This window comes from Neoarius graeffei, chromosome 19 (assembly GCF_027579695.1).
Source record: "Neoarius graeffei isolate fNeoGra1 chromosome 19, fNeoGra1.pri, whole genome shotgun sequence".
In the NCBI taxonomy this organism is placed as follows: Eukaryota; Metazoa; Chordata; class Actinopteri; order Siluriformes; family Ariidae; genus Neoarius; species Neoarius graeffei.
The window spans coordinates 19568212-19640300 of record NC_083587.1 but is presented as its reverse complement, the minus strand read 5'-3'; the positions used below and the strand labels follow the sequence as shown (position 1 = coordinate 19640300).

At 43.8% G+C, this 72089-nt stretch overlaps 1 protein-coding gene, 1 long non-coding RNA gene and 1 pseudogene across 7 annotated transcripts; 2 read left to right on the top strand and 1 right to left on the bottom strand.

The window, feature by feature from the left end:
* Positions 1-13386: 13386 nt before the first annotated feature.
* LOC132867079 (uncharacterized) lies at positions 13387-39905 on the bottom strand. Of its 6 annotated transcripts, none has more exons than XR_009650674.1 (13): positions 38904-39905; positions 38352-38588; positions 37479-38146; positions 37309-37353; positions 37143-37203; positions 37003-37062; positions 36677-36756; positions 36444-36521; positions 21814-21880; positions 15041-15927; positions 14849-14951; positions 13947-14002; positions 13387-13858 (listed from the first exon to the last, which is right to left on the bottom strand). It is a non-coding gene; the product is annotated as an uncharacterized LOC132867079 (long non-coding RNA). The 6 variants fall into 6 exon arrangements; XR_009650675.1 differs by lacking the exon at positions 38352-38588 and having other exon boundaries at positions 38904-39216; positions 39379-39900; XR_009650676.1 differs by lacking the exon at positions 38352-38588 and having other exon boundaries at positions 15041-15807; positions 38904-39901.
* Positions 28667-33411, top strand: LOC132867076 (endonuclease domain-containing 1 protein-like). Its single transcript, XM_060899800.1, has 2 exons — positions 28667-29147; positions 31683-33411. Exons 1-2 carry the CDS (start codon positions 28857-28859, stop codon positions 33072-33074), a joined length of 1683 nt encoding a protein of 560 aa, XP_060755783.1. The 5' UTR covers positions 28667-28856; the 3' UTR covers positions 33075-33411.
* An 18426-nt stretch (positions 39906-58331) lies between the features above and the next one.
* On the top strand, positions 58332-61713 carry LOC132867077 (endonuclease domain-containing 1 protein-like; annotated as a pseudogene).
* Positions 61714-72089: the final 10376 nt, after the last annotated feature.

Below are 72089 nucleotides of genomic sequence, written 5' to 3'. Positions count from 1 at the left end.
TGCCACTTGGCGGACCTGGTTCCACTATGTTACCGGCCAATGTGGTCTGCAGGACTAGGAAGATGCCGAGGATCCAGAGAGGGGCCATTCTGCAACATACAGGAGTTTGTTATTCCGATTTGAGTGGTAACAAGGGTGGTTACTTATAGATGCACGCTTATGGATTGAGAGGCATGCAACCAAGTTGGGCAGGCTATAACTTATTGTTTGTCCACCCCCCTATGGAGTGTGGACTGCTCAAAAAGCTTTATTTGGTTGCTATGGACCCATCTATACGAAGGCGCCTGGCTGGGCTTCGAAGTTTTGATGCGGTAGGCGACGGGGGACAGTTTACCGATGATTTCGAAAGGACCGGACCAACGGGGTAAGAATTTTCTGGCTACTCCTACCGGTTTGGTGAAATTGAAGTATAGGACTCTGTCGCCTACTTCGTACTCACGGTGTGTCGCCTTTCTGTCGTAGTAAGCTTTCTGTCCTTTCGCACTCTTTTCGAGGTGTTCCTGGGCCCACGCAAATGTGGCCTGCAAGTGGCGTTGCAAGTCGGTGACGTACTGGTGTGCGGTGTACGCAGTGGCAACGCTTAGGTCCTCTGGTCGGTAGAGGAGGTGTAAGGGAAGAACCATTTCACGGCTAGTCATCATTTCGAACGGGGTGACTCCGGTGGTGCGGTGAGGAGTGGACTGAATGGCCATCAGCACCAGAGGGAGTTTGATGTCCCAATCTTTGCCATGGTGACTCACATACTTGCGAAGCATGCTCACGATGGTTTGGTTGGCGCGTTCGACCTGACCGGAAGACTGAGGATGATACGCGATGTGGAATTTTGCCTCGACTCCGAGCATCTCCCACAACACTCTCATGACCTCTGCGGTGAAATGAGTACCTCGGTCGGAATCAATGGATAGGGGCAAGCCCCAACGGCTGAACACATGGTTCATAAGAAGGAGAGCGGTGGTCTCTGCGGTTTCGTTTGGGGCGGGCAAGCATTCCACCCACTTCGTGAACGCGCAAGTGACGGTCAGGAGGTACTTATTACCTCGAGCCGATTTCGGCACCGGTCCGACCCAGTCTATCTGGAGATTAGACCAGGGGAATGAGATGCCTTTGCTTTGCAGTGGGGCGCGGTTCAACGGTTGGGCTGGTCGGAATTGGCAGCAAATCAAGCACCCTTTGACATACTCGGTAACGTCCTGAATCATGAAGGGCCAATAGACAATCTGTTGGAGTGTCTGGTAGGTCGCCTGAGCGTTCCTATGGCCCCCGCACGGGCTGTCGTGAGCGTACTGCAACATGACCCCCCTATGATCTGTGGGCACGACCCACCGGGGAGGTCCCTGGTTGCGTGGTGTGTACACCAGGAGTCCTTTCTCGAGTTTTAAGCCGTTTTTGAGATTGTGAAGGTGATTTAAGTCTCGGGACTGTTGCAACTCTTGTGGGGAAATTGGGGACGCCACGGGGTCCGCAAGGAACTTACGGATTTGGTGGATCACGGGATCCCTTTCCTGCATAGACACCAGGTCGGCATCCTGGGGCAGTCGGCCGAGTTACACTGTTCCTGCTTGGGGTACTGCGTCAGTTTGACCTGCTCTAGCCTGTCGGCGAGTAATTGCGGTTACGTTATGGCGTGGCGTCTCGGGAAGCCATGACGGCTGGAATTCCCAAAGGGGGCCGTCTACGGCTCCCGCTTTGGCGAGGCCATCTGCCTCATCGTTACTGACTTTGTCAGGTCCTGGGACTTGAGAATGTCCCTTCACCTTCTTCCAATAGACGCACATTCCCTGTTCGGTTACGAGTCGATCGCATGCTAGGAAGAGTTCGGAGTGTTTCACTTCCTTGCCCCTTGCGTTTTTCATGTCCTTCACCTTCCACGAGGGAAAGTGTGAGACGAAGCTATGCCTGGCATAATTTGAATCAGAGCAGAGGACTAACCGCTTGATGTTCTCACGAGCAGCTTGTTGCAGGACGATGAGCACGGCTGCTACCTCCGCATATTGGCTAGTCTTAGCCCCGAGTCGATGTTGGTATTTCCCTTGTATAGGGCCGTTCGCCCATACGATACCGACACCGGCTTGCACTTTGCGTTCATGATGGAATGAGCATCCATCTATGTAAGCGGTGGGGAGGTCTTTGCAGACGTTCTTGTCACAGTAGTGGTGGTCGGAGGGGAGAGCAGGTACGGTTGTTAGTTCGGTTTGATCCGGACTATTCTCGCAGTCGCAATGCTGGCATTCCGCCAGGCCTCGGCCAAGCGCCATCTTGTGGTTCTGGGCGTACTTCACCTCGACGTCGTAGCCCTGTAGTGCCATCATCCAAGCTGCGATGCGACTGTTCGAAACTCTTCCCTCTCTCAGCCTCTGGCTGTTCAAGAATGAGACCGGTTGATGATTGGTCTCTATCACCACCTTCTGGCCACCAATGTAACTGCGAAAGTGTTCAACGGCCCAGACCGTGGCCAGCAGGGCTTTTTCGCAGTCTGAAAATTTCAACTCCACAGCACTGAGGGGCCGACTGGCGTATGCTACGACACGGTGATCTTTGTCATGCTGCTGTGACAGTGCAGCACTCAGGCAGTGGGTGGAGAAACTAGCCTCCAAGAAGAATGGTTTGTCTTTGTCGGGATATGCGAGGCAGGGAGCGGAGCAGAGCTTCTGCTTCATGCTCTTGAACGCGAGTTCTTGAGGCTCACTCCACTGGAAGGGTTTATCCTTTCGGAGGAGCTCGGTGAGCGGTCGTGCTATCTCCGCGTAGTCCTCGATGAACTGTCGGGAGTAGTTGCAGACCCCTGAGAAGCTCCTGCGTTCGGGTACGTTGGATGGGGCTTTGATGTCTTGGATAGCCCGCACCCTCCCTGACTGGGGTTCAATGCCATCTGGCCCGACGCACAGTCCAACGTATTCGACTTTGGTGCGACACCACTGCCCTTTGGTGACAGAGAGCTTCGCTCCTGCTCTGGACAGCTGAGACAGAACATGGCGTATCTCTTCGAGGTGTGCATCAAAAGTCTGTGACCTAATGAGGATGTCATCGACATAGATCAAGTTGCCACGAGCTGTGGCATCGCTCATTGCCTTATGCAAGAAGATGTTGAATTCAGCGGGGGAGTTCGCGTAGCCGAACGGACATCGGTTGAAAGTTAGCTGGCGGTTCCCAAAGGAAAAGGCCAGCTTGTGTTGGTCAGCTGGATCCACGCGCATGGTCCAGAATCCACTCGCCACGTCGGCGGTGGAGAAGAACTTTGCACCCTTCACCTTGGCAAGTTCTTGATCCAGATGGATCATGGGCCATCTTGACAAGGGCACTTGCTTGTTCAGCTGCCTATAGTCAATGGTGAGACGCCACTTGCCGTTCGGTTTCAGCACCGGCCACAAGGGGGAGTTGTAAGTCGAGTTACACTCACGAATGATCTGCTTTTCCAGCAGAGTGTCCAGTGTTTCTTGTATTGAGTCGTATGCGGCTAACGGGATTTTGTATTGCCGCACGAACGTCGGTGGAGCGTTCGGATCTGTTGGGATTCGGACGGTGTGGATGTCCGTGACTCCGCAGTCATTGGAATCTCGCACCCAGATCGCCTTGAAGTCGTAGAACAGTTCACGGAGCTGTCGTCTCTGGGCGTCCGTGGTCAGGCTGTCAGCTTTCACCAGCTGTTGTTGAACTTCTCGTTCGAAGCCTGGGTACGGTTCACCTAGAGCTGAATCGACGACCTCAGTTGCAGGGGTGTCGTTGCTCGATTGCGTGGCAAGAGCGTACACCAGCATGTGTTTCGGGGTGTCAGTTTTGGTCATGACTATGCGCTCGTCGCGAAGCATGTCGTGAGGTTCGACGCGGATCATGTGGAAAGGAAGAGTGATCCAGGGAGGTTCCACTGGATCGGAATGAGTGTCCGGCGTTGGCAGCTCACCGATGACTGGAATGGTGAGTTCAAAGTCATGGAATGCCTGGTCTATCAGAAGGCCTAAAGGCCGACGGGCGGGGATCGTGATGGCGTCCCGCGTGGAGTTTTGAACCAGGAGGTAAGCGGAACGATGACTCACTTCAAGCAGCGGAGTCCCACACACAGCTAAATCGAGCTCCATGAAGAATCTGAGAGGCTGGAAGAACGCCTGGGAGCTACGAAACTGTTGGTCTTTCATGATGACCAGCTTAAGAGGGGAACCAGCAGTCCTAGCGGGAATGACGATGTCAAATTCGCTAGCGACATGGCAGGCTTGGGGAATCGTTTGTCCTGACCGCATTTGTTCCGGGTCAGCTTGGAACGGGTGCTTAGCAGCGTCGGCTTGGGTCCAGATGACCCGGTTGACTAGGTCCAGTTGGGCTCCCAGTCTGACCAAGATGTCTGCCCCGATGACCAGTGAGTCAGGAAGTCCGGGGATGACACTCAAGAAATGAAGGAATTCTCTCTGACCGATGGCGAGCGACACGGCACAGACGCCCGTGGCTTTGGTGGGGCTCTGTGGTTGTTCGGCTGACAGTAGCCAGTGGCTCTTCTGCACAAAGACAGGGGAAGGAGTGCTCTGACACACTATGTCGAACCACGTTTGGCTGATGGCTGACTTCTCTGACCAAAGCGCTAACCTGACGCCAGGTGCCGTGACGCCGTTGACAGTAATGTTGCCAGATATCCAGGGGTAGTACCTGGTTGGGGCAGATTCGCCAAGAAAGCAAAGGAAAGATGGGTGGCCATCAAGCGCGTTGCGGTTGAGAAGAGTGTCGGTTGAGTTTGATGCGTCTTGACTCGGCTTAGGGTGGAGCGGAGTGGTCTCGAGGTTCTCGGGGACCTGCCCTGACTCAGCTATCGGTGGAGTAGCCTCCACGCTAACTTCATCGCAACGGGCTCGATCATGACGATGAGGATCTGGGGTCTGTGGGGATGCGACCTGGGCCCACAGTTGCCCCCGACGACAGTCAATGAGGGGCGCTAGCCTATCTAGTAGGTCTTGGCCAATGAGGAACGGTTCTACCCCAACAGAGCAGATGTAAGTGGGGTGAGTGATGGACATGCCCTGGAAGGTGAGTTCTAACCATGCAATGGTTGTTACTGGGGCTTGATTCTGGGTGAAGCTAACCAAGTTGACGTCACAACGTTCGGTTCTGATGGGTCTACCTTGCGCGCGCCGCGCATCAGAAACCTCTGCGAAGACTTTGGAACACATCAGGGTGATTTCCGACCCGGTATCCAAGAGAGCTTGGAGGGAAACGTTGCCTTCTACCACCACTGGGGTATAGATACGCTTGGCGTTGCCTTTCCTAACCAAATCTCCAAGAAACTGCATCAGGGGTGCATCCTGCGGGTCAGGCTTCACTACCGGGGGGGTGGTTTCAACTCATTGCTGCCTATTGGGCAGGGGTCCTTTCCCCACCCCACAAGGTAGACACGCGGTGGTGGTGGGGATGGGTCCCGGCCTAGTCATGCTGACGGTTCGTCCCTGTCCTTGCTCGGCTTACCCTTCCTGTTCTTATTGCTCAGCAGTTGTTTAACCCGTGCTAATTCGGTCCTCAGTTCTGCCATCCCAAGCGGCTCTTGGTTGGCTTGTTTAATCCGTGCTAATTCAGCCCTCAGTTCTGCCATCCCAAGCGGCTCTTGGTTGGCTTGTTTAGTGGTAGCTAGCTTAGGGCTCCGCTCCCTTCGAGAGGAGTTGCGATGGGGCCTTGACTGTCCGCTATTCTGAGATTTAGGGCCGTGACTGCCAGGTTTGTGGTTACCTTGCCCTTTGGCGTTGGGGCCCTGTTCCCCCTTGGCTCCAGCTTGTCGAACTTTCCAGTTACCTTTGGGTTGACTCGACGTCTGGTGGTCGCAGTTTGGGGCTTCACCCCCTTCTAGGCCTAAGGACTCACCTTCCTGCTCATATAGGCTGAGGACTCTGGGATCGTCCTCGTGGCGGTCTGTGGGTCGGACGAACGTCTCCCACGTTAGTTGTGCGGTGCGACGCATTTCTCTCATAGTATGGGGGTGCTGGCGACACGCGAGTGTTACTTGGTTACGGATGCACGGGTGAAGGTTATGGAGGAAGAGGGACTTGAAGTTGCGATCTTCCTCTAGCCCAGGCTCACTTCTGCCCTGAAAGTACGCTGCGCGGAGCCGACGGTAGTACTCGCGAGGGTGTTCGCTTCGTTTCTGTCTGATTAGAATGGCACCCATCGTCGCAGCAGTCTCGTCCTCGTACAACGAGTATTCCTCTTTCAAGTACTTACGTATTTTCTTGTAGTTGTCGAGGACTGACTGCGGTAGGGTCTCAACGAATGCTCGTACGCCACTACCTAAAGTTTTCCAGACTAGTCTGGCCTTTTCATGCGACGTAGCCTCTGGCAGGTCCAGGAGGCTACGCTCGATTTCCCGGAAATAATCATTAACGCTTCGGTGTCTATGATTTTCCGGCTCAAAACGCTCTATGTCTTTCGCAAGGACGTCGATTTGGCGGATCCTAGTTTTGCGTTCTGCGACGAGGCGTTTTGATTTTGACCCGTAGGGGTCCTCGCTGTCTTCACTATTTGAGCTGCTCTCATATCGCCTATGTCTGCGTTTCGGCTTGTAGGCGGCCTCTCCGTCAGAGGAGTCTGAGGGTACGTAGCGCGGCGTTTTCTGCGGGCTAGAGGCTGCAGCGATATTGAAGCACGAGGGGGTGTAGTAGGGAGTAAAGTAAAAACTCCCAGCGCCACGAGGTGGCGATCGCGCGGCTTTCACGTGAGTTGAGCTTGAGTGCGGTGTCTGATCTACCGTTCTAAGCTCAGGTTCTTCCTCCTCGAGAGCGGAACTCTGTTCTTGGGAGGGTTTGGCCGATCCCTCATCTGAGCGACGTGCTTGCGTCACTTCTTCTCTGAGGCATTCTATTTCGCGCTTTAGTTCATCTTGTGTGGCTCTCAGGCCCACGAGGCTACTCTCCGCGCTTTCTGCTCTCCTTTGAGCTTCGGCCAGTTGTCGTTTTAGTGTTCTTTTCTCTTGTTCGAGGGTCATACACACATGTTCCATTTCCTTATAGTAGATCATGAACAATTTGGGTAGCCCTTCTGGGAGAGTCATAGTACGCTCCTTAAGTTCCCTAACGGCTATGTGTATTTCATCAAAGCGAGCCTTTTGGTCCAGATCACAGAAGTAATTTCTCCTATCCTCCGGGACTTGGCCTAAATCGCCTACAACATCGAAGAGAGAGAGGAGGGGCCCTTCTGACTCCCTTGATGGGGAACGCGACATTTTGTTCGAAATGTATTAATTAACTTAAAGGAAATTAATACTAGGGGTTGATTAGGTTAGAATTTAATTTAATCCAAGTTGCTAAACAATTGATGTGGTTTCTTAGCTACTTTGTTTTCACTAATGTTTCACTTGCATTAATTAGCTCAATTAATAATATTAGTTAACAATAATGATTATTATTAATAATATTAATTAAGTACTTGGATTAGATATTACTCTAATGTACTAATCAATTAAACCAGTTTATCAGCTAACTGTGGTTGGCAGCTGAATTTCAGTTCTGTGATTAACACACTGTTAATGATTCACCATTAAAGTCATCTGTGTTATACCTTGGCAGTTGATTTTGGGTATACAGCAGTTTACAAGTTATTGTTGAGAAATTCACAAGGTCATTAAACAATTCCTCACACGGGGCACCACTTTAATGTAGGTGGAATTGGGATTAATTAAATTATAAATTATGTGATAATTGATAATTAAATTAATCAATTTATAAATAAAGATCAGTCTCATAAAATCTTAAATTATTAATCTTAATACTCACTGTGAATGGTTACATTCAAGATTAATGGTAGCTCTGTATTAGATGGGAAACCCAGTTGTATACAAAAGCTAAATTTTGAAGGAAAAAGGAGTTCTAAATAGTTGACCTTGTGAATAAACAACAGGAACAAGTAAAATGCAATTTAATTTTATTAGCTTTTATTTGTCTACTACTCACTAATAATAATCTCAAAATACATTCAATGTCGGCAAAGGTAATAACAAGACAAAACAATGGAACAATTACACCTGGACTATAAATTTGAGGGAAAGAGAGAGAAAGAGATAGAAAAAAAAGAATCCCTTGTGTGTGCGTGTGTGTAGGTGTGTGTGTGTGAGGCTAGGGCAAGCAGATGCGTGCGTGTGTGTAGGTGTGTGTGTGTATCTGTGGGCAGATGCTAACGACTAGCCACTCTGGCAATGCTTAAACAAAATGGCGGTCAGTGCCTAGGTGTCGTATCACAGGTAACTCAATGAGGAAGGTACCCAAAATGGCGTCGGGAAAAATGGCGCCTGCAGGCCTAGTCGAGAACACAAGCCTACCAGCTAGCGTATCACCCTGAGGTAGCTAGCAATAAGTTGCTAAGGAGAATCTGACCACGTTACAGCTGGATCCAAACACTGCACTTAACAACAATTTCCAACAGACTATCTAGGCAAAGAACTCAACGCGAGAGAGAGAGAGAGAGAGAGAGAGAGAGAGTGTGTGTATATATATGTGTGTAATAGGTGTTGGATGGAGAGGACTAGGCCTTGTAGCGGTCTAGCCTCGGAGCTTAAAATAACAAACTTGTCGCTGCGCTGCTAATCAGATAGGGAAGCTAGCAATGGAGTTAAGGAAAGATATCATGCAAGATACCCTGTCTAACAAGTTCAAAGAAAAAAACAGAACCAAAACAAACAATAAAAACAAACAAACACCTTCTGTGTCTGAGCGGGTATGCTAAATAGCTCAAAGCTTAAACATGACCCTAACAACCATCTGAATAAGCTACAAATTAAAATTTGCCCAAGTGCCTACTCAATGCGATGGAAGTTCGTTCTCCGATGTCCACGCTGAGGGTCGCGGTCCGAGGAGAGGAGGTTAGCGGCGAGTTGCGTCCAACCGCGGCTAACGAAGCAGGGAGATGGAGGCCTAGCTGGCCCACGGTGCTTCGGGAGAAACCTCCAGTGATGCGTTGACGAGAAAAAGGCTGAGAGGAGCGAAGCTGTCCGCAAATGCCTCTTAGCGTGGAAAACTACTTAACTGTAGTTAAACTTTGCAAAGGTTTAGAATCAAAACCACTATATCGCTGAAACTTAGCGGGTCGTTCAAAAGTTCGGCCGAAACTAATTTGAACAGGCTGTTCTCAGACAATAGCGGTTAGTCTCAACACTGTAGGCGAGCGTGCCAACAGTCCGTCCGACCACTCCAGTAGCCAGAACACGAGAGCACGAATCGAGGCGCTCTCGATACGGTTAAAGCAGTTCCACTTTACGTCACATCCGGGTGGAGCACGCAAGGAATTGTGGGATCGTTATAGGGGGCGCTGGCAAGTTACCAACATACCCTTCTACACTGGACTTTCCCAAACTGTTGCTACAATGTTGGAATCATACAATTGTATAGAATGTCTTTCTAGGCAGGAGCTTTACTATTTCCCTTCAGTGAAACTATGAGGCAGTTTCATCTGCTGCAAAAATCAAGCTCCATGAAGGCATGGTGGGTTAAAGTTGGAGTAAAGAGTCCTGTACAGAGCCCTGACCTCAACCCCACTGAAGACTTTTGGGATGAACTGGAACACGACTGCACCCCAAGCGTCCTCATCCAATATCAGTGCCAAACTGCACTAATGCTCTTATGGCTGACTGAACAGAAATCCCCAAAGGCATGCCCCAAAATCTAGTGAGAAGCCTTCCAAGAAGAGTGGGAGTCCTCTCTCTGACGTGGCTGAAAGGTGAACTTGTACAGCTCCACCCATGATGCCCTATCATCATTCTCTGTCTAAGTGTCCATAAAAAGCGTATGTCTGTGAGCCTGAACACGGTACACGCCATGACTCTGAGTTTGAAGAGTGTCTGTCTCATGGGAAAGAAGGAGCTGGAACTGGTAGTTCTGTCAAGTAGACAGAAACTTGACTTCAAACCCGAGTTGAGACAAGGGCCAAGAGAAAAGGATTCACCATAAAATGAAGCAAGATATCACCAATAAATTCATATGGTGTAGTTTTCTCTGAAGAGACGTTTATGGAAAGAGTCTCCAGTGTCAGTGCTTTGTAACAGTCAGAAGTAAAAGTGTGAATTTTTAAACACAGAAAATTATTGAGGATGGAAAGCTTTGTGATTTCTTGGTAACATGATGGACAAATGGTGGTGATCAGTGATTGGTTGTCAGTGGACAGTGGTGAACAGTGATTGGTTGGCAGTGGTGATCAGTGATTGCTTGTCAGTGGACAGTGGTGACCAGTTATTGGTTGTCAGTGGACAGTGGTGATCAGTGATTGGTTATCAGTGAACAGTGGTGAGCAGTTATTGCTTGTCAGTGGTGATCGATTGGTTGTCAGTGGACAGTGGTGGTCAGTTATTGGTTGTCAGTGAACAGTGGTGATCAGTTATTGGTTGTCAGTGAACAGTGGTGATCAGTGATTGGTTGTCATTGAAAAGTAGTGATCAGTGATTGATTGTCAGTGGACAGTGGTGGTCAGTGATTGGTTGTCAGTGGACAGTGGTGGTCAGTGATTTATTGTCAGTGAAAAGTAGTGATCAGTAATTGGTTGTCAGTGAAAAGTAATGATCAGTGATCGGCTGTCAGCGAAAAGTAGTGATCAGTGATTGGTTGTCAGTGGACAGTGGTGATCAGTGATTGGTTGTCAGTGAACAGTGGTGATCAGTTATTGGTTGTCAGTGAACAGTGGTGATCAGTGATTGGTTGTCACTGAAAAGTAGTGATCAGTGATTGATTGTCAGTGGACAGTGGTGGTCAGTTATTGGTTGTCAGTGGACAGTGGTGGTCAGTGATTGGTTGTCAGTGGACAGTGGTAGTCAGTGATTTATTGTCAGTGAAAAGTAGTGATCAGTAATAATTGGTTGTCAGTGAAAAGTAGTGATCAGTGATTGGCTGTCAGTGAAAAGTAGTGATCAGTGATTGGTTGGCAGTGGACAGTGGTGATCAGTTATTGTTTGTCAATGAACAGTGGCGATAAGTGATTGGTTGTCAGTGAACAGTGGTGATCAGTTATTGGTTGTCAAATAATAGTGGTGATCAGTGATTGGTTGTCAGTGAAAAGTAGTGATCAGTGATTGGTTGTCAGTGGACAGTGGTGGTCAGTGATTGGTTGTCAGTGAAAAGTAGTGATCAGTGATTGGTTGTCTGTGAACAGTGGTGATCAGTGATTGGTTGTCAGTGAAAAGTAGTGATCAGCGATTGGTTGTCAATGAAAAGTGGTGATCAGTGATTGATTGTCAGTGGACAGTGTTGTTCAGTTATTAGTTTTTCCTTGCCACCGTCGCCACAGGCTTGCTCATTGGGGATAGATTAGGTATAAAATTAGCTCATGTTTTAAGTCGTTCAAATTCTGTAAAGCTGCTTTGCGACAATGTTTATTGTTAAAAGCGCTATACAAATAAACTTGATTTGATTTGATTAGTTGTCAGTGAACAGTGGTGATTAGTTGTTGGTTGTCAGAGAAAAGTAGTGGTCATTGATTGGTTGTCAGTGGACAGTGGTGATCAGTGATTGGTTGTCAGTGGACAGTGGTGATCAGTGATTGGTTGTCAGTGAACAGTGGTGATCAGTGATTGCTCATTGGGGACAAAAAAGTCGCTAGATTCATGTTAGGCTGTTTTGTGAAACAAAGTCACTAAATGGGTCTCAGAAGTCCTTGACATTTTGCAACAAGTCATTAAGAGGGCAAGATTTCTTTATTGTGGGAGTTCATGAGTGCACTGGATTTTCTCCACTCTTACATTCATGCTTGCTAAGACCTCAAAAATAGTGCACTTTGTAGTGGACAAGCTGCAGTTTCTGACACACACAGTTTGTAGAGGAAACACAACTTAAGTTACAGTACTGACATTACAAACCAGTATAAAATACAACCCTGATTCCAAAAAAGTTGGGATAAAGTACAAATTGTAAATAAAAACGGAATGCAATAATTTACAAATCTCAAAAACTGATATTGTATTCCCAATAGAACATAGACAACATATCAAATGTCGAAAGTGAGACATTTTGAAATTTCATGCCTAATATTGGCTCATTTGAAATTTCATGACAGCAACACATCTCAAAAAAGTTGGGACAGGGGCAATAAGAGGCTGGAAAAGTTAAAGCTACAAAAAAAGGACAGCTGGAGGACCAAATTGCAACTCATTAGGTCAACTGGCAATAGGTCATTAACATGACTGGGTATAAAAAGAGCATCTTGGAGTGGCAGCGGCTCTCAGAAGTAAAGATGGGAAGAGGATCACCAATCCCCCTAATTCTGGGCCGACAAATAGTGGAGCAATATCAGAAAGGAGTTCGACAGTGTAAAATTGCAAAGAGTTTGAACATATCATCATCTACAGTGCATAATATCATCAAAAGATTCAGAGAATTTGGAAGAATCTCTTTGCGTAAGGGTCAAGGCCGGAAAACCATACTGGGTGCCCATGATCTTCGGGCCCTTAGACGGCACTGCATCACATACAGGCATGCTTCTGTATTGGAAATCACAAAATGGGCTCAGGAATATTTCCAGAGAACATTATCTGTGAACACAATTCACCGTGCCATCTGCCATTGCCAGCTAAATCTCTATAGTTCAAAGAAGAAGCCGTATCTAAACATGATCCAGAAGCGCAGACGTCTTCTCTGGGCCAAGGCTAATTTAAAATGGACTGTGGCAAAGTGGAAAACTGTTCTGTGGTCAGACGAATCAAAATTTGAAGTTCTTTATGGAAATCAGGGACGCCATGTCATTCGGACTAAAGAGGAGAAGGACGACCCAAGTTGTTATCAGCGCTCAGTTCAGAAGCCTGCATCTCTGATGGTATGGGGTTGCATTAGTGCGTGTGGCATGGGCAGCTTACACATCTGGAAAGACACCATCAATGCTGAAAGGTATATCCAGGTTCTAAAGCAACATATGCTCCCATCCAGACGACGTCTCTTTCAGGGAAGACCGTGCATTTTCCAACATGACAATGCCAAACCACATACTGCATCAATTACAGCATCATGGCTGCGTAGAAGAAGGGTCCGGGTACTGAACTGGCCAGCCTGCAGTCCAGATCTTTCACCCATAGAAAACATTTGGTGCATCATAAAACGGAAGATACGACAAAAAAGACCTAAGACAGTTGAGCAACTAGAATCCTACATTAGACAAGAATGGGTTAACATTCCTATCCCTAAACTTGAGCAACTTGTCTCCTCAGTCCCCAGACGTTTACAGACTGTTGTAAAGAGAAAAGGGGATGTCTCACAGTGGTAAACATGGCCTTGTCACAACTTTTTTGAGATGTGTTGTCGTCATGAAATTTAAAATCACCTAATTTTTCTCTTTAAATGATACATTTTCTCAGTTTAAACATTTGATATGTCATCTATTTTCTATTTGGAATAAAATATGGAATTTTGAAACTTCCACATCATTGCATTCCGTTTTTATTTACAATTTGTACTTTGTCCCAACTTTTTTTGGAATCGGGGTTGTAATATATAAAATACAAAGTATAGTGAAAGATCGCATTTATATGTTTATGTGCATTAATATTCGATCTAGCATGCCCATGAGATCTAAAGCACTGTTAAGTTCAGCTTCAGTCCTGATTATAAATAAGAATAAAGCTCCGAGCTGGAAGTGAACTCTTCAGCATGGGAGATCTTTCCTGTTAGTGCGTATTAACACTGCGGAACAGATTTACAGCCTTATACAGTCTACTGTAAAAAGCTTAAATTTTATATTTGTACAACAAATCACATATACACTACACTACTTTTATAAAGCTGCAGTAAAATGACAATGTGCTCTCTTGTGGCTAATAGAGTGACATGCAGATGGCATTGTATCTCTTGAGTATTCTGGCTGATTCAGACTGGAGACATGAGCTGGGAGAACTCCTGGGGGTCGTGAGCAGAGAGAACCTGCTGCTTATCTACAAAGAGAGGTGGACATGTCAGAAATCAACCAGCAGAGGCTGCTAAAAGAAATCTAAAGAAACAAAAGAAATCTGCTGCCAATACCTTTCTGGAGCACTGAAGATTTCCTGGTACCCACAAGCTTCCATTCATTTATATACCTGAGGAAATAAAAACACATTCATGTTCAAATGTAATAGTTTTCGACTGTCGAGTGCAAAAGTTTGCACACTCCAAAGTTTCTGGATAGAAAATGCATCTCTATTTAATTATTTTATTTACAAAACACAATAATTCATGTTCATCCTAAATACTACAGTAATTCAGCTCAAAAGTTTGCATCCCCCAGCACAGACATAAATCACATGAACTGTCGAATCTGATTGGTCAGAAGGATTATTTTAATTATACAGTATTATATTAATGTGCTCATTAGAATATATTATCGTTTCTAGAACAACAGCTTACACAGGGACTTGGTAGTGTTTTATTCCTGTGGTGGAGACTTCCTGTAATCTAAGCCTAATAACAACATATAATAAACGATATCTTGAAGTTTTGTGTGAGGATGTTTATTTGGCATTTTTTCCCAAGCTACATTTTTTAATTCACTTCAAAAGAAAGTGAAGGAACAACTGTTTATAGCTGCTATAACGTAAATAATAACAGAAACTTTCTACAATTTAATGCAACTATAATCAGATAAAATGTATGTTGTGTCATACATTATCGTTTCTATCGTGACAGTTCTAAGACCAAAACATGTCACTATTTACCAAAGAGGAACTTATAATCATTGATAGAGTGATGTTTTCTGTGAAGAGATATTTATTTAACATTGATGGAAGGAGTCTCCAGTGTCAGAGGTTTGTAAGAGCCAGAGGTTAAAATGTGACTTTTAAATATGAATATAATGTCATTTTTTAATGGATAAAAAAAAAAAATCATGAGCATTGGCAAACTGCTGTAGTATAAGAAGAATAAGGAATAAAACACTTGATACATACGATAACAGAAACTATACATCATCGCTCCAGCCTAGCACTGATTATTTTCCTACAACAGCACATCCTCGAATCCAGAACAAACAGGAGGATAACAGAAACATTTCTGGGGGCAAGTGGAAGAAAAATCCATATTTATACCATGTTCATTCATTCACACATCATTTTAAATATATACAAAATATACACACTCACTGGCCACTTTATTAGGAATGCCCATACATCCACCTCCTGTTTGATGCAGTTCTCTAATCAGCCGATCCCTTGACAGCAGCACAACGCATAAACTCATGCAGATACAAATCAAGAGCTTCAGTTAATGTTCACTTCAAACATCAGAATGGGAAAAATTGTGATCTCAAAGTGTGACTTTCACTGTAGCATGGGTGTTAGTGCCAGATGGACTGGTTTGAGTATTTCAGAAACTACTGATCTCCTTCCTGGGGTCTCTAGAGTTTACACAGAATGGTGCGAAAAACAAAAAAACATCGAGTGAGCGATAGTTCTGTGGGTGGAAACAAACACCTTGTTGATTAGAGAGGTCAGAGGAAAATGGCCAGATTGGTTCAAGCTGCCAGGAAGGAACTCATAGCAATTTATATAATCACTCTTTACAACCATGGTGAGAAGAAAAGCATCTCAGCATGCAACAGCAGAAGATCACATTAGGTTCCACTTCTGCAGCCAAGAACAGGAATCTTAGAATCAACAAGAAGTTCCTGTTAAAGTGGCCAGTGAGTGTATATATCTGCATTTTACCAGTGTATAAAATCATAGGTTAATTACTTATCAAAGTTGAGTGCATTGGTCCATTCGATCAGCTCATTTACCTCTTGTTCTACGATGGTCCTGGGTCCGAGCTGCTCGACTCCACATGTCATACCAATAGCTGAAATCTCCACCAGCCCTGCTGTGTCTCTGTGCTCAGTATGAGTGTGCAGAGCCCCTTCACCATACAGTACCTGCACACCAGGGAATGTGTATCAACACTATCATAAATGCCGTCGAATGAGTTTGCAGTGGTGGAATTCAGTCCTTTTGCAGCTCATGTCTTGAGTGATGGGGTCTCCATGAAGGCAAATCTTTCAAGAGAGACCATACAGAAAACAAAATTTTACACACACACACACACACACACACACACACACACACACACACACACACACACACACACAATTAAAGGGGCAGTTGGCATTTCCGGAAGCTTCTAGTGCCTGTGACGTGAAATACGATTTGCAGCTAAAACATTGCACAGCCTTCACATTTTGCCCTGCCTCATGGAATGCCTTTTAGGGAAAAGCAGCTTTGATTCAAATGGTGGTAGAGCTGATTTCAGGAAAAAAAAATTTTAACAGATGCTTTTGTTTCAAATATTTTTATTAATTTTTCAGAAAAAACAACAGAGGTCTAGTACTGAATAATGGACAGTTGAATATATTCAAAGCATGACCCACTCAAAAAAAAAAGACCCCCCCGAACCATAACCACCCTCACCACCCCCCTCAGCCAATCCCAACCCCGAGCGCTGGATTTAGTAGGTCAGGAGGCCCGCTCCTTTTCCAGGAAGGAAAGCAGTGGTCGCCATATCTTTTCAAATTGTTCAGTTCTGTCTTTTATAGAGTATCTGATCCTTTCCAGATGAAGGGTGTCTGTCAGCTCCGTCAGCCATCTCTTCACTGTGGGCACCTCTTTCCCTTTCCAGCACATTAGAATCAGCTTCTTAGCTGTGATCAGACCATATGACAGTAGAAGCTGTTGCGTCACTCTTAAAGATCTCAACATGTCTGAACTACCCAAGATTATTAGGACTGGTTCGGGTTGTATCTGTACTCTGAATATTTTTGAGAATAAACTGAAAATATCAACCCAGAAGCCTTGCAATTTGACACACATGGCAAAGCTGTGCAGCAGATCAGCTTCTGTATATTCACATTTATCACATAGGGGTGAAATTTCAGGAAAAATGTTGTGTAACTTCACTTTTGAATAATGGATTCTATGTAAGACTTTGAATTGGATTAAGCGATGTCTAGCATTTAAAGAGCAGGTATGGACATGTTCTAAAATGGAGTCCCAGGTGTTAGTAGTAATTTGTAGTCCTAATTCCTTCTCCCATTCAGATTTAATCTTAGACATATCAGGGTGACGAAGACTTTGCAGTCTGTCATAAAGGATGGATATTACGTGGTCTGAACTTGTGCATAATTTCAAACACCCATCCAATTTATCAGGGGATGCATTTTCAAATCCAGGCAAATGCTCCCTTACATAGTCCCTGATTTGAAAATATCTAAAACGGTGTGTCCAGGGTAGGTCATATTTTTCCCAAAGTTTTTCAAAAGATGCAAAAGTCCCCTCGACATAGAGGTCACCAATATTAACTATACCTAACTCCTTCCAGGCATTAAAAAAGCTGTCCATGTTTGAGGGAGCGAATGATGGGTTAGAGGCAATAGGTAATAAAAAAAGAGACTTTCCTGAGGTTAAAGTGCCTCTCCATTTGTTTCCAGATCCTTATTATATTGTGTATTATCGGGTTGTGTCTGTAACAGCTTTTATCCACTGCCACAGGTGAAAGAATAATTGCACCAATTGAGTAGGGCAGGCAGTCCTCCCTCTCCATCTCCAACCAGTCAGATGACAGAGACGTGTCGTCCAGCCAGAAGGACACGGAGCGAAGGCAGGCCGCCCAGTAGTACGCTGTGAAGTTAGGCAAAGCGAGTCCACCAACCACCTTAGGCTTACATAAATGTTCTTTTTTAATTCTGCGTGACTTGTAGTTCTAGATAAATGTGACCCCTCACCGAATCCAGGGACACATGTCGGCCGAAACGAATCCGAGATAATCGCAAAAGAAGCATTTTTTTTCGAAATTTGTGATTTTTGTTTTTTTCCATCATGTGCAAGTTGAGATCTTGAAGAATGCAATCAGTATTTCAGATAATAGATTGTTTTGTTGGAAAAGCATACATTTTTTGTTGCAAATTGTCTCGGTTTTGTCAGGACTGTAGCCTTGCTGGGGGGTGTGGGTAAATTACCGTATGGGCCATTCACATGATGATTTAAGTCTTTTGGTTTTTTTTCGAGAATCAGCTGTATGATACGGGCTGAGCGCATGGCTACTTAGCTGCATACAGGCATGTAATTTCACTATGGAATGAGTTACTAAACAGAGCGCAGAGGAGCTGAAACACCGCGAAGCAAACAGACACACGGTATTTACATCGGAGATAACCATTTCTTGCAAAAAAAACCGCAACCTCGTTTTCCAGATTGAATGGAATACTTGAATGATCGGATGATACACGGACCGTTCTAGGATTACATTCCATCGGAGGCATTGGTGTGTGCGAGGCGCCGTTTCTCTTTCTGATGGGGTAAGTTTATTAATCTAAGGCTGTGTGGTTATTTTTGCATGTAACGGAGAGTGTTGTGGTTTGGTTAAGCCTAGGTCACAACCGGACGTACGATTTTTTGGCCGTGTGATTTTTGGCGTTTCCCAAATCGCTGCGGTTTTTTTTTTTTGTTCATGGAGAAAGACGCGCGTTGGCCATAAGTTTGTCTTGCAACCTGAAAAAAAAGTTAGCACCCGTAGAGTTTGCTTGACATGACAAAGAACCTCTGCGGCTGGTCTGCGGCTCGAAAATCAGCACATCACACGTGTGCTCTCGTGCGTTTCATGCGCGCTCTCCGTGTGTTTCTTGCGTTTTTTGCGTGTAGACCGGCTGTAGGAGCACATACGGCCGGTTGTGACCGAGGCTTTACATGAAACTAGCTTTGTGTTAGTTGTGTCATCATCGTGCTATCTTTCTTTCTTACGGTGTAATTTTTCAACCACAAAACGTTAAAGTATACTTTAGGACTTATTTTTGTACTTCATAATTGTTTTGGGCATACTTTGCATGGAAGGAAAATTGACGTGGTCATCTTTGTTTACATGAAAGTAGTATCGTGCTAGCTAGTAGGGGGTAGGGTTTTCCTTAATGTCATGCAAATGAGTACCATTATGTGCCCGCCCTGCACCCAGAGTAGCTGAGATGGAAAACTTTGAGGGCGATTTTCTCCCTTTTCTGTTTTAAGAAGTATACACTTTCAAAAGGCCACACATTCTTCAAATATTGTCAGATCTCCACATGGAAGGCATCATTGGAAAGCTTAGAAACTGTACTTTCTGAATCTGTCAATAACTCAAAATGCCCCCGGGCAGACATGTGTCCCTGGATTCTGTGATCTGCCACAAATGGTAAGAATATTGAGTCTAGTTTCTTGAAAATGGTTTTAGTGATAAATATTGGTATGTTCTGCAGGAGATAAAGAAGTTGGGGAAGGAAAACCATCTTAACAGCATTCAGTCGACCCAGTAAGGAGATTGGTAGTGCTTTCCAAAATTCTATATGGTTTTGAGTTTGTCAATTAAAGGAGTAAAATTTCATCGAACAGGGCTTCAAATTTTTTCGTGATTACAATTTCTAAATAGGTGAATTTCTCTGCGGTTATTCTGAAAGGGAGTCGCTTCAACCATTCGTCATCTGTAAACTGTATTGGCATGAGCTCGCTTTTATCCCAATTGATTCTATATCCGGAGAAAGTTCCAAAGAGATTAATTACCTCCAAAATTTTTGGAATTGTAGTCTTGGGCTGAGTCACATACAGTAATATGTCATCTGCGTAGAGAGAGATCTTATTTGAAGTGTAAGCTGTGTTATACCCATGTATGTCTGTGTGTGATCTAATTGTTTGTGCAAGAGGCTCCAGGGCTAAAGCAAATAATAGGGGACTCAGTACACATCCTTGCTTACAGCCTCTACCAAGTGAAAATTGTGAAGACAGTGTCTGGTTGGTCAGGATCCGAGCATTGGGGTTGCTGTACAGTAATTTAATCCATGCAATAAACTTGTCTCCAATTTTAAATTTTTCCATTACTGAGAACAAGTATGACCATTCTACCTGGTCGAACGCTTTTTCTGCGTCGAGACTAAGAACTACAAGTTCCTCCTTAGGGTCATTGGGGGAATGTGTTATACTGAAAAGGGGTCTAAGATTGTAGAATGAATTCCGTTTGGGCATAAAGCCTGTCTGATCCGGGTGCACCATCTTTCCCATACACGTACTGAGGCATCTTGCTAGAGTTTTGGTTAAGATCTTTTGGTCTGTGTTTAAAAGAGAGATAGGCCTATAAGAGCCCACCTTTTCTAGGTCTCTACCTTTCTTGGGGATTAGAGTTATTATGGCTTCGTTCATGGTAGAAGGGAGGGTGCCATCCTCAATGGCTCTATTATATAATCTAAGGAGGTAGGGAGCCAGAACTTCACTAAATTGTTTATATAACTCATTGCTTAAGCCATCTGGCCCTGGGCTTTTGCCATTCCTCAGCGACTTGATAGATTTTATGATCTCTTCACAGGTGATCTCTGCATCTAAATATTTACGGTCATCCTGATCTAACTCTGGCAATTTGCAGTCACCCAGAAATGATTGCATTAGCCCTGGCAGTGCACTGCTCGGAGATGAATACAGCCTTTCGTAGAACATTTTAAATTCGGCATTAATGTCCTCGTGTAGTGTATTAAAAAGCTCCGGATTCAGATTTTATTTTATGAATATTCCTGTCACTTTCCAATTTGCGTAGCTGACTCGCTAACAATTTATGTGGTTTGTCACCAAATTCAAAAAACCTTTGTTTTGTGTATTGCAAGGCTCTACTTATTCGGTCAGATAACAAATTATTAAGTTTATATTTGAGTGCAGACAGGGGTTAAATTGGGATTGGTTATGTGGGGGGGCTCTGCCTCGTACCCGCCCCTGCCCCCGCCGCCCTGCCCCAATATACTTTTTGGAAAATAACCCTCTAATTTGATAACCATATCATATTGCACAGAGATATACACCTTATCTGTGTGTTGTAGGCCTATGTGTGTCTTGTAGTGCCCCCCTACACATTATGGCAGTTTGAATGTAGATTGGTTGGCCAATGTAACAGATTGTACAGGTTGTTGTACATTGATTTGAAGGAAATGATTAGTGGGGGGTCTGGGGGTCCTCCCCCAGAAGTGTTTTATTATCATACATGTTATTTGCTGAATTCTGGTGCATTTTAATAAGTTGTTAGCTGACTTTACAGGGGTAGGTTGAGCAATATCATGTTAAATCTTGTCACATGCCTACAGGTGAAAAATGTGAAGGAGAAATGTTCAGTGAGAAAATTTGAAGGCTTGCACAATCTTAAACCAAAACAGTTGATTTATTTTGGAGGATAAATGTTAAATATGCCAAAACACTGTCAGTCAAATTGTCAATCAAATATATTCATGCAGTGAATGCAACCAAATACAAACAACGCTATAACATTGGAAGCATTTATTATTATTGTTATTATTATGTATTCAATTATTTATTTGGCATGTGGTGCTTTTTGTATTGTCTAGAACATACATAAGATGAGCATATTATAGCAGCAAAATAGAAGCACAATCATTTGAATGCAGCAAAAGTTTTGCTGCATTCAAATGATTGTGCTTATATTTTGCTGCTATAATATGCTCATCTTATGTATGTTCTAGACAATACAAAAAGCACCACATGCCAAATAAATAATTGAATACATAATAATAACAATAATAATTACACTAATAATACACTAATAATATTAACAATAAATAATAATAAATTAACATTAAATTAAATATTAACAATAAATAATAAAACACTAATAATATTAACAATACAGTGAACATAATCATTATCATATTTTTTATTATTAAAAACAAAATATCAAATAATACTGAAGAGGGGAAAAAATAATACTGATCTAAATATGTTGTGTTTTTATTTTTAGACAGTATGTGTTTTGCTAAACACATACTGTCTAAAAATAAAAACACAACATATTTAGATCAGTATTATTTTTTCCCCTCTTCAGTATTATTTGATATTTTGTTTTTAATAATAAAAAATATGATGCTGCCCACCTTTTGAAGAAATCTGTAAGCTTCCTCCTCTTTGCTTTCCTCATTTTTAACCTTTAGCTGCTGACCTCTAAAAATCCAAGACAACAAAACAATTTATTAACCTTCTTGTATAAAAGTGAAATTGACTGTATCGACAGTTAATTAAGGCTAGAGCACAAGACGAGTGTTTTGTTTATGTTTGCCAAAGGTAGCTAACTTGAGGCAACGTTAGGCTCAACTTTTGGTCAATCTCAGTAGCTAACTTTAACTGACATCTCCCCCTTCCCCCTGGCTAATTTCTGTCGATAACTGGGGACTATGGAAATTGAACTCGCCAAATGCACAGACAGTTTGTTCAAGCACCTCTGATGGATTAGGATCGTATGCAGGTAAAAGGGGAGACGGTGTACGGAGAAAATTATAAACAAGTCACAACGCTGAAACACAAGCCCAAAAACCCGCAAACCACGACTTCTGATTTTTTTTAAAAGCGAGCTCACAAAAAAAGAAACCCCAAAGTCGCTTATAAAAAGCGGAATTGGCAACCCACGCAGTGTTCCAGAAACCAGAATCTCTGATCGCAAGTTCTGTTCTAAATAGCTTTGACAGGTCGTCTTGTTATCAGGAAAACTATGATCTATCTCATAAAAGTCATGGGTTTATTGATTAATAAAACGATATTTAATTATTCAGAACTGAAAATCGTGAAAAGGGTTTGTTGCTTTTGATGTGTGCGTGATCATATGCCATCCGCTCCGAGCTTATGTGCCGGGGCTCAGCCCCGGACAGCCCCGGCCCAATTTAACCCCTGAGTGCAGAGATCTCATTATGCTTTTCAATTGTGGGGTTTTGAGCGTTGTCCGAATCCAATTGTTTTATTTTTTTCTTCCAATTCTAATTGTTCAATCCTGCTACGTTTTTTGGCACTGGACTGGTATGAAATGATGCACCCTCTCAAATAAGCCTTGAAAGTCTCCCATAGTAACACAGGTGAAACATCGTCCTTGTCATTGGTGTCAAAGAATAGAGTAATGTGAGATTCCAAATATTCACAGAATTTGTTGTTCTCAAATAGTTGAGGGTTAAACCTCCAATTCCTCTGCGGTCTTGTGAATGAATCTACAACCCCGATTCCAAAAAAGTTGGGACAAAGTACAAATTGTAAATAAAAACGGAATGCAACAATTTACAAATCTCAAAAACTGATATTGTATTCACAATAGAACCTAGACAACATATTAAATGTCGAAAGTGAGACATTTTGAAATTTCATGCCAAATATTGGCTCATTTGAAATTTCATGACAGCAACACATCTCAAAAAAGTTGGGACAGGGGCAATAAGAGGCTGGAAAAGTTAAACGTACAAAAAAGGAACAGCTGGAGGACCAAATTGCAACTCATTAGGTCAATTGGCAATAGGTCATTAACATGACTGGGTATAAAAAGAGCATCTTGGAGTGGCAGCAGCTCTCAGAAGGAAAGATGGGAAGAGGATCACCAATCCCCCTAATTCTGCGCCGACAAATAGTGGAGCAATGTCAGAAAGGAGTTCGACAGTGTAAAATTGCAAAGAGTTTGAACATATCATCATCTACAGTGCATAATATCATCAAAAGATTCAGAGTATCTGGAAGAATCTCTGTGCGTAAGGGTCAAGGCCAGAAAACCATACTGGGTGCCCGTGATCTTCGGGCCCTTAGACGGCACTGCATCACATACAGGCATGCTTCTGTGTTGGAAATCACAAAATGGGCTCAGGAATATTTCCAGAGAACATTATCTGTGAACACAATTCACCGTGCCATCCGCCGTTGCCAGCTAAAACTCTATAGTTCAAAGAAGAAGCCGTATCTAAATATGATCCAGAAGTGCAGACATCTTCTCTGGGCCAAGGCTCATTAAAAATGGACTGTGGCAAAGTGGAAAACTGTTCTGTGGTCAGACGAATCAAAATTTGAAGTTCTTTATGGAAATCAGGGACGCCATGTCATTTGGACTAAAGAGGAGAAGGACGACCCAAGTTGTTATTAGCGCTCGGTTCAGAAGCCTGCATCTCTGATGGTATGGGGTTGCATTAGTGCGTGTGGCATGGGCAGCTAACACATCTGGAAAGACATCATCAATCCTGAAAGGTATATCCAGGTTCTAGAGCAACATATGCTCCCATCCAGACGATGTCTCTTTCAGGGAAGACCTTGCATTTTCCAACATGACAATGCCAAACCACATACTGCATCAATTACAGCATCATGGCTGCGTAGAAGAAGGGTCCGGGTACTGAACTGGCCAGCCTGCAGTCCAGATCTTTCACCCATAGAAAACATTTGGCGCATCATAAAACGGAAGATACGACAAAAAAGACCTAAGACAGTTGAGCAACTAGAATCCTACATTAGACAAGAATGGGTTAACATTCCTATCCCTAAACTTGAGCAACTTGTCTCCTCAGTCCCCAGACGTTTACAGACTGTTGTAAAGAGAAAAGGGGATGTCTCACAGTGGTAAACATGGCCTTGTCCCAACTTTTTTGAGATGTGTTGATGTCATGAAATTTAAAATCACCTAATTTTTCTCTTTAAATGATACATTTTCTCAGTTTAAACATTTGATATGTCATCTATGTTCTATTCTGAATAAAATATGGAATTTTGAAACTTCCACATCATTGCATTCCGTTTTTATTTACAATTTGTACTTTGTCCCAACTTTTTTGGAATCGGGGTTGTAACTGTAAAGAAAAGGTGACAGGACTATGGTCAGAGATTATAATCTTATGGTATTTTGGATTAAAGGCATACTGCAGCATTTTCCCATCTACCAAGAAGTAATCGATTCGGCTATAAACATTGTGGATTTTGGAATGAAATGAATATTCTCTACCTAACGGATTGAGTGTTCTCCAAAGGTCAACTAGATTCATATTCTCCATGTACATTTTCACCAGCTTGCATGAGTTGGAGGGGGTTATTCTATGAATGTTAGATTTGTCCAAGTATGGATCAAATACAACCCCGATTCCAAAAAAAGTTGGGACAAAGTACAAATTGTAAATAAAAACGGAATGTAGTGATGTGGAAGTTTCAAAATTCCATATTTTATTCAGAATAGAACATAGATGACATATCAAATGTTTAAACTGAGAAAATGTATCATTTAAAGAGACAAATTAGGTGATTTTAAATTTCATGACAACACCACATCTCAAAAAAATTGGGACAAGGCCATGTTTACCACTGTGAGACATCCCCTTTTCTCTTTACAACAGTCTGTAAACATCTGGGGACTGAGGAGACAAGTTGCTCAAGTTTAGGGATAGGAATGTTAACCCATTCTTGTCTAATGTAGGATTCTAGTTGCTCAACTGTCTTAGGTCTTTTTTGTCGTATCTTCCATTTTATGATGCGCCAAATGTTTTCTATGGATGAAAGATCTGGACTGCAGGCTGGCCAGTTCAGTACCCGGACCCTTCTTCTACGCAGCCATGATGCTGTAATTGATGCAGTATGTGGTCTGGCATTGTCATGTTGGAAAATGCAAGGTCTTCCCAGAAAGAGACGTCGTCTGGATGGGAGCATATGTTGCTCTAGAACCTGGATATACCTTTCAGCGTTGATGGTGTCTTTCCAGATGTGTAAGCTGCCCATGCCACACGCACTAATGCAACCCCATACCATCAGAGATGCAGGCTTCTGAACTGAGCGCTGATAACAACTTGGGTCGTCCTTCTCCTCTTTAGTCCGAATGACACGGCGTCCCTGATTTCCATAAAGAACTTCAAATTTTGATTCGTCTGACCACAGAACAGTTTTCCACTTTGCCACAGTCCATTTTAAATGAGCCTTGGCCCAGAGAAGACGTCTGCGCTTCTGGATCATGTTTAGATACGGCTTCTTCTTTGAACTATAGAGTTTTAGCTGGCAACGGCAGATGGCACAGTGAATTGTGTTCACAGATAATGTTCTCTGGAAATATTCCTGAGCCCATTTTGTGATTTCCAATACAGAAGCATGCCTGTATGTGATGCAGTGCCGTCTAAGGGCCCGAAGATCACGGGCACCCAGTATGATTTTCCGGCCTTGACCCTTACGCACAGAGATTCTTCCAGATTCTCTGAATCTTTTGATGATATTATGCACTGTAGATGATGATATGTTCAAACTCTTTGCAATTTTACACTGTCGAACTCCTTTCTGATATTGCTCCACTATTTGTCGGCGCAGAATTCGGGGGATTGGTGATCCTCTTCCCATCTTTACTTCTAAGAGCCGCTGCCACTCGAAGATGCTCTTTTTATAGCCAGTCATGTTAATGACCTATTGCCAATTGACCTAATGAGTTGCAATTTGGTCCTCCAGCTGTTCCTTTTTTGTACCTTTAACTTTTCCAGCCTCTTATTGCCCCTGTCCCAACTTTTTTGAGATGTGTTGCTGTCATGAAATTTCAAATGAGCCAATATTTGGCATGAAATTTCAAAATGTCTCACTTTCGACATTTGATATGTTGTCTATGTTCTATTGTGAATACAATATCAGTTTTTGAGATTTGTAAATTATTGCATTCCGTTTTTATTTACAATTTGTACGTTGTCCCAACTTTTTTGGAATCGGGGTTGTAAAAAAAATAAAAATTTCCTTTGCAGAATGTCCTGTTCATAATCCTACAAGCTGTGATTTTGAAACTTTGATAAGGAATGGTTCACACACACTTCCTGTCCATGGTAACAAGCGTTCAGTTTCATTCATTCCATGCTGAATTAGCACCAAAAGATGACGGACACTTCAACAGTCTTGCATCCATGAGCTCAGTCCAGTGTTTCGAGAGTCAAATCACACACAGGTTGCAGCCAAAAAGTGGAAAAAATGCACAAGTACCACACCTCTTGTTTTTATTTTGATGTGAACATACAGCCACACACTGATCCAATCGACCTACACCTCCTACGCTGGTGCTGTAGAACTTGATGGCTTGTAGGAGCAAGATTTGGATGACTTTCTTTTCCCTCATGCTCCACCTTTTAGCGATATCATGTGGATTCTTTCCAGCACACGTTGATGTCATGCCACATGGATAATTTGTCTATCCAGCCATCAAGTCCACTCAGGAATTTTTGATCTTTAAGTTTGGACTGAGATCCCATGAGCCGATTAGCTCAGCAGGTTCCTGTCACCTTGATTCTCCCTGGCTTCTGTTTTGGAATCAGGGTTGTATATTGATGTGAGAAATTATTGGATGAAAAAAATGCCCATGATGGCCATTATTCTGGTATGTTATGTTAGGTTATCAATACATATGATCAATACATATTTCAGCGAAATGGCCACACAACAAGCAAAGAAACAAAAGCTTCCAGACTGTCAGAGACAGCAAATTGGGACTGACACGTGACATGGGCATTCTGAACTGCACTTCAGTGTGTATTGTCAGTATCCAGTGTTTCATCCCGAACAGAAATGTTGAGAAGCATGGAATTTGAGATCGAGTGAACCACACCCATATTGGCTGATATTTCTTGTCTGCTTTCCTGTTAAAAAAAAAGATGAACCTTATCTCTTTAAACCTGCAGTAGGTAACCTGTATTTAAAAAAAAGCCTCTTTGACATATTTGCTAGAACTATCACTATGCCATGACAGTAATGCATAGACAGATAACCTGTGAAAAATCACGCTCCTCTGCCTCAACCTAGTGCTCCTAATCATGTTTTCAAAACCCACCACGCTCAAATCAAAGCCACCAAACAGAGCCAGGAAGAGTGTCTGATGGTGTGTTGCTGCTTGTGCACATGCTATGGACCACTGATTTTCTTTTCAATCTGATACTGAGTCATACTGTACTGAATCTAGTGTCCCAACACCGATATGAATACTGATATTTTAAAAAGTCTTCTCGGGTACACAGAAACAAGAAATCTTTGTGATTTCTATAGTGAAAGTTGGTAAATGCAGACATCAAGAGTTGTACTTGAAAGCTTTTGTTTTAATTTTGAATGAGAGCAATTATAAAACGCAGGTTCAGTCAGGTTGAAAAATGTCCAACAAATGTTAATATACATTAGTATCCTCTTCCGGAGTTATTCTTCACATCAACAGGTTCAAGCATTTTCAAAGAACAGCGCTTTGTTTCCATTCTGCCATTGTGAGACTGACTAACAGGCACACCCTGTTTCTCTGCATGCCTTACTCCTGCCTTTCTACATGCTAGTACAGAGAGTGGAGTGAGAAGGTAGAAGCAAAAGCAGTTTCTATCCTAAACAACAATAAAATAAATAAATGGATGAAATTAAGTTAATAAAATCACTACTTAAAGATAGTGCCTATTATCGATTTTTTTAAAATATGAAGATCGATTTTCAAACCCCATCCTTAGCTGTCACTTGGTGGAGGGAGCTACGAGACCTGAAAGGATTCACAATTGATGCTGAATAAGCCATATTTCTGTTTTATTCCAGGTGGCACGGTGGTGTAGTGGTTAATACTGTCGCCTCACAGCAAGAAGGTTCTGGGTTCGAGCCCAGTGGTCGACAAGGGCCTTTCCTTTCTGTGTGGAGTTTGTGTGGGTTTCCTCCGGGTGCTCCGGTTTCCCCCACAGTCTAAAGACATGCAGGTTAGGTTAATTGGTGGCTCTAAATTGACCGTGAGTGTGAATGGTTGTTTGTCTCTATGTGTCAGCCCTGCAATGATCTGGCAACTTGTCCAGAGTGTCCCCCGGCTCTTGCCCATAGTCAGCTGGGATAGGCTCCAGCTTGCCTGCGACCCTGTAGAACAGGATAAGCAGCTACAGATGATGGATGGATAGAAAGATTTATTCCTTGATTGTTGGCATGCAACGTTGCCATTTCACAAGGTACACGGCAGCCTCTTCTGAGGGGAGGGGCTTTGGAGGCAACGGAGCAGAGTGGAGAGAGACAGGTTGGGACTTGGAGGTTATACTTGTTTATATTTTCAAGCTACATCCACTGTCTTCTCAATCAGATTGTGCAGCTTTAACCTTGTCTTCAGGTATATGATTGTGAACTTGAAAGCAAAAGAATTGACAGAACTTGACTGCCTCCAAAACTTTACACCATGATCATTTTGGCTCTGTTCATCTTCATGACCCTGGCAGAAGTGCCCATTTGGGCAGAAGTTGTTAATAATTTTAACGGGTGCCGTAAGTTCTTTTATGAGCGCACTGAACCACAGGGCATGGATCAAAATGCCAAGAAAATCTGCCAGAAATATAACTATGGTGGGTATTTCTATGCTTCACTTTACTCAACATACCACAAGATTCCTGTGTACAGTGCCTACCTTCTTGATAACAACTGTGGCAGCCAGGATGGACGAAAAAGCGGCAACTGGTTCATTGAACCTCAGGTAAGATGTTTTTCTTCTTTGGAGAGTGAGAAGGATCAATTCTGAAAAATATGCAATATGCACCACTGCTTAACTGAAAATTCAAGTCTAAGTATCCACCCTTTTTTTAACCTTATTTTCAATTCCTTGCCCTTGACAAATTCGCAGGTTTAACAAACTCTGAGCTGAACCCTGAACTCTGAGTCTGTGAACCCTGAGTTGGGAAACACTGTGTTTTTGGTTCCAGAACAGCTGATCTGAGTTAGTTCATTTACTTCCATTCTACAGAAATGAAGCCTAAATACCTCTGCCATGTTGTTGCTAAACCTTTGGTGGCTTCACTTTTTATAGATGAGCTCTAAAGTGCAAATGCAAACACTCAGTGCACAGGGTGACACTTCCACATGTTAGCATTTCCATCATATGATTACTTTGAAATTAGAGGGAAGGTGAATGAAAAGGTGAAAAGAGTAAAAAGACTTGAATATCAGATAAGAGGAAACCTGTATTTAATAAAAGAAGAATCAGTCCGGGTGGCACGGTGGTGTACAGGGTTCCTACAGATATTTTATGTTGAATTTACTACCTTTTTACTACCTTTTTACTACCTTCACAATTTTTTTTACTACCACAGCGACAATTTGGATTTGGACATTTTCTCATAATTTAACAAGGTAATCTTTGAGTGTATGTGTTAGTCCAAGTGAATGTGCCACATATAAGTTAGTGACAACTCTACCCAAAGAGTTGGATTGATGAGACAAGATAGAAAGAAAATCTGAACGTACCGGTAGTGTAACTCTTTCCCTTTGGACACATAATAGAACCTCCCATTGCTAGGGCTACACATGGAGTAATGCATATTTGCATAAAAGAAAACAAACTTCCACATATAAGTTATAATTTTATTGAACTGTGAAACTGTGGCCCATAACCTCTTAACGGGTACACAGATTTGCACTAAACCTTGTGTGTCAACACTTCACATTAGGTACAAGATCTGATTACATTTTGTCGGCCAACACTTTCAAGATGGCCAACCCTTTGTTTGTGGAATAATCTTTTGCACAGGTGAACAGATTTGCACAAAAAATCTTATGTGCTTAGGTACATCAACTCATTACATTTAAATCAGGTCAAATGGCAAACACGAACCCACACACACACACAAAGCGCACCAGGCGCACGCACACATGGGTGCACACACACATGACAAAGACAAGACACACACCCTAAAGATACAAAACACACATAACCCAAGCCCTATTTTGGCAGTCTCTCAACACATTGCCAAGTTTGCTTAAGATAGTCATTTGCACCAGTCCTGTAGTCGTGAAGGCCCGTGGGCAGAGTCAACACCTTCCTCCCAGAGATCAGTGTTTTAGAGGGTTAATCTTAATCATTTGAACAGTTCAACAGATTTGCTCATCACATTTTGGATGCCTCAAATGGCGCGCGCACAACGCACCAGGCGCGCGCGCACACACAACGTACCAGGCACACACACAACGCATTACATGTGCCTCAGTTGTTTGACCTTTTCTTCGATCAACTTTTCAATGAACGCCTCTCGCCGATTGCCATCTACCGCCTTTAGCCAGTCTTTAAAATCAGGTTCCTCCAGCCAGAGGTCTGAAAATTTGCATTTCCCCATTGTGTAATTCTCGTGCAGATGTCGCCAGTCGGGTCAACAGATAGATTCGACTAGAGCTGTATAAACAAAGTCAGTCTCGTACTAAACAATCTTTGGTATAAATTTATACTGGATTCGACCATTATTGGAATTCAATACGCATGTGCCACCAACTCCTCACTGCAGTCCTCCTCGATACATAAAAATAAATTCACCCAAATGTAGTAATTTATGGCTATTATGGCATGCAGGTTAATTAAACGAATTAGAAAACACATAGGCCCAGTTGGATGGGGGTCAAAAAAATTTACTACCACGTCAGATTACGTTTACTACCTTTTACTACTTTTTACTGGCCATAATTTAGCCTATTTTAATTAACTACCTTTTACTACCTTTTAAAACCCCGCAGGAACCCTGGTGTAGTAGTTAGTGCTGTCGCCTCACAGCAAGAAGGTCCGGGTTCGAGCCCCGTGGCCGGCGAGGGCCTTTCTGTGTGGAGTCTGCATGTTCTCCCTGTGTCCGCGTGGGTTTCCTCCGGGTGCTCCGGTTTCCCCCACAGTCCAAAGACATGCAGGTTAGGTTAACTGGTGACTCTAAATTGACCGTAGGTGTGAATGTGAGTGTGAATGGTTGTCTATGTGTCAGCCCTGTGATGACCTGGCGAATTGTCCAGGGTGTACCCCGCCTTTCGCCCGTAGTCAGCTGGGATAGGCTCCAGCTTGCCTGCGACCCTGTAGAACAGGATAAAGCGGCTACAGATAATGAGATGAGATAAGAAATCAGTCCTTTTAAATGTCATTGAGCCACTAAACAAAAAGCTTCACTGATCAACGAAAATATAGTAGTCAAATTATATATTACAGATGAACAGAATTTGTCTATTCATTTGTTGGTTAATTTATTTATTTTATTTTGTTCAGCTTTCAGGCATCTCAGATAAGTCAATGCAACCAGAGAGCAAATATGACAGAGATTTGATCAAGTCCAGTCAAGCTCTGAATGATGATTACAGCAACACGGGCTACGACAGAGGACACCTCAACCCCAACAGTTTCCAGTGTGGGGATGGCCGTAAGGCTACGTTCACCCTCACCAACAGTGCACCTATGGATGCCTGCTTCAACCGTGTCCACTGGAAACAATGGGAGCAAGAGGTCAGGAGGACTTTAAGTGCCCGGTCTTCTGTGGGAACTGCCTACCTGGTAACAGGAACTGTACCTTCAAAAAATTATAAAATTCCAAGACAAGGGGTATTTGATGAATCTGGCACAAGAGATTTTGATAGAGTCACTGTTCCTACACATGTCTGGACAGCTGTCTGTTATAAGAATGATGCTGATGATGAGTTGTCCTTTTCGTTTGGCTACATAGGGCAAAATCAACCTGACAGCAGAATAAGCATAATGAGTATACCAAAACTTAATCAACAGCTGTCTTCTCTTTATCATACAGATGTAAAAATTTTCAAAGATGACTGTTTTTCTAACAAACCTAAATCTGAGGAAACCATCAAGTATCTTTATAAGCATATCCAGCTGCCCTTTAGTGACAAACTGGAAATGTCTGATGATGTTCAGAATAAGCTTCATACTGCCATAAGCCAGTCTGACACTGAAGGCAGCGTGCCTTTAAAGAGGCCAAGGCTAACAGGTGTGACAATACGGGAGACTTTCAACAGCCCGAAGACTTGGTTTGAAAAGATAGAGGGCATGAAATATGTGTCTGGGTTGACTTGTGTACTGTCCCAACAATTTACTGGGCCCATTAAGAGTCTAAGTAGCACAGGGATTCAAAGAAGAGACACCGCTGATGATTCTCAAGAGCTAGTTTGTAGTCTCGTTCCAGAGGAGGTACCGGGCTGTACTACCTCTTGCCTGTACAAGGAGGAGGCTAGAGGTTATTATTGCTACGATAAAGTTGAAGAGAAATCGTGTTCTCCTGAGTATTCCATAATAACAGTTAGTGGAAAGACGTGTAACAGTGACAACACCTGTGGAAAACACGGGTATGACTACTACTGGTGCAGGGAAGGCGATTCATGGGACTACTGCAGTCCCCCCTTACCAATGGGCAAAGGAAAGGGAGGGAAGTCTTGCCGTTCCAACCACAACTGTGCCTTTTATGGTAAAGATTACACCTGGTGTTACACTGATTACAATGATAACTGGGACTACTGCTGCAAGATTAGTGATAATCTTTCAGCTCTAAATGGCAAGACCTGTAAGCCTGACCATCCATGTGGTTACCACGGTTATAATTACCTTTGGTGCTATACCACAGATGGGTCTTCGGAAGACTGCTGTACCCAGTGACCCGCCCACACACAAACCCACACCGACAGTGCACGCATGTTATAAAACAGGTGTATATATAAACATACACCGATTAACCATAACATTATGACCACTGACAGGTGAAGTGAATAACAGTGATTATCTCATTACAATGGCACCTGTTAAGGGGTGGGATATATTAGACAGCAAGAGAACAGTCAGTTTTTGAAGTTGATGGGTCCGTCTCAGAAACTGGTCTCTCATTTGGGACATTATGGTCAAAAAATACATTTTCTAATTTTACTCTTTTTTTGCATTCATCTAACACTGTTTCTTCTGTCATGTTTAATAAGAATAAAGATAGTATCTTGCTTTATCTGGCCTCCAGTGTGGAAAATTCTTTTGATTACAATTCAAATGCTTTTGTAAAATTGATTTTCATATAAAATAACTCCATCATGAAGAATTAAAGCCCCTCCTTCACGGATGAGTGAAAATATTGAATAAATTTCTTCTTTTTGATTGCTTGGGTAAAAAAAATGCCAAGTTATGATGACTGAATTGATTATTCACTTAAATATGAATAATATGATACATTTTCAGGGCTCAAAATTTGTATATTTTTTCACCAGCCAGCCGGACTAGTTACCTTCCAAAGTAACTAGCCAAACAGAAAATCAACTCGCCAAAATTTATTCATGTATGAATTTTACTCAGGGGTGAAAGTAACTTTTATTGCTTGCCGTTACTATTATTTTGAGTCATAGTGTGCGCGCGTATCATCCACCTGTATCAGTTTTTGATTATAAATAAAATTGCAAACATCATTTCAACAACACAATCGTTTTAATAACATTTTTTTTTTAGCTGAACAGTTGAAAACTAACTTTTCATTTTAGACAGTCTGTCTACTAAAACACTTTGGATACCAGCTGCGCACGTTGGCGCAAGATGGTTAAGCAGTGGGCTCCGCGCACTATCTCACACGCTGTCTGTCGAGTGAAACACGGAAGGAATTCACTTCAGACAGAATTCAGAGACAGGTCAGAACGAGTTATATGCAATGTATATTGAGGAAAACGTGTTGCTTTTGGTAAATTGACGTTAGCAGGCACCCACGTGCAATGAACCGGTGCTACAGGTGCTCTAGCCCCTGCCCCTTTTCTGTTTGCTGTCCAAAGTGCCCTTTTCATAGGGACTGTTTTGTTGTTTTTTTTTTTTTTTTAATATTTGTAAAAGATAAGTTAGCTCCAACATCAATATTCTCTACAATTTGACAATAATATATGAAATTATATTTTTATAAAATAACGTTTTTCTGTGTAAATGCGGGCATCAATCCGTGACGTCATGCATTCAGTGAGCCTCCGTGCAGAAAGCGCATGCAGGCGGTTGACAGTGGGAGACAGTGCGAGGAACGGCATGGTAAGGTCACACTGAAAGTCTCCTTTCATTTCTTATCTGAACATGCAATATTGTGCAGCTTAGAACACAACAGTAAATGCGTAGGGTTGTTTATCATTTAATGAAGCCGCCTAGGCTATATTTAAACCGTTTGCTCCATCCATTTCATTAACGTCGCAGATTCGGAAACTTTAGTTTGAACGATGGCGTTAATAACATATTCTAGCAGCTTTGAAAACTTAAGGCTGAATGACGACGTCCACAAAATATTCTAGGCTGTCAGACCTTCTTCTGCTGGCAATTGAGAAAGATATCCATATTGAATACAGTGTTGTCATAGACATTTTCAAGAACATGGCAAACCGAAGACTGCTGCTTTGAAGAATACTGCAGCATTTAGATGGATCTCTCTCTCTCTCTCTCTCTCTCTCACACACACACACACAGAATGTTCAGTTGCAATTGAAATTTAGTTTTGAATAAAGTTAACGGGCGGCACAGTGGTGTAGTGGTTAGCACTGTCGCCTCACAGCAAGAAGGTCCGGGTTCGAGCCCCGTGACCGGCGAGGGCCTTTCTGTGCGGAGTTTGCATGTTCTCCCCGTGTCCACGTGGGCTTCCTCCGGGTGCTCCGGTTTCCCCCACAGTCCAAAGACATGCAGGTTAGGTTAACTGGTGACTCTAAATTGACCGTAGGTGTGAATGTGAGTGTGAATGGTTGTCTGTGTCTATGTGTCAGCCCTGGGATGACCTGGCAACTTGTCCAGGGTGTACCCCGCCTTTCGCCCGTAGTCAGCTGGGATAGGCTCCAGCTTGCCTGCGACCCTGGAGAACAGGATAAAGCGGCTAGAGATAATGAGATGAGAATAAAGTTAACTTGTGTGAAAAATTTGTTCCAAGTGCCCTTTTTTGAATGTTGAGCCCCTGCCCCTCCAAAGGTCTTTGCACGGCCCTGTTAGCAGGTGTGTTGTTATGCTGAAAGTGCTTTTTTTTTTTTCAGAGACAGTATATTTTCCTTTCCGGTACGGCCAAATCTTTTAGTGGTACGCCGGACCGGCCAGGACCAGCTTACTTTCACCCCTGATTTTACTTCTGTCAAAAATAACACAGAAGAGAGTAGTTACCATTGTTCATGACTAATGTGCATTTATTTCAAGAACCGGAGTATTTTGATACTGTTGTTAAATACATAAATGAGAACAACACAGAGCACCATAATATAATATCAACAAATAATAACCTATGCAGGTTGGGATGTCTGTAAACCAATCAGGATACTCTTTATCTAGCATGTGCTACATGAACAGGCACACACGCAGCCTCCCTCGTGCATTCCGTCATATGCGCGATGCAGACATTAATGTTGCGCGTGCACGCTCTTGCTCACTTGCTCTAGATTCCAGGAGATATTCTCCAATTTGCGGGCATCAGGGAGCCACTATTAATATGCGGGAGACTCCCGGAACTTCCGGGAGACTTGGGATGTCTGTTATATGCATGCGCAGTAGTGAAAAAACTGACAGCCTGAGCGTCCTGCCGATAAACACAGTGATTAACACCAGGGCTGGACTGGGACAAAAAAACGGGCCGGGCATTTTTGACTTCGACAGGCTCATAATTACCGGAGTACAAACGACTAGTAACCTGCCCCCCCCCGGAGGAGGTTTGGCCAGGTATTGCAATGACCCCGTCTGTTAGTCTGTCCCCCTGCAGTGTGTGTGTGTGTGCCATCTTTACGGGGAGCCAAACACACCGGTTGGGGCCAGGTTGCTATCTCTCATTGCACTTGTTTAAGTATGTTTTCCGTGAAGCAATGTACATTTTTTTTACGGTTGTTACATCCTGGCCAAGGGGAAATGGTGCAACATTTAAAGCAAGAATTCCCGGCCCCCAAAAAACACCAACAAATGCACAGTAACTATGCAGTCAATGATTTATTTAAAATGCTTCTTGCACACAATGGGGCATGGTTGGAAGAGAGTCCCCAGAAGCTGGGAGGAACCGACCTTATCTGCAGTCTTCAGTCCAATCTGCTACTTGGACACACCTACACACTGACACAGTCACTCTCGTAATCATCCCACCTGCAGCCAATCACACACACAAGTACACAGACAGAAAGGAAAAGGAAGACATTACAACAATTTAAGGTTAGGTACATACAAGTTAATAAATGTTCAAAACAACCTCAGGGTCGTCACACTTTTATATTGTAGTGAGGTGTATTATGTTTACTCACCTGGTAGATAGCTCACTTGACTTGAACAAACGCTCTCATACCCTGACGATCCTATGAACATCTATGTATGCCAGAAGACCCTTCAGAGGAGCAGGATTTCATAAAGAGGGAGATGCAGAGAGGTGAGACATAAACAAGTTTACACTCACTTTTAAATGACAGCTTCAAATATTTTTAATAGATGTTAGAATAGATAGAATAGATGATGAAGATTAACAGATTATAGAATAGATGTTTCATGTCCATGAAAGCATTACAAAGACTACTAACTGGAAAAACATTGGGAAAGCCAGATAAATAGGCACATAAATGCATTGTGCACTTACTTGCTGAATCATGACTTGTGACCCCTGAATATCTATGACAAAATCCTCTCAAATGGCATCCTAAATGAATGGCAGACATATAAATGACGAAATTGTCATTAAATATTAATTTCTAAAAAATCAGATTGATCTATACTTACCCAGAACCCAAATGCCTGTCAATCTTGTGAACAATGGTGAATGAGTATCCTGAAATGGAACCTTAAAATAGTAACAGAAAAAGGATACAATGAATGTTGATGGCAAAAAATCACTATAAATATATTTCAAACAAAACAAATAAGTTTCCATACTTATATTGCTTACTTTGTGACAACGAACAGTCAACAAAACCTGAGAGACAGGGGCTTCCTAAGAGGAAAAAAGAGGAATCAATGAAAGGGGATGTTTTTGTGTCCCAATTTCAATTTCATGTAATTTTGAATAGAACATTTCGCTGAATAATATAGCTAGTGTTAATATTTAAAAAACCTTACCTCAGTATAGGGGGCGGCACGGTGGTGTAGTGGTTAGCGCTGTCGCCTCACAGCAAGAAGGTCCTGGGTTCGAGCCCCGTGGCCGGCGAGGGCCTTTCTGTGCGGAGTTTGCATGTTCTCCCCGTGTCCGCGTGGGTTTCCTCTGGGTGCTCCGGTTTCCCCCACAGTCCAAAGACATGCAGGTTAGGTTAACTGGTGACTCTAAATTGACCGTAGGTGTGAATGGTTGTCTGTGTCTATGTGTCAGCCCTGTGATGACCTGGCGACTTGTCCAGGGTGTACCCCGCCTTTCGCCCATAGTCAGCTGGGATAGGCTCCAGCTTGCCTGCGACCCTGTAGAACAGTGGCGGTTCTAGACCAAAATTACTAGGGGGGCCGAGGTGGGGCCAGTGTTTTTTCAGGGGGGCACATATGGACAAAACATGGCAATATTTAAGCGTTCAAAATGTTTAGTTTAGTTTATTTAAAACTAAACTAAAATACATTGAGCATAAATACAATGAGATAAACATTCTGTCTCAATAGCCTAAACATAAAATAAATTGTGCTCAATAAATCTTAAAACCATGTTTCTCTTTTTTGTAAAATAAGATTTCTATTTTTGCCTACAATGAACCTTTTCTTCAGATGTGGCTGCACTGGAGTGTCGTCCAAGCACTTGCTGATATCTGGAGAAAGATGAATACAGTAAATATAAGAGTGCTACTGAGAACAACATTTATTTATCATTATGCATTTATTAATTTATTATTATATCTATTATTTATATTTTATATTTATTAATTATTATTCAGACTTCACACTTTCAGGGTAGGCTATATGAATTGTACGCCAACACTGCTCACACACATGCATTTGTTCAACATCACAAACCTGATGGTGCTGTACTTGATATGCATGGTGAATCTGGTTGTCCCAATGACTCGTTGGGTTGTCCCTCATTCTGTCCCTCAATCTGATCCTGAATGTCTTCATCCTCACTCTCAGATTGCCTTTCAGATGCCTCACTTTCCACCTCTCCAACCACCACCTCTGGCTCTCTCTCCACCTCTGGCTCTCTCTCCTCTTTCATAATCTTCATCTTCCTTACTCTCTCTATGTTGCTTTTTGCTAATGGGGCAAAAAAGGACATAATGTCCTTCTTGCTCCTTTTCATGATGATAGCCTACAGTAGGTCTATACTAAAAAGTAAACGGAGAGGAATGTAGCCTCTACATATCACAAGGCCATCCGAGTTTTACAAGAAGGTAAACACTGTCGGTTATTTTACCCATTTCCCAAAAATATTAAGTTAGGCTACTTATTGCTGTGCAACGCACTTTTAAGAAAGCGCAATAAAACGGATTTATTATTGTAGTGAACAACAACAGTAAAACACGGATATGTGCAAACACTGATGTTACAAAATTGAATAATTTTCCTTACCTTCGCCTCTTTGCAATAGCCTAGTTCTTGCAGGGCTGCAGCTGCTGTTATCTCTCACGTCCAAAGTTTACAATTCGCGCTGCTGCTGGTCTTTCTGCTGCAGGTAACAGTGTGCGTGTAGCGCTTTAAGGAGTCCGTGTAGAACACTCCGTCATGTCAGTTCCGATCTTCGAGCCAGCGCACGTCGAAATTAATAAAGCTTATTATCTGTTCAGCACAGGGGCCACAACAGGGGCCAGGAGCAATTTTACAGGGGCACTGGCCCCCCCTGGCCCCCGCTTAAAACCGCCAATGCTGTAGAAGGATAAAGCGGCTAGAGATAATGAGATGAGATGAGACGAGACGAGACCTCAGTATAGTGGGAGTTTCCGAAGTAGTTCACTTTTTTCTGCAACTCTGTCAATGACGGTGTCTGTCTCGAGACCCATGAGGATGTCCTTTTCTGAGGACATCAACATGAAGGCCTCTAACTTACTTGCATTCATGCTGTTCCTCAGTCTGCTCTTGATGAATTTAAGGGTAGAAAATGACCGTTCACAAGCGACTTGTGTCACTGAGAGGGTGAGTAAATATTTGTATGCAAGAGCTACATGATGATATGCATCTGTGAGCAAGTTGAATCGAAGGAGAATTTGGTAACAACACAGTGGGCAGTTCTTGCAAGAGGCACAGCTTTTGTTGATAATTGTCATCTCCTCCTTGTTTTCATCAGGTCCTTCCTCCACAGTCCTGGATGCATATGCTTCCAGTGGTGATCGTTTCAGCATTTCCCACTGGGTTGCCAAGCTTTGCAGTTCTGCCTGCAGATTGTTAACTGTTGCGGAACTGTCAAATTTAATCAGGCACCTGCTCAGATCTTGGAGTGCAGAATCAGGAACACCACTAATTTTGATATCTGGAAAGTGTCTGGGGCCCAGAAATGATAAGTCTGCATATAAACTGCCATGTGTCAGAAATCGTCTTTGAATGGCCTCAATAACGGTGTCCATTATTTCGTTGTGGACCTTTACCTCATAGGTTTTGAAAGCATCACTGGATGTTTCATCCACTGCCATCTCTCCTGGCATGGCTTTCTTCTTTTTCGGTCTTCTTTGAGGTAGTGAAGCCTCCACTTCCATGTCCATCTCCTCATCCTGCTGCTCCTCCAGCTTCTCATTTGCCCACTTCACAAAATTGTCAACAGCACCCCTGACTGCCCTGAAATCTCTTGCCACCTCTTTTAGGGCCTCATGTGTAGAGAGCACCATCCTGTGGGCAGAGAGGATGTCCATCCCTCCTGTTTGTAAGTATTTTGACAGGGGCGTTGTCTGCTCAAATATTCTCATGAATATTTGAGCTGTCAGGATTGTCTCGTGTTTCAGCAGGCCATCATTGTAACCTCTTGCTTTGGTTCGAACATTGCCTTTTACTGTCTTTTGCTCTTGAATGGCTGACAGGGTGCACAGAACATCAACGTAAAGACAGTCCTGGGGATTTCCAAAGGAGCCAAACATCATCTTTAACGCCTCATGCTTTGCCCACCAGCGTGTCTCTCCAATGGGAGCTATGTGCTTGTGCCTGCTGCTGTGGCTTTCTTTCTCCCATATATTCATCCTCTGATGTGGTTCTCTGATAAACACTGCTGTTTCATTAAGAAGATGAAAAAGTGATCCACTCTCAATCACAATTTCAGTGGTGTCAGAAAGAACCAGATTCAGCACATAGGCATAGCACCACACATGAACATGGTGAGGGGACTGTGATGCTAAGAGTGACGAGAAGCCTTTGTACCTTCCTTGCATGTTGGCAGCCCCATCTGTGGCATTTCCAATGCAGAGCCTTTTGTCTAAGTTGAGACCATCAAGAACATCACTCAGCAACTGAACAAATGCCTCTCCTGTAGATGCACTGCATCTGACCACAGCAACAAGCCTCTCATTTATGGTATCAGTCACATACCTCAGGACAACTGAGCATTGGTCTTGTGCTGTAATGTCTTGTGTGGTGTCCAGTTGGACAGAAAACATTCTAGCTTTTAGGATTTCTGTGGCAATGTTCTCTTTGATCAACTTTAGTATTGTGTCAATCACTGAGTTAACAGTTGATTTAGACAGTAGAGTGACAAGGGAACCCCTTCTTCTTGAGCCTGATGCCGATTCATGGTGTTTTCTGCTTTTGTCAATTACTTCACTGAGATGCTCTTTCAAGGCCACATCATATTTCCCCAGTAAAATAATCAGTTCAAGAAAATTACCATGGTCAAGGCTACTGTCCTCCAAAGTATACGCAGCCTCATTCTCTTCCCTATTACTCGGACAATTTCAACAACACGCTCTAAGACCTGGCGCCTCCTCTTGATCTGCTCTCTGTGAACAGTGAGCTGTCTTCCCCTAAGCAGACTGTTTGTCAGCTTCTGAACAGTTTAAGAAATAAGCTTCAGCACAGGCTCTATGTGCCATGCTTTTTTCATGCTCTACAGCTCTCTGGTGGGCATGTCTCCAGTCTGACATCCCAGTTATGAATATGCTGGAATCAGTAGTCTTGCTAAAAGCCAAGCATACAAAACAGAATAAAGCATGACGTTGATTACAGTACGTCAGCAACTTCCTGCTTGTGCCATCTTTGTTAGTGAACACCCTCTTTACAATTGCGTTTGTAGCATCTTGTTTGGGATGATGCATTAAAAACGCTTGCATCCTACCAGGCTCTGGTCGTGAAAAGTAATCTACTGTGTCGTCACTCTCTTCAACCTCACCTGCCACAAGAGCCTGGCTTGACTAGACAGGAAGAGAGGGATAGAATATTGCAATTTATAAACTACTTCATAAATAATTCTCATCTCATCATCTCTAGCCGCTTTATCCTTCTACAGGGTCGCAGGCAAGCTGGAGCCTATCCCAGCTGACTACGGGCGAAAGGCGGGGTACACCCTGGACAAGTCGCCAGGTCATCACAGGGCTGACACATAGACACAGACAACCATTCACACCTACGGTCAATTTAGAGTCACCAGTTAACCTAACCTGCATGTCTTTGGACTGTGGGGGAAACCGGAGCACCCGGAGGAAACCCACGCGGACACGGGGAGAACATGCAAACTCCACACAGAAAGGCCCTCGCCGGCCCCGGGGCTCGAACCCAGGACCTTCTTGCTGTGAGGCGACAGCGCTAACCACTACACCACCATGCCGCCCTCCATAAATAATTAATTGATTAAATAAATCTATTTGGAACTCGCATGGTGGAGCAGAAATGAAAGCAAAGCACTATTTAAAGGAACAGTCCACCGTATTTCCATAATGAAATATGCTCTTATCTGAATTGAGACGAGCTGCTCCGTACCTCTCCGAGCTTTGCGCGACCTCCCAGTCAGTCAGACGCAGTCAGACGCGCTGTCACTCCTGTTAGCAATGTAGCTAGGCTCAGTATGGCCAACGGTATTTTTTGGGGCTGTAGTTAGATGCGACCAAACTCTTCCGCGTTTTTTCTGTTTACACAGGTTTATATGACCAGTGATATGAAACAAGTTCAGTTACACAAATTGAAACGTAGCGATTTTCTATGCTATGGAAAGTCGGCACTATAATGACAGGCGTACTAACACCTTCTGCGCACTTCAACAGCGCATTGATATCTGAGCTCCGTATCAATGCGCTGCCGAAGCGTGCAGAAGGTGTTAGTACGCCTGTCATTTTCGTGCGGACTTTCCATAGCATAGAAAATCGCTACGTTTCAATTTGTGTAACTGAGCTTGTTTCATATCACTGGTCATATAAACCTATGTAAACAGGAAAAACGCGGAAGAGTTTGGTCGCATCTAACTACAGCCCCAAAAAATACCGTTGGCCATACTGAGCCTAGCTACATTGCTAACAGGAGTGACAGCGCGTCTGACTGCGTCTGACTGACTGGGAGGTCGCGCAAAGCTCGGATAGGTACGGAGCAGCTCGTCTCAATTCAGATAAGAGCATATTTCATTATGGAAATACGGTGGACTGTTCCTTTAATGCAACTGCTACGACGTAAAAATAACAGTTGCTCATGATTCTTGTGTGATATAGAGCTAACGTTGCTTACTTCCATCACCTTAAAGTCCCTATTATCCTAAGTTAGTCCTAACGTTACTGCTTGCTTACCGGCTGCTGCTGTGCTACACTTCCCTCATTCTGTCCCTCGGCATTGGGTTCCCTTTCAAAAACCTCAAACTGGGACGATGTGGAGGCTACAGCAGTCCCTCCAGTGAACAGGTCTGTTATTTTTGAGCATTTTGCTGCGTCTGCTTCGAGCTGTTTAATTTTTTTCTCTTGCAGCCTCGCTACGCTGCCTTTGCGTTTTGGTTTCTCCATCCTTCCACAGGTAATCTATGAACAGGGCAAAATCTCGGCGGAGCTGATTCGGTGCAGGGAAGGGGCATGGGAGGGGTGGGGACGCCAGAGCGCCGCTGATTGGTTCAGTCCACTGAAAATAGACCAATAGGGCGCCGCGACTCTATATTATGCGCTGGACCGCCGGTTTCAAAGTAAAATTATTATTATACTTATTATTTAATTAATATCTTGGACCGTCAGGCCACTTGGACCGTTAGGCCACCGGGATTTTGCCCAGTACGCCAGACGGCCTGTCCAGCCCTGATTAACACAGACACAGCACACGCTTAATATGTGGTGGCTTTAGTTGACGGTGTGTCTGAATCTTCGCTTCATATAGCTTTATTTTCAACTAGCCAGCCAGGCTGGCTAGTGACAGGAATTACTCGAAAAATGACAAATTAAGTCGCCTCGGGCGACCGGACCACCATGAATTTCGAGCCCTGATTTTGGATATTTGATATGGCAAAATAGGACACAATGGAAAAATCAAGAACAGACCGGAAAGATGAGAATAACGGCGGTGGTAAAAGAACAGCGACTGCACCGGCTGAAGGTCGCTCGGGTCTCTGCTGCGGCATGCGAGCAACGGGACATCACTACCGCACCAGACGGAGTGGGGGCGGGGCAAAATAACTGGCCGTAGATTCTATCAAAAGTTTGATCTAAATTGACCATGGTTGCAAAATATTGTCCAAAAATATGCAAACACTATGAAATATGAAAGTAAGATGAAAAAGAAACATTCTGTTGCCTTATACTGCAAGACTAAAACAAAATGAAACTATCAAAACTCACCTTTTCAGTGATAACGTCCGAACAGATCACTCGCGTAACAGAAAGACTGCAAATGGAAGCACGATCAACTTCTAACTGTTGGAGTAGAAAATTCCATTCTACACATGCAAATTGTTAATGTGTGTCCTTCCCCGCACACAAATAACACGCTACGGTAAAAAATAGACCACAACTCATTTTATAGCTCAGAAATTCATACAAGACCAGCTACCATCGTAACATATTCTGTAAGAAACATATTCTATACCTAACTTTCAGCTTTCGTTTTAAAAAACAAAATCGCAGATTTATAACTAAATTTTTATATGGCGTAGTGATTTTAAGTTACTACTTTTGGTGAGGTAGTGACCTTGACCCTGAGGCTTTCCGTTTAGATCAAAACACACGATCGTATTGGTTTTGGGTATGCGGGAAACGGAGCTACAACGGTGATGAAATATTTTGCATGATGTTTTATTATGGTTATGATTATTCTTTGAGCGCACCAATCCTTAGGTGTATAAAGTTACAACTTAAAATACAATTAGTGATAACTGTAGACTTTTCAGTGGACTACAACCTTTTTAAAGAAAGAAAGCACAACTTTATTCATCATACACTTGTGAAATTTCCTCTCTGCATTTAACCCATCTGAAGCAGTGAACACACACATGCACACATGTGAGCAATGAGCACACACACATACCCAGAGCAGTGGGCAGCCAATGCTAACAGCGCCCGGGGAGCAATCAGGAGTTAGGTGCCTCGCTCAAGGGCACCCTGTCCCATATTAATCTAACTGCATGTCTTTGAACTGTGGGAGAAACGGGAGCACCCGGAGGAAACCCACGCAGACATGGGGAGAACATGCAAACTCCACACAGAAAGGCCCTCGCCAGCCACTGGGCTCGAACCCAGAACCTTCTTGCTGTGAGGCGACCATGCTAACCACTACACCACCGTGCCGCCCAGAATTTTAAGGGAATGCGATGTAATCAACCATTTATCATGTCCCAGATCAAGCCGCCATTTTTTCACAAATTTGCAGAATTTCTGCCAAATTCTGAAGAGTATTCACATCAAAGATTTAGTTTTATCTGTATTATTTCTTTCATCATTTTATTTCAAATTAAAACCAACATCACCATTCAAAACCGTATCGTTTTTTGATTTAGTGTATTTAGTTGGGTACCCCCACAGTACCCAGTTTCTGAGACAGACCCTGAGGTGCTGGAAGCAGGAAAAATGGGCAAGCGTAAGGATCTGAGTGACTTTGACAAGGGCCAAATTGTGATGGCTAGATGACTGGGTCTGAGCAGCTCCCAAATGACACATCCTGTGGGGTGTTCCCGGTAGGGCTGTGCGATTATATTGAATATACTCGATATATCGCCGAAAATTCTGTGTGCGATACATAAAATTATTATATCGTAACTATCGAGTATTTTATGGTCATCTTCCGACTTGCATTTGTTTCGTGTTTGTTGTGTTTGTTTAAAACATTTCCCGGTGGTTTTCTCCCTGTCCCTCAGGCAGTAACGTGAGAGGCTGCCTAAGGGTAAAGAAAACAATAACGTCACGCACTCGCCAACCAATCCCGGGCGACATCTTGGTGCTGAAAGGAACTTCCGGGAAGATTTTCTAGTTTCGGTTGTGTTGCCAGATTGGGCGGTTTTAAGTGCGTTTTGGCGGGTTTTGAACATATTTTGGGCTGGAAAACGTCAGCAGTATCTGGCAACACTGCCGGCGGGAAGATTTCCTGGTTCCGGTTTACAGCGCTGACTCAGTTCATGCAATCGCTGGTGCTGCATAGGCTACCATATAAGCTCTGTCAATTTCAGCGACAAATTAAAAATGGAAGCGGACGAATTGGTTCCTAAAAGAACTAGTAAGGGGTCAGTCATCTGGCATTTTTTGGATATCGCGAGGAGGACGTGGAACAGCAAATGCCAGTTTGTAAAGTGTGCAAAAAAACCCTGTCATCACGAAAGGCAGCAGCCGGAATTATACACATCTGAGAGGCAGAGCCAAAAAACATTCAGTTCAAAAGTGTGCAAAGAGAAAAATTATGTTTTGCAGATCTCTCTCTTCTCTCCCTCAATCTCTCTCTCTCTATTGTGAATGTTCCAGTGGTTCTCAGTAGTCAGGTTAATAGCTTGGAGATCTATTTTTTTAAATAATTTAATGAAAGAGCACTTTTCTTATTTAGGCTAAATGTCTTTCTCAGTGTTGAGCTTGCACTTTACTGGTTTGAGCTCTGAGCAGCTCTGTATTGTGCTGCCCCTCTGTTGCAATTTTCAAGATTGTTTTTGCAGTTTGTGCCACATCTTTGTTGAATAAAAATAGTCTTATTTCAATTCAATTGTGATTAATCACGAACATGACAATTTAAAATGTGTTGTTGAAAACCACCTGTAAAAGTTAACTAAGAATGTTATTTAATCTGCAGGGATTGTAGTGAAAACAGTAAAGAGTAAAAGTTAGATTTCATGGGGTCCTTTAGAGGAGATTTAAATATATCGAGATATATATTGTATATCGTGAAATGGAGAAAATGTATCGGGATATTCATTTTTTCCCATATCGCACAGCCCTAGTTCCCGGTATGCAATGGTTAGTACTGAACAAAAGTGGTCCAAGGAAGGACAACCGGCAACAGGGTCATGGGTGTCGAAGGCTCATTGATTCACATTGGGCATGAAGGTTAGCCCATATGGTCCAATCCCACAGAAGAGTTCCTGGAGCACAAACTGCTGAAAAAGTGAATGCTGATAGCTTTCTGATCCTTACGCTTGCCCATTTTTCCTGTTTCCAACATGTCAAATTCAGGAACCAACTGTTCACTTGCTGCCTAATAGATCCCACCCCTTGACAGGTGCCACTGTAATGAGATAACCAATGTTGTATATATTACATGTATCACCACTCTTTCAATTCACAATCATGAAATCTTTTCTTTTGTTGTTTAGATTGAACAATGCAAGTACCTTCACTTTTAGAAGTAAAAGAGATTTCAAACTGGATTCCAGACTTCAGATGCAAGAAAAAAAAAAGCTTTCCTGCTGTCATTTACTTCATGTATGTTATTCTTATGTATTTCATGTTCCTGAAGGACATAAAGGACGATGCATTGTTGGAACCTGCCTGTGCTTGTGTATTCATGGAACATCAGGACAATTAATAAATCAATCATTACGTTACCGTCATGTTTGTACATGTGCATGCCTTAAAAAAAGTATACAGATACATACTCGTACTATACAACAATACATGTATGCAAGGATATTAGTTCATTCTTTTTTACTTTCTATAGAAGAAAAGCTTTGAGAAATATCTCTTTACATTGAAATAAAGGAAATTTCAAAAAATATTATGCCACACAATTCAGTGCAAAATACAGTCCTCTGTTCACCCTCAGTTTCCTGGCAGATGTGTCCATCTGGGGGAAAGTTGCTGATGGTTTAGGTGAGTGTGATACGTTCGTGTATTATATAAAGGCTCTGGGTCACTGGGAATGTCTCATATAGAAGTAAGAAGCATTAAATGATAAGCTATTAAAATGATTTAATTATAAATAGGTGGGAATTATAAGCCATAGGATATAGAGGTAGTACGCAGACATGCACAAGCTCATGGTATTAGTGAAGTCTCATTGGACCAGAAAACAAAAACGCAGTGACAGATGAACATATAAGACAGAAAAATGACTCATATTATTCTAATTATTAACTACTTGCCACTTTATTTATTTATTTATCTACTTACATAATATCCAACACTGCTTCGATGGATGCTTGGTTCAACCGTGTCCACTGTATAACAATCACCAGTCAAATGTAGACCTTGCTGTAGAGTCTGAATTAAAAAATAAATAAATAAAAAATACCCAGACAAGACCATATGTCTGGAATACATGGTGGAACAAGCTACATGACTGGTGGTGAATACCTGAGAACTGGTGAGGTCTGTAATCAAATCAATAGTAATATAAGACCAAGGTCTGTTCAGTATAGGTCATGGTTCCAAAACACCTCAGCGTAGCCGTCATGGGAACTTAATCTGAGCATAAACTGGGCAGGCAGGATTTAACAATCTGTGTAACATCCTTTTTACATTAAACTGATATGCAGACGTTGTACTGAGGAGATGTGACCAAAAAGGGAGCAGAAGAGGGTGTATTATCGAGGTTGTACAGTGTATGTAGTATTGAAATATTTTAGAAATGCACCTCATAGCAAATATTTATGGGATTCATTAGATCAATTAATCACAAAGTACGTAATTCATTAGATTAGTTTTTTAATCTCTTGACAGCCCAAATAACAACGTATTGAAAAGACAGTGAAAAGAGCACGACTAATTTAAACTTTTCTCTGAATTACTGCCTTATTTTGGCAATATAGAATGAAAGTAATTAACCTTTTCACGCATGGTGCCCATTACAGTGGACAGATATTCAAATATTATTTAGTTGATGTGTGAGATGATGAGGGTCTGGAGGAGAAGTGTTTGTGTGTGAAATTCCTGCAATAGTCCTTTATACTGTAGGCATGGCAACAGTCACCTCTAGCGTTAGATCAGGGGTGTGTGTGTGTGTGTGCATTATGATGTGGTTTTTGAAAAAAAAAACCCATAAAGCTAAGATTGTAACAGTTACAGGAACACTCTGTAACACATGTCATGCTACTGTGATGGTGCAGTCTGGCTAGCATTACCTTCTTTCCAATGCTCACAGAAAAAAAATCCCAGACAGAACAAAAATAAATCAAAACTCCCATTTTTATGTCTGTGTACAAGTTTCTTTTCCATTGAGGTGCGTGAGTTAAAGGTAAATTTAGTTTACAATAAGTCTAAGTAGGGGCGGCACGGTGGTGTAGTGGTTAGCGCTGTCGCCTCATAGCAAGAAGGTCCTGGGTTCGAGCCCTGGGGCCGGCGAGGGCCTTTCTGTGTGGAGTTTGCATGTTCTCCCTGTGTCCGTGTGGGTTTCCTCCGGGTGCTCCGGTTTCCCCCAAAGACATGCAGGTTAGGTTAACTGGTGACTCTTAATTGAGCGTAGGTGTGAATGGTTGTCTGTGTCTATGTGTCAGCCCTGTGATGAACTGGTGACTTGTCCAGGGTGTACCCTGCCTTTCGCACGTAGTCAGCTGGGATAGGCTCCAGCTTGCCTGCGACCCTGTAGAAGGATAAAGTGGCTAGAGATGATGAGAATGAGATAAGTCTAAATAACATGTTTTGAATACATTTAGTGTTACTCTAGTACTTTGCTAGTTTCTAATTCATGTTTATTTAGAAAAAATACTTTTCCCGGTTTGGCCAGTATTTCACAGTAAAATGGCTGTAGTTATCGAAAAATTATGACCTACAGGGAACAGAAATATCATGGTTTTATTCAGTACATGTCTGGCGATCACAGCCGCCTGCATTCTACCATAAAATACACTGTACAATTATCTTTAATATGTAGTAATAACACATATTTAGTGATAATATAATCAAACAGTTTGCTATTAATTTGTTCATGTAAAAGGTTTGGCTGCTAATTTTACAGTAAAAGTCTGGCCTTTGAATTCAGTCGTATAACAAAGAAAATCTAAATGTGTAAAACATTTTGATAAATTGGGAAAGTTGTAAAAAGGAAATGGAAACTGGTTATTTCAACCATCCTGAACTCAGTTTCTTCCTCATGGTGCCTTTGATTGTAAGTTTTATCTGTAAACTAACAAACTGGCCAATTTGCCGCTGTTTCTTTGCTTCTTGATGAAATTGTTGCATTGAAATCCATCCATCCATCCATCCATTATCTGGAGCCTCTTATCCTGTGTAGGGTCGCAGGCAAGCTGGAGCCTATCCCAGCTGACTATGAGTGAGAGGCGGGGTACACCCTGGACAAGTTGCCAGGTCATCACAGGGCTGACACACAGAGACAAACAACCATTCACACTCACATCTACGGTCAATTTAGAGCCACCAATTAGCCTAACCTGCATGTCTTTGGACTGTGGGAGAAACCGGAGAACCCGGAGGAAACCCACGCAGACACGGGGAGAACATGCAAACTCCACACAGAAAGGCCCTCGTCGGCCGCTGGGCTCGAACCCATGGCCTTCTTGCTGTGAGGCGACAGTGCTAACCACTACACCACCATGCCGCCCCTAATTTTAAACTAACTTATCTTAAATAAATAAGTTCTTATGCACAGGGTGTGTGTGTGCTCTAGTGCTGCAGTTGTGTGAGTGTGGTGTGCTTGTCATTCCCGCATCCAGCTGCAGCCACCATCTAGCTCCATGAGCAAAAAGAGGGGCCGAGTGCGCAAGACCTCTCCTGATGGTTCTACGGCTGCCACATCAAGACTCTCACAGTGCCTCCTTGTTGGCACACCACGGGTGACGCTGAACTGTGAGGGATCTAGGAGAGGGTAACTCTGACCACAAACCTCCGCTGCCTTGTGGCTACACCCTAAAGAAGAAAGGCTTCGGGAGTCAACCCTTGGAAAAATCCAGAGCTGGAGTCCTTCAGGCAGTCCAACATCAACGACGATGTTCTTCCGGAAACTCCTGCAGTCAAGCTGGCTCCAAGCGTAATGCCCGGCATTCCCACGGACACAGTTGGTTCGACTGAGGGGGGGCCCTGTTGACTGGGCAGCACTAGGTATCCATACAACTTGCCCAGGCCTGCACCCTGGAGAGGTCACTCCAGTTTCACCTCTAGGAGAGAGCACAACACGGAAGACAGCAGTTATGGGTTATAAGACCCCGCTTGATTGGTGAAGAGTTGGACGCCACAGGTTGTCTTCATCGGTGGAAGGAATCATTGAGTTCCACTGGTCAGCTACTGCCCGCCTCAAGCCAGGCAGCCCCCGGTCAGTAAGGTGCTGACCCTAACATGGTCTGTCTCCTCAAGTAGGTGCCTGGGGCTCAGAACATCTTTGCTCAACAGGGAGATTGTCAAACCTGCACCACGACACTACCACAGAAACACAGCGAAGACTCCAGCTCTTCGAATTGCAAGCTGGAACATGCGCACTGGCCTGTCAGACGACCTCCAAAAAAATCAATGACATTCGCAAGACAGCAGTAATTGACAAGGAGTTGCACAGGTTGGACAATGACATAGCAGCTCTGCAAGAAACACTTCTTCCAGAGAGTGGATCACAGATAGAAGAACACTACATGTTTTTCTGTCAGGGAAAAAGTACAGAAGACCCTTGAGAACATGGAGTTGGCTTTGCCGTCAAGAACACGCTGCTTCGCATGATTGAATACCCCTCAGGTGGTTGTGAGCGCACACTCACCTTGCACCTGTCTACAACAGCCAGCCATGTGAATCTTGTGTGTATCTATGCGCCAACCCTGCAAGGTTCTTCTGAAGTCAAAGACCATTTCTATGAACTTTTGGATCGCATAGTACAGCAAGCCCCCTCGATTGAGCACCTCTATCTCCTCGGAGACTTTAATGCTAGAGTGGGAGCTGACCGAGAATCCTGTCCAACTGTGCTGGGTCACCATGGCATTGGAAAGATGAATGAGAATGGCCAAAGGCTTCTAGAGCTGTGCTGTTACCATGGCCTGTGCATTACGAACACCTTTTTCCAGAACAAGGCTTGCCATAAAGCATCCTGGAGACATGCAAGGTCAGGCCATTGGCATCAACTGGACATGGTCATTACTAGGCACAGTTCTCTCAACAGTGTACAGAACACCAGAGCGTACCACAGGACTGACTGCGATACCGACCACTCACTCATAGCCTCAATGATAAAGCTTCAGCCTAAGAAACTCCACCTCTCTAGGAAGAACTGCCAGCCTCGGATTAACACCTGCTATGCTGCCATTCCAGCCAAAAACCAAGAGTTCATGCAACGTCTCGTGGAGCTGCTGCCAAATACCCATGCAGAGAATGCTGCAGACAGGTGGAACTTCCTTTGAAGTGCCATTCATGATGCTGCTGCCCAGACTTATGACAAGAAAGAACGGATGAATGCAGATTGGTTTGAAGCCAACGTTTCGCAACTGGACTCTGTCATCGACGCCAAGAGGAAGGCTCACATCAACTACAAGCAAGATCCCAGTCAGAGAAATCTACTGGCATTCAGGGCTGCACGCAAGCAAACCCAGCAAACTGCTCATCGACGTGCAAATGACTATGGGTGCCAACTGGCAAGCATCCAACAAGCATCTGATACTGGTAACATCAGGGCAATGTATGAAGCAATCAAACAACCAACCAACCAAAGAAGACTGCACCTCTGAAATCCAAAACTGGTAAAACAATCACTGAAAAGACCAAGCAGATGAGATAATGGGCTCAGCACTACCTGGACCTCTACACCAGAGAGAACAGCTATAGATGCCATTGAGCACCTCGCTGTCTTAGAAGAACTGGACACCGAATCCTCAGTAGAAGAACTTGCCAAAGCCATCGATGCCTTGAAAAGTGGAAAGTCACCAGGAGAGGACGCCATACCACCTGAGATCATCAAATGCGGAAAACAGGCCCTGCTGGAACCACTGTATGAGCTGCTCCTCCTCTGCTGGAGAGAAGGCAAGGTGCCACAACACATGTGAAATGCCAAGATTGTCACTCTGTATAAAAATGAAGTGACCGCAGTGACTGCAATAACTACAGAGCAATTTCACTGCTAAGCATCGTTGGCAAAGTCTTTGCTAGGGTGGTACTCAGCCGACTACAAGTTCTCACCAATCATATCTACCCTGAGTCCCAATGCACCTAAAGTGCTCAGAGATCAACGGTGGACATGATCATCTCTGTTCGACAACTCCAAGAGAAGTGCCAGGAACAACAGATGCCACTGTATGTTGCATTTATTGATCTCACCAAAGCCTTCGACTTAGTGAGCAGAAGAGATCTTTTCCAACTCCTAAGCAAAACTGGCTGCCCCCCACAGTTGCTCAGCATCATTGCCTCCTTTCATGATGACATGCTGGGTGTAGTCAGCTACGATGGAGAGACCTCAGAGCCCTTTGCTATCAAGAGTGGCATCAAACAAGGATGCGTTTTAGCACCGACTCTGTTTAGTATCTTCTTTTCCCTACTGCTGAACTTTGCATTCAAAAACTCCACAGAAGGCATCCACCTGCATACCAGAAGCGACGGGAAGCTATTCAACTTGGCCAGACTACAAGCAAAGACAAAGGTCCGCACCATCCTCATCAGAGAACTGCTCTTTGCAGATGACGCAGTTCTGATCGCTCACTCTGAAGATGACCTCCAACAGCTGATCGATCAGTTCTCCACTGCCTGCAAGAAATTTGGTCTAACCATCAGCATTAAGAAGACGAAAGTCATGGGTCTGGATGTTCTAACTCCTCCATTCATCAACATTGATGACCAAATGCTCAAGGTCACCAGCAGCTTCACCTACTTGAGCACCACTGTCAGCTGCAACCTGTCACTTGACAACGAGTTGGACAAATGAATCACCAAGACTGCTGGTGTCATGGCCAAGCTCAACAAGATAATATGGAGCAACAACTATCTGACTAGTAACACCAAAGTCAAAGTACACAAGACCTACGTCCTCAGTACTTTTCTTTATGGCAGTGAAACATGGACAATCTACGGCAGGTAAGAAAACTGTCTGGAAAGCGTCCACCTCCACTGTCTTGGACGTATACTTGGCATCACATGGTGTGACAAGGTCACCAACAACACTGTGCTGAAGCGTGCTGGCTGCCTCAGTATGCATCTCACCCTTTGTCAGAGAAGGCTTTGCTGGATTGGACATGTGCACCCTATGCAAGACGGCCACATTCCCAAAGACCTGCTGTATGGGGAACTTGCGTCGGGGCAACACTCAGTGGGTTGTCCAGTTCTCCGCTTCAAAGATGGATGTAAGTGGGACATGAACAGGGCCTGAATTTGGGTGCGGGATTGCAGGTATTGCGCATATTTTTTTTAAAATTCCCACACCTTTTAACGATTCTAATGCGGGAGATTCCTGCACACATTAACGCATTGCCTGACAACGTCAATCTAAAAATGGATCGACGTGAATGCGCGACTACCTTCTGTTCTCAAGGTTACTTGAATTGAACCCTCCTTTTACTGACTGACCCCCCTCTCCCCCCGTAGCCTACTCGGAAAAAAAACAGCAGACACAGACAGTTCTCTCTCACACACACACACACACACACAGACAGATACAGCGCGCACACTCTTCCTCTCTCGGACTTTCGCTGTAAAACAAACATGGCCCGCTGGCTAGAAAATGTATCATTTAAAGAGAAGAATTAGGTGATTTTAAATTTCATGACAACACCACATCTCAAAACAGTTGAGACAAGGCCATGTTTACCACTGTGAGACATCCCCTTTTCTCTTTACAACAGTCTGTAAACGTCTGGGGACTGAGGAGACAAGTTGCTCAAGTTTAGGGATAGGAATGTTAACCCATTCTTGTCTAATGTAGGATTCTAGTTGCTCAACTGTCTCAGGTCTTTTTTTTTGTCGTATCTTCCGTTTTATGATGCGCCAACTGTTTTCTATGGGTGAAAGATCTGGACTGCAGGCTGGCCAGTTCAGTACCCGGACCCTTCTTCTACGCAGCCATGATGCTGTAATTGATGCAGTATGTGGTTTAGCATTGTCATGTTGGAAAATGCAAGGTCTTCCCTGAAAGAGACGTCGTCTGGATGGGACCATATGTTGCTCTAGAACCTGGATATACCTTTCAGCATTGATGGTGTCTTTCCAGATGTGTAAGCTGCCCATGCCACACGCACTAATGCAACCCCATACCATCAGAGATGCAGGCTTCTGAACTGAGCGCTGATAACAATTTGTGTCATCCTTCTCCTCTTTAGTCCGAATGACACGGCGTCCCTGATTTCCATAAAGAACTTCAAATTTTGATTCGTCTGACCACAGAACAGTTTTCCACTTTGCCACAGTCCATTTTAAATGAGCCTTGGCCCAGAGAACATGTCTGCGCTTCTGGATCATGTTTCGATACAGCTTCTTCTTTGAACTATAGAGTTTTAGCTGGCAATGGCGGATGGCATGGTGAATTGTGTTCACAGATAATGTTCTCTGGAAATATTCCTGAGCCCATTTTGTGATTTCCAATACAGAAGCATGCCTGTATGTGATGCAGTGCCGTCTAAGGGCCCGAAGATCACGGGCACCCAGTATGGTTTTCCAGCCTTGACCCTTACGCACAGAGATTCTTCCAGATTTTCTGAATCTTTTGATGATATTATGCACTGTAGATGATGATATGTTCAAACTCTTTGCAATTTTACACTGTCAAACTCCTTTCTGAGATTGCTCCACTATTTGTCGGCGCAGAATTAGGGGGATTGGTGATCATCTTCCCATCTTTACTTCTGAGAGCCGCTGCCACTCCAAAATGCTCTTTTTATAGCCAGTCATGTTAATGACCTATTGCCAATTGACCTAATGAGTTGCAATTTGGTCCTCCAGCTGTTCCTTTTTTGTACCTTTAACTTTTCCAGCCTCTTATTGCCCCTGTCCCAACTTTTTTGAGATGTGTTGCTGTCATGAAATTTCAAATGAGCCAAAATTTGGCATGAAATTTCAAAATGTCTCACTTTCAACATTTGATATGTTGTCTATGTTCTATTGTGAATACAATATCAGTTTTTGAGATTTGTAAACTATTGCATTCCGTTTTTATTTACAATTTGTACTTTGTCCCAACTTTTTTGGAATCGGGGTTGTAAAAAAAAAATCAAAATTTCCTTTGCAGAATGTCCTGTTCGTAATCCTACAAGCTGTGATTTTGATACTTTGATAAGGAATGGGTCACACACACTTCCTGTCCATGGTAACAAGCATTAGTTTCATTCATTCCATGTTGAATTCGCACCAAAAGATGATGGACACTTCAGCAGTCTTGCATCCATGAGCTCAGTCCAGTGTTTCAAGAGTCAAATCACACACAGGTTGCAGCCAAAAAGTGGAAAAAAAAAAACCGCACAAGTACCACACCTCGTTTTTATTTTGATGTGAACATACACCCACACACTGATCCAATCGATCTACACCTCCTACGCTGGTGCTGTAGAGCTTGATGGCTTGTAGGAGCAAGCTTTGGATGACTTTCTTTTCCCTCTTGCTCCACCTTTTAGCGATATAATGTGGATTCTTTCCAGCACACGTTGATGTCATGCCACATGGATAATTTGTCTATCCAGCCATCAAGTCCACTCAGGAATTTTTGATCTTTAAGTTTGGACTGAGATCCCATGAGCCGATTAGCTCAGCAGGTTCCTGTCACCTTGATTCTCCCTGGCTTCTGTTTTGGAATCGGGGTTGTATATTGATGTGTGAAATTATTGGATGAAAAAAATGCCCATGATGGCCATTATTCTGGTATGTTATGTTAGGTTATCAATACATATGATCAATACATATTTCAGCGAAATGGCCAGACAGCAAGCAAAGAAACAAAAGCTTCCAGACTGTCAGAGACTGCAAATTGGGACTGACACGTGACATGGGCATTTTGAACTGCACTTCAGTGTGTATTGTCAGTATCCAGTGTTTCATCCCGAACAGAAATGTTGAGAAGCATGGAATTTGAGATCGAGTGAACCACACCCATGTTGGCTGATATTTCTTGTCTGCTTTCCTGTTAAAAAAAGGATGAACCATATCTCTTTAAACCTGCAGTAGGTAACATGTATTTAAAAAAAAAAAAGCCTCTTTGACATATTTGCTAGAACTATCACTATGCCATGACAGTAATACATAGACAGATAACCTGTGAAAAATCACGCTCCTCTGCCTCAACCTAGTGCTCCTAATCATGTTTTCAACAACCCACCACGCTCAAATCAAAGCAATCAAACAGAGCCAGGAAGAGTGTCTGACGGTATGTTGCTGCTCGTGCACATGCTATGGACCACTGATTTTCTTTTCAATCTGATACTGAGTCATACTGTACTGAGGCTAGTGTCCCAAAACCGATATGAATACTGATACTTTAAAAAATCTTCTCGGGTACACAGAAACAAGAAATCTTTGTGATTTCTGTAGTGAAAGTTGGTAAATGCAGACATCAAGAGTTGTACTTGAAAGCTTTTGTTTTAATTTTGAATGAGAGCAATTATAAAACGCAGGTTCAGTCAGGTTGAAAAATGTCCAACAAATGTTAATATATATTAGTATCCTCTTCCGGAGTTATTCTTCACATCAACAGGTTCAAGCATTTTCAAAGAACAGCGCTTTGTTTCCATTCTGCCATTGTGAGACTGACTAACAGGCACACCCTGTTTCTCTGCATGCCTTACTCCTGCCTTTCTACATGCTAGTACAGAGAGTGGAGTGAGAAGGTAGAAGCAAAAGCAGTTTCTATCCTAAACAACAATAAAATAAATAAATGGATGAAATTAAGTTAATAAAATCACTACTTAAAGATAGTGCCTCATCTCATTATCTCAAGCCGCTTTATCCTTCTACAGGGTCGCAGGCAAGCTGGAGCCTATCCCAGCTGACTACAGGCGAAAGGCGGGGTACACCCTGGACAAGTCGCCAGGTCATCACAGGGCTGACACATAGACACAGACAACCATTCACATTCACACCTACGGTCAATTTAGAGTCACCAGTTAACCTAACCTGCATGTCTTTGGACTGTGGGGGAAACCGGAGCACCCGGAAGAAACCCACGCGGACAACATGCAAACTCCACACAGAAAGGCCCTCGCCGGCCCCGGGGCTCGAACCCAGGACCTTCTTGCTGTGAGGCGACAGCGCTAACCACTACACCACCGTGCCGCCCAAGATAGTGCCTATTATCGATTTTTTTTTAAATATGAAGATCGATTTTCAAACCTCATCCTTAGCTGTCACTCGGTGGAGGGAGCTACGAGACCTGAAAGGATTGACAATTGATGCTGAATAAGCCACATTTCTGTTTTATTCCAGGTGGCACGGTGGTGTAGTGGTTAGTACTGTCGCCTCACAGGAAGAAGGTTCTGGGTTTGAACCCAGTGGTCGACAAGGGCCTTTCCTTTCTGTGTGGAGTTTGCATGTTCTCCCCCGTGTTTGTGTGGGTTTCCTCCGGGTGCTCCGGTTTCCCCCACAGTCCAAAGACATGCAGGCTAGGTTAATTGGTGGCTCTAAATTGACCATAGGTGTGAGTGTGAATGTTTGTTTGTCTCTATGTGTCAGCCCTGCAATGATCTGGCGACTTGTCCAGGGGGTACCCTGCCTCTCGCCCATAGTCAGCTGGGACAGGCTCCAGCTTGCCTGCGACCCTGTAGAACAGGATAAGTAGCTACAGATGATGGATGGATAGAAAGATTTATTCCTTGATTGTTGGCATGCAACGTTGCCATTTCACAAGGTACATGGCAGCCTCTTCTGAGGGGAGGGGCTTTGGAGGCAACAGAGCAGAGTGGAGAGAGACAGGTTGGGACATGGAGGTTATACTTGTTTATATTTTCAAGCTACATCCACTGTCTTCTCAATCAGATTGTGCAGCTTTAACCTTGTCTTCAGGAACTTGAAAGCAAAAGAATTGACAGAACTTGACTGCCTCCAAAACTTTACACCATGATCATTTTGGCTCTGTTCATCTTCATGACCCTGGCAGAAGTGCCCATTTGGGCAGAAGTTGTTAATAATTTTAACGGGTGCCATGAGTTCTTTTATGAGCGCACTGAACCACAGGGAATGGATCAAAATGCCAAGAAAATCTGCCAAAAATATGACTATGGTGGGTATTTCTATGCTTCACTTTACTCAACATACCACAAGATTCCTGTGTACAGTGCCTACACTCTTGATAACAACTGCCGCAGCCAGGATGGACGAAAAAGCGGCAACTGGTTCATTGAACCTCAGGTAAGATGTTTTTCTTCTTTGGAGAGTGAGAAGGATCAATTCTGAAAAATATGCAATATACACCACTGCTTAACTGAAAATTCAAGTCTAAGTATCCACCCTTTTTTTAACCTTATTTTCAATTCCTTGCCCTTGACAAATTTGCAGGTTTAACAAACTCTGAGCTGAACCCTGAACTCTGAGTCTGTGAACCCTGAGTTGGGAAACACTGTGTTTTTGGTTCCAGAATAGCTGCTCTGAGTTAGTTCATTTACTTCCATTCTACAGAAATGAAGCCTACACAGCAAATTCCCCAGTGTTGAATTAACACTTTCAGAGTTAATTTGTGTCCAATTGGACCTATATAAACACAGTAGGGTGTTAAATAAACACTCTGGGTGTTAATTCAACACTGGGGATTTTGCTGTGTAAATACCTGTGCCATGTTGTTGCTAAACCTTTGGTGGCTTCACTTTTTATAGATGAGCTCTAAAACGCAAATGCAAACACTCAGTGCACAGGGTGACACTTCCACATGTTAGCATTTCCATCATATGATTACTTTGAAATTAGAGGGAAGGTGAATGAAAAGGTGAAAAGAGTAAAAAGACTTGAATATCAGATAAGAGGAAACCTGTATTTAATAAAAGAAGAAATCAGTCCGGGTGGTGTAGTGGTTAGTGCTGTTGCCTCACAGCAAGAAGATCCGGGTTCGAGCCCCGTGGCCGGCGAGGGCCTTTCTCTGTGGAGTTTGCATGTTCTCCCTGTGTCCGCGTGGGTTTCCTCCGGCTGCTCCGGTTTCCCCCAAAGACATGCAGGTTAGGTTAACTGGTGACTCTAAATTGACCGTGAGTGTGAATGGTTGTCTATGTGTCAGCCCTGTGATGACCTGGCGAATTGTCCAGGGTGTATCCTGCCTTTCGCCCATAGTCAGCTGGGATAGGCTCCAGCTTGCCTGCGACCCTGTAGAACAGGACAAAGCGGCTACAGATGATGAGATGAGAAATCAGTCCTTTTAAATGTCATTGAGCCACTAAACAAAAAGCTTCACTGATTGACGAAAATATAGTAGTCAAATTATTTATTACAGATGAACAGAATTTGTCTATTCATTTGTTGGTTAATTTATTTATTTTATTTTGTTCAGCTTTCAGGCATCTCAGATGACTCAATGCAACCAGAGAGCAAATATAACAGAGATTTGATCAAGTCCAGTCAAGCTCTGAATGATGATTACAGCAACACGGGCTACGACAGAGGACACCTCAACCCCAACAGTTTCCAGTGTGGGGATGGCCGTAAGGCTACGTTCACCCTCACCAACAGTGCACCTATGGATGCCTGCTTCAACCGTGTCCACTGGAAACAATGGGAGCAAGAGGTCAGGAGGACTTTAAGTGCCCTGTCTTCTGTGGGAACTGCCTACCTGGTAACAGGAACTGTACCTTCAAAAGATTATAAAATTCCAAGACAAGGGGTATTTGATGAATCTGGCACAAGAGATTTTGACAGAGTCACTGTTCCTACACATGTCTGGACAGCTGTCTGTTATAAGAATGATGCTGATGATGAGTTGTCCTTTTCGTTTGGCTACATAGGGCAAAATCAACCTGACAGCAGCATAAGCGTAATGACCAAAACTTAATCAACAGCTGTCTTCTCTTTATCATACAGATGTAAAAATTTTCCAAGATGACTGTTTTTCTAACAAACGTAAATCTGAGGAAACCATCAAGTATCTTTATAAGCATATCCAGCTGCCCTTTAGTGACAAACTGGAAATGTCTGATGATGTTCAGAATAAGCTTCATACTGCCATAAGCCAGTCTGACACTGAAGGCAGCGTGCCTTTAAAGAGGCCAAGGCTAACAGGTGTGATAATACATGAGACTTTCAACAGCCTGGAGACTTGGTTTGAAAAGATAGAGGGCATGAAATATGTGTCTGGGTCGACTTGTGTACTGTCCCAACAATTTACTGGGCCCATTAAGAGTCTAAGTAGCACAGGGATTCAAAGAAGAGACACCGCTGATGATTCTCAAGAGCTAGTTTGTAGTCTCGTTTCAGAGGAGGTACCGGGCTGTACTACCTCTTGCCTGTACAAGGAGGAGGCTAGAGGTTATTATTGCTACGATAAAGTTGAAGAGAAATTGTGTTCTCCTGAGTATTCCATAATAACAGTTAGTGGGAAGACGTGTAACAGTGACAACACCTGTGGAAAACACGGGTATGACTACTACTGGTGCTGGGTAGATGATTCATGGGACTACTGCAGTCCCCCCTTACCAATGGGCAGTGGAAAGGGAGGGAATTCTTGCCGTTCCAACCACAACTGTGCCTTTTATGGGTATGGTTACACCTGGTGTTACACTGATTACAATGATAACTGGGACTACTGCTGCAAGATTAGTGATGATAATCTTTCAGCTCTAAATGGCAAGACCTGTAAGCCTGACCATCCATGTGGTTACCACGATTATAATTACCTTTGGTGCTATACCACAGATGGGTCTTGGGAATACTGCTGTACCCAGTGACCCGCCCACACACAAACCCACACCGACAGTGCACGCATGTTATAAAACAGGTGTATATATAAACATACACCGATTAACCATAACATTATGACCACTGACAGGTGAAGTGAATAACATTGATTATCTCATTACAATGGCACCTGTTAAGGGGTGGGATATATTAGACAGCAAGAGAACAGTCAGTTTTTGAAGTTGATGGTTCCGTCTCAGAAACTGGTCTCTTATTTGGGACATTATGGTCAAAAAATACATTTTCTAATTTTACTTTTTTTTTGCATTCATCTAACACTCTGTTTCTTCTGTCATGTTTAATAAGAATAAAGATAGTACCTTGCTTTATCTGGCCTCCAGTGTGGAAAATTCTTTTGATTACAATTCAAATGCTTTTGTAAAATTTATTTTCATATAAAATAACTCCATCATGAAGAATTAAAGCCCCTCCTTCACGGATGAGTGAAAATATTGAATAAATTTCTTCTTTTTGATTGCTTGGGTAAAAAAAATGCCAAGTTATGATGACTGAATTGATTATTCACTTAAATATGAATAATATGATACATTTTCAGGGCTCGAAATTTGTATATTTTTTCACCAGCCAGCCGGACTAGTTACCTTCCAAAGTAACTAGCCAAACAGAAAATCTACTCGCCAAAATTTATTCATGTATGAATTTTACTCAGGGGTGAAAGTAACTTTTATTGCTTGCCGTTACTATTATTTTGAGTCATAGTGTGCGCGCGTGTCATCCACCTGTATCAGTTTTTGATTATAAATAAAATTGCAAACATCATTTCAACAACACAATCATTTTAATAACATTTTTTTAGCTGAACAGTTGAAAACTAACTTTTCATTTTAGACATTCAGTCTACTAAAACACTTTGGATGCCAGCTGCGCACGTTGGCGCAAGATGGTTAAGCAGTGGGCTCCGCGCACTATCTCGCACGCTGTCTGTCGAGTGAAACACGGAAGGAATTCACTTCAGACAGAATTCAGAGACAGGTCAGAACGAGTTATATGCAATGTATATTGAGGAAAACATGTTGCTTTTGGTAAATTGACGTTAGCAGGTGTGTTGTTATGCTGAAAGTGCATTTTTTTTAAGAGACAGTATATTTTTCTTTCCGGTACGGCCAAATCTTTTAGTGGTACGCCGGACCAACCAGGACCAGCTTACTTTCACCCCTGATTTTACTTTTGTCAAAAATAACACAGAAGAGAGTAGTTACCATTGTTCATGACTAATGTGCATTTATTTCAAGAACCGGAGTATTTTGATACTGTTGTTAAATACATAAATGAGAACAACACAGAGCACCATAATATAATATCAACAAATAATAACCTATTGGGGCGGCACGGTGGTGTAGTGGTTAGCGCTGTCGCCTCACAGCAAGAAGGTCCGGTTTCGAGCCCCGTGGCTGGCAAGGGTCTTTTTTGTGCGGAGTTTGCATGTTCTCCCCGTGTCTGCGTGGGTTTCCTCCGGGTGCTCCGGTTTTCCCCACAGTCCAAAGACATGCAGGTTAGGTTAACTGGTGACTCTAAATTGACCGTAGGTGTGAATGTGAGTGTGAATGGTTGTCTGTGTCTATGTGTCAGCCCTGTGATAACCTGGCGACTTGTCCAGGGTGTACCCCGCCTCTCGCCCGTAGTCAGCTGGGATAGGCTCCAGCTTGCCTGCGACCCTGTAGAACAGGATAAAGCGGCTAGAGATAATGAGATGAATGAATAATATATTGGACATTTTTCCCCATCAGCGGGGGGTCTGCAGGTTGGGATGTCTGTAAACCAATCAGGATACTCTTTATCTAGCATGTGCTACATGAACAGGCACACACGCAGCCTCCCTCGTGCATTCCGTCATATGCGCGATGCAGACATTAATGTTGTGCGTGCACGCTCTTGCTCGCTTGCTCTAGATTCCGGGAGATATTCTCCAATTTGCGGGCATCAGGGAGCCACTATTAATATGCGGGAGACTCCCGGAACTTCCGGGAGACTTGGGATGTCTGTTATATGCATGCGCAGTAGTGAAAAAAACCACAGCCTGACCGTCCTGCCGATAAACACAGCGATTAACACAGACACGGCACGCGCTTAATATGTGGTGGCTTTAGTTGACGGTGTGTCTGAATCTTCGCTTCATATATCTTTTTTATTTTCAACTAGCCAGCCGGGCTGGCGAGTGACAGGAATTACTCACCAAATGACAAATTAATTCGCCTCGGGCGACTGGACCACCACAAATTTCGAGCCCTGATTTTGGATATTTGATATGGCAAAATAGGACACAATGGAAAAATCAAGAACACACTGGAAAGATGAGAATAACGGCGGTGGTAAAAGAACAGCGACTGCACCGGCTGAAGGTCGCGCGGGTCTCTGCTGCGGCGTGTGAGCAACGGGACATCACTACCGCACCGGACGGAGTGGGGGCGGGGCAAAATGACTGGCCGTAGATTCTATCAAAAGTTTGATCTAAATTGACCATGGTTGCAAAATATTGGCCAAAAATATGCAAACACTATGAAATATGAAAGTAAGATGAAAAAGAGACATTCTGTTGCCTTATACTGCAAGACTAAAACAAAACTATCAAAACTCACCTTTTCAGTGATGACGTCCGAACAGATCACTCGCGTAACAGAAAGACTGCAAATGGAAGCACGATCAACTTCTAACTGTTGGAGTGGAAAATTCCATTCTACACATGCAAATTGTTAATGTGTGTCCTTCCCCGCACACAAATAACACGCTACGGTAAAAAATAGACCACAACTCATTTTATAGCTCAGAAATTCATACAAGACCAGCTAACATCGTAACATATCCTGTAAGAAACATATTCTAGACCTAACTTTCAGCTTTCGTTTTAAAAAACAAAATCGCAGATTTATAACTAAATTTTTATATGGCGTAGTGATTGTAAGTTACTACTTTTGGTGAGGTAGTGCCCTTGACCCTGAGGCTTTCCGTTTAGATCAAAACACACGATCGTATTGGTTTTGGGTATGCGAAAAATGGAGTTACGACGGTGATGAAATATTTTGCATGATGTTTTATTACGGTTATGATTATTCTGTGAGCGCACCAATCCTGAGGTGTATAAAGTTACAACTTAAAATACAATTAGTGATAACTGTAGACTTTTCAGTGGACTACAACCTTTTTAAAGAAAGAAAGCACAACTTTATTCATCACACACTTGTGAAATTTCCTCTCTGCATTTAACCCATCTAAAGCAGTGAACACACACATGAGCAATGAGCACACACACATACCCAGAGCAGTGGGCAGCCATGCTAACAGCGCCCGGGGAGCAATCAGGAGTTAATAGGTGCCTCACTCAAGGGCACCCTGTCCCATATTAACCTAACTGCATGTCTTTGAACTGTGGGAGAAATGGGAGCACCCAGAGGAAACCCACGCAGACATGGGGAGAATATGCAAACTCCACACAGAAAGGCCCTCGCCAGCCACTGGGCTCGAACCCAGAACCTTCTTGTTGTGAGGAGACCATGCTAACCACTACACCACCGTGCCGCCCGGAATTTTAAGGGAATGCGATGTAGTCAACCATTTATCATGTCCCAGATCAAGCTGCCATTTTTTCACAAGTTTGCAGAATTTTTGCCAAATTCTGAATAGAGTATTCACATCAAAGATTTAGTTTTATCTGTATTATTTCTTTCATCATTTTATTTCAAATTAAAACCAACATCACCATTCAAAACCATATAGTTTATTGATTTAGTATATTTAGTGGGGTACCCCATTCTTGTGTTGTTCCTGGGTGTCAGAAGGGGGGTCGGCCTTGCAGCTTCCTCTTGGCTGTCACTGCACTGCGTCATGCGTCTCCGTTGTGGGGAGCCTTCTTCTCCTAGGCCAGCTTGGTTTTGGATTATCATCGGTGCTTCGGTAACAAGTCTTTTTCTAGGTAAGGTTGTTGGCCTTATGCAAATCCATTTAACCTCTGCGAGATGGGTTGGCGGAACTGCTAATTAGTACCTCCCTGGCGTCTTAAGCCCCCCGAAGGTTACAGGTCTCCCATGCACCAGACCCGGGCAGACAAACCAGGTTGGAACAAGCTGCTACACCTCGACAAGGTTACACAGTTCCTTATCCTGGTGGGGTGCAGGCCCCCAGGATCGCAGCAGCCAGGATCGAAGCAGGACGATGTACCAGGCAGAGAGAACCTTCCTTGTGCTCCCTCAACCAACTAGTGATAGGAGGTAGTATATTTCCCCACAAGAGGATACACAAGGCCACTTGGAGATCCCCAGACCACGCCACAGAGAACCAGATTGACCATGTCTGCATCAGCCGGAAGTTTAGGCGATCATTGCAGGATGTAAAAGTGATGCGAGGGGCCGATGTGCCATCCGACCACCACCTCCTTGCGATGTCAGTCAGACTTAGGTTGAAGAGGCACAAGTCAAACAGAACCACCAAACCCTGCAAAAGATTCAACGTGGGCCTGCTCAAGAGCGTAGATGTCCAGACATCCTTCCAGCTGAACCTATCGAATAGGTTTCAAGCTCTACAAAACCACCTAGAGAGCGAAGACATGGACATTGAGGCACAGTGGCAACACATCAAGGATATTTGGCTGGGCACATGTGAAGAGGTACTTGGCAGGAAGAAAGCAGAACACAAAGAGTGGATCTCTGCCTACACCCTACAGAGACTGGAGGAGAGGAAAGAGAGGAAGGCAGTACTCAACATGAGCCACACACGATCAGCCAAGGAAAGGGCACAGGAAGAGTACACTGCTGCTGACAAGCAAGTGAAAAAGAGCATCAGAAAGGACAAGAAAGATTACATCGACAGTCTGGCCAAAAGGGCAGAGGAAGCAGCAGGACAGGGAAAACTCAGAGAACTGTACCAGGTGACAAAACAGCTGGCAGGAAAGTTTCAACAGACAGACAAGCCGATCAAGGATAAACAGGGAAACCCACTCACAATAACTGAGGAGCAACTCAGGAGATGGGCAGAACACTTCAGGGAGCTGTTAAACCGATCAGCCCCTGACGCACCACCGGACATTCCACCAGCAGAGGCAGACCTGCCAATTAACTGTGAGAAACCCACGAAGGCAGAGATCAGGAAAGCGATCAAGTCCCTCAAGAATGGGAAAGCAGCAGGACCAGATGAGGTACCAGCAGAAGCCATCAAGGCTGACATGGAGACGGCGGTCAGCGTGCTGCACAGCCTCTTCAACAAGATCTGGGAAGAAGAACGAGTACCAGCGGAGTGGAAGGAGGGTATACTCATCAAGCTTCCGAAGAAAGGAGACCTTGGGGACTGTAGCAACTACAGAGGAATCATGCTCCTCTCAGTACCAGGGAAAGTCCTTAACAGAGTTCTTTTGGAGAGAATGAAGGAGGCAGTAGATGACAGGCTCCGAGACCAGCAGGCAGGTTTTCATAAGAACAGGTCTTGTGTTGACCAGATAGCCACCCTGCGCATCATAGTGGAGCAGTCACTGGAGTGGAACTCCCCCCTCTACATTAACTTTATAGACTTTGAAAAGGCTTTTGACAGTATGGATAGGGAGACACTATGGAAGCTAATGAGGCACTATGGGGTACCCCAGAAGATCATCTCCATAATCAAGGGAACATACAAGGACATGACATGTAGAGTATCCCATGCAGGACAACTGTCAGACAGTTTTGAAGTAAAGACAGGAGTACGGCAAGGATGTCTACTGTCACCTTTCCTGTTCATCCTGGCAATAGACTGGATCATGAGGACTACCACAGAGGGAAGGAACAACGGAATACAGTGGCTACAGGGGAGACAGCTAGACGATCTGGACTTTGCTGACGACCTAGCACTCCTTTCGCACTACCACAGTCAGATGCAGGACAAAACTATCCGCTTGGACTCAACATCTGCCAGAGTGGGACATAAGATCAACAAGAAGAAAACAGAAGTCCTAAAGGTCAACGACACCACTAACATCCCCATTACAGTAGGTGGAGAGACAATCAAGGAGGTGGAGTCCTTTGTGTACCTGGGAAGTGTGATGGACCAACAGGGTGACACAGAACAGGATGTCACAGCCAGGATTGGCAAGGCAAGAGCAGCCTTTGTCATGCTGAAGAACATCTGGGCCTCCAGGGAAATCCACATCGACACCAAGGTGTGCATCTTTAACTCCAACGTCAAGTCAGTCTTGCTATACGGATCAGAGACATGGAGGATGAACAAGACAACACAACACAAGATACAAACATTCGTCAACAACTGCCTCAGATGCATCTTCAACATCAGGTGGCCAGAGAAGGTCAGAAAGGAAGAGCTGTGGTGTAGGGCAGGACAGGAACCTGTTGTCAAACACATCCTGAGAAGGGAATGGGGGTGGATTGGTCATACCCTCAGAAAGTCAGCTGACGGTACCACCAGACAGGCACTGACCTGGAACCCCCAAGGCAAGAGAAGGAGGGGCCGCCCTAGAAACTCTTGGAGGCGAGACACGGAGCGGGAGCTGATTGGACTGGGGATGCGTTGGGAAGTTCTGGAGAGGGAAGCCCAGAACCGAGCTGGATGAAGGAAGATCATCGGTGGCCTATGCTCCGCATGGATCCAAGGGCCCAAGTAAGTAAGTAAGTGGGGTACCCCCACAGTACCCAGTTTCTGAGACAGACCCTGAGGTGCTGGAAGCAGGAAAAATGGGCAAGCGTAAGATCTGAGTGACTTTGACAAGGGCCAAATTGTGATGGCTAGATGACTGGGTCTGAGCAGCTCTCAAATGACACATCCTGTGGGGTGTTCCTGGTATGCAGTGGTTAGTACTGAACAAAAGTGGCGTTGGAGTTGGCTTTGCCGTCAAGAACACGCTGCTTCGCATGATTGAATACCCCTCAGGTGGTTGTGAGCGCACACTCATCTTGCGCCTGTCTACAACAGCCGGCCCTGTGAATCTTGTGTGTATCTATGCGCCAACCCTGCGAGGTTCTTCTGAAGTCAAAGACCATTTCTATGAACTTTTGGATCGCATAGTACAGCAAGCCCCCTCGACTGATCACCTCTATCTCCTCGGAGACTTTAATGCTAGAGTGGGAGCTGACCGAGAATCCTGTCCAACTGTGCTGGGTCACCATGGCATTGGAAAGATGAATGAGAATGGCCAAAGGCTTCTAGAGCTGTGCTGTTACCATGGCCTGTGCATTACGAACACCTTTTTCCAGAACAAGGCTTGCCATAAAGCATCCTGGAGACATCCAAGGTCAGGCCATTGGCATCAACTGGACATGGTCATTACTAGGCACAGCTCTCTCAACAGTGTACAGAACACCAGAGCGTACCACAGGATTGGCTGCGATACCGACCACTCACTCATAGCCTCAAAGATAAACCTTCGGCCTAAGAAACTCCACCTCTCTAGGAAGAACTGCCAGCCTCGGATTAACACCTGCTATGCTGCCATTCCAGCCAAAAACCAAGAGTTCATGCAACGTCTCGTGGAGTTGCTGCCAAATACCCATGCAGAGAATGCTGCAGACAGGGGGAACTTCCTTTGAAGTGCCACTCATGATGCTGCTGCCCAGACTTATGGCAAGAAAGAACGGATGAATGCAGATTGGTTTGAAGCCAACATTTCGCAACTGGACCCTGTCATCGACACCAAGAGGAAGGCTCACATCAACTACAAGCAAGATCCCAGTCAGAGAAATCTACTGGCATTCAGGGCTGCACGCAAGCAAGCCCAGCAAACTGCTCATCGATGTGCTAATGACTACGGGTGCCAACTGGCAAGCAGCATCCAACAAGCATCTGATACTGGTAACATCAGGGCAATGTATGAAGCAATAAAACAACCAACCAACCAAAGAAGACTGCACCTCTGAAATCCAAGACTCGTTTAACAATCACTGACAAGACCAAGCAGATGAGGTAATGGGTTCAGCACTACCTGGACCTCTACACCAGAGATAGATGCCATTGAGTGCCTCGCTGTCTTAGAAGAACTGGACACCGAATCCTCAGTAGAAGAACTTGCCAAAGCCATCGACGCCTTGAAAAGTGGGAAGTCACCAGGAGAGGACGCCATACCACCTGAGATCATCAAATGCGGAAAACAGGCCCTGCTGGAACCACTGTATGAGCTGCTCCTCCTCTGCTGGAGAGAAGGCAAGGTGCCACAACACATGTGAAATGCCAAGATTGTCACTCTGTATAAAAATGAAGTGACCGCAGTGACTGCAATAACTACAGAGCAATTTCACTGCTAAGCATCATTGGCAAAGTCTTTGCTAGGGTGGGAGTCAGCCGACTACAAGTTCTCACCAACCGTATCCACCCTGAGTCCCAATGTGCCTTAAGTGCTCAGAGATCAACAGTGGACATGATCATTTCTGTTCGACAACTCCAAGAGAAGTGCCAGGAACAACAGATGCCACTGTATGTTGTATTCATTGATCTCACCAAAGCCTTTGACTTAGTGAGCAGAAGAGATCTTTTCCAACTCCTAAGCAAAACTAGCTGCCCTCCACAGTTGCTCAGCATCATTGCCTCCTTTCATGATGACATGCTGGGTGTAGTCAGCTACGATGGAGAGACCTCAGAGCCCTTTGCTATCAAGAGTGGCATCAAACAAGGATGCGTTTTAGCACTGACTCTGTTTAGTATCTTCTTTTCCCTACTGCTGAACTTTGCATTCAAAAACTCCACAGAAGGCATCCACCTGCATACCAGAAGCGACGGGAAGCTATTCAACTTGGCCAGACTACAAGCAAAGACAAAGGTCTGCACCATCCTCATCAGAGAACTGCTCTTTGCAGATGACGCAGTTCTGATCGCTCACTCTGAAGACGACCTCCAACAGCTGATTGATCAGTTCTCCACTGCCTGCAAGAAATTTGGTCTAACCATCAGCATTAAGAAGACGAAAGTCATGGGTCTGGATGTTCTAACTCCTCCATTCATCAACATTGATGACCAAATGCTCAAGGTCACCAGCAGCTTCACCTACTTGAGCACCACTGTCAGCTGCAACCTGTCACTCGACAACGAGTTGGACAAACGAATCACCAAGACTGCTGGTGTCATGGCCAAGCTCAACAAAATAATATGGAGCAACAACTATCTGACTAGTAACACCAAAGTCAAAGTACACAAGACCTATGTCCTCAGTACTTTTCTTTACGGCAGTGAAACATGGACAATCTACGGCAGGCAAGAAAACTGCCTGGAAAGCATCCACCTCCACTGTCTTGGACGTATACTTGGCATCACATGGTGTGACAAGGTCACCATCACCCCTGTGCTGAAGCATGCTGGCTGCCTCAGTATGCATCTCACCCTTTGTCAGAGAAGGCTTTGCTGGATTGGACATGTGCGCCCTATGCAAGATGGCCACATTCCCAAAGACCTGCTGTATGGGGAACTTGCGTCGGGGCAACGCTCAGTGGGCTGTCCAGTTCTCCGCTTCAAAGATGGATGTAAGTGTGACATGAAGCTGACTGACATCGACCCTGACAAGTGGGAACAGCTGTCTTGCGATAGGAGAAACTGGCGCCATGCAGTCTGCTCTGGAGTCAAGAGGGGAGAAGAGAGCCGCAACCAGCAGCTGAAGGACAAAAGGGGAAGTCAAAAGCAGAAGCAACAGGAGCGGGCCCTCAACCCACCATCCAACTCCATCTATGTCAACTGTGGAAGGGACTGCCATGCAAGAACTGGACTTCTGAGCCATTCTCGACCCTGCTCCCAACTAGACTGATGACCACCCAAGGCGCTACCATCATTTCTCGAGATGGACGGATGCCACACCATTTATGTTAACTTATTAATCTTAAAATCATTAATGTAAAATTTTGTAATATATACATATATGTATGTTTACATATTTACATGAATACATTATACCCTACTTTACCACTACCAGATATAAGTTTGATTACTATTAATTTATAATGTTCATTATACGAAAAAAATTCTCATAAAAGCATGACATCCTCCTATCCCCAAGAGGGGGGAGGATGAGGAGTCCATTCAGACGGACCAAAGAACACCGACACACAGCAATGGAAACACAACTAAGAGTACAGAATGCTTCTGTGGCAAAGTGTGCAAAAACCCACGTGGCCTGAAGATCCACCAGGCCAAGATGCGATGTGTGCAGACGGTACATGTGTTACAGTGCACAAGGAACAACCCTGGTGAGATGCAGGAGGAACTAGGCCTGGAGTCAACCCACAGTGCCCTGAACCTCCAAGTGACACAAGCCCCAAACCCACACAGAACATCAGAATGTCGGGTCAAGTGGCCCCAAGCCAACAAGGAGAAAGAGTGGGTCCAGTTCGACAACGATGCCGAGTTCATCTTGGAAGCAACAGCCAAGGGTGAAGTTGACCGATGCCTCCAGACAATGACCACCATCATCAGCAGCCTAGCAGCTGAGAGATTTGGGCTGGAGGAGAAGAGAGCAACGAAGCTCCGCTACACCATCAGCAACAGAGCGAATAAGATCCACCAGATTCGGCAGGAGCTGAAGAACCTGAGGAGACGGTTCAAGGAGGTAAGGGAAGAGGAGAGGAGACCTCTCACAGAGCTGCGTAACATCTTCCGCAAGAAGCTCATGACCTTAAGGAGAGCTGAGTGGCACAGGAGAAGGAGGAAAGAGAGGGCCAGGAAACGAACTGCCTTTATAGCGAACCCATTTGGGTTCACAAAACAGCTGCTTGGGTAGAAGCGTAGCAAACAGCTC

Coding starts and splice junctions, on each gene's coding strand:
- LOC132867076 (XM_060899800.1), top strand. CDS start 28,857: ATGATCATTTTGGCTCTGTTCATCTTCATGACCCTGGCAGAAGTGCCC. Junction 29,148..31,682: donor ACTGGTTCATTGAACCTCAG/GTAAGATGTTTT, acceptor TATTTTGTTCAG/CTTTCAGGCATCTCAGATAA.